The 72089-nt window shown below is 42.8% G+C and overlaps 2 long non-coding RNA genes across 3 annotated transcripts; both read right to left on the reverse strand.

The window, feature by feature from the left end:
* Window positions 1–27975: 27975 nt before the first annotated feature.
* 4930545H06Rik (RIKEN cDNA 4930545H06 gene) lies at window positions 27976–30053 on the reverse strand. Its single transcript, NR_045357.1, has 3 exons — window positions 29969–30053; window positions 29108–29612; window positions 27976–28154 (listed from the first exon to the last, which is right to left on the reverse strand). It is a non-coding gene; the product is annotated as an RIKEN cDNA 4930545H06 gene (long non-coding RNA).
* A 4251-nt stretch (window positions 30054–34304) lies between these two features.
* On the reverse strand, window positions 34305–49145 carry Gm32748. Of its 2 annotated transcripts, none has more exons than XR_380535.3 (3): window positions 49078–49145; window positions 48118–48252; window positions 34305–34630 (listed from the first exon to the last, which is right to left on the reverse strand). It is a non-coding gene; the product is annotated as a predicted gene, 32748 (long non-coding RNA). The 2 variants fall into 2 exon arrangements; XR_380534.3 differs by lacking the exon at window positions 34305–34630 and adding an exon at window positions 38118–38142.
* Window positions 49146–72089: the final 22944 nt, after the last annotated feature.

The following is a 72089-nucleotide window of genomic DNA, read 5'->3' on the forward strand; positions in this document are numbered from 1 at the left end:
TCTGCACCAACTCTGTGAACGTGGTGCTCTTGTTTTCAATATTTTTTTGGGGAAGAGACTGAGGTATCTTCACAGTTTAATAGGTAGCAAGTGGCAGAGTCGGATGGGTCCTAGCACCATGCTGAGAAAGAGGGAGAGGCCAAAGCAAGAAGCAGAGTCTCTACCTTTAAGACATCTATCACCTAGCTTGGGAGACAAGACACAGAGCACAAATAAAAGGTACATAAAATATAGAAGCCGGTGCATAGACGGCTGTAATTAAAGCAATGCCTACTTTGCAGAAAGAGCTACTGCCCTGATGAGATATTTAGGATCAAGTTTTTGAAGCATCTATGTCTTTCACCTGACCCTTGATTGAGATTGCATGTCAGATAAATATATATTTATTTATAAGTTAACATTTGCTATTGTACTACATCATAGGTTTTTGGCTGTTATACATGTCACATACATTAATATGTTCAAAGCTATTAATCACAAATTTATAAGACTGAGGCACTTATATGTGAACATCTGATTTATTTCAGAATGATGATTAATTACACACCCTGCTTTGGAAACAGTTCATCTAGACTTCTATAGCTTAACGTAGGCTACAAATGTTTGTCTGGGATCCCCTCTCAGAGTGTCACCCATCAATAGTCAAGTCACTAAAGACTGGGTTCCATGTAGAGATGGGTGGAGTGAAGTCAGAGAAGACAAGGTTGAAATCCGTCATGATATCTTAAAATTGAAATGCCAAAAAGTTATGTTTTGTAAAGTAGGGAATCATCTTTTTACATCTGATGTACCTGTCAGTGCCTATACTTTACCTAATAGTGCTTGCATTTGCTTTTTTGAAGCAGTCTCCATTTTGGGTGTGCCTGGCCTATCAAAGTCTGGGAATGAAATGTCTTGAGTTGTATGTTGCAGGATATTGGATCGAATTCAACCCCGAGATTTTTTTTTTCTTTTCTGGAAATCTCTGCTTCAAGTTGTGGTGTGGCTCAGCCTTAGCACACATATAAAACCTGGAAGGCAGACATGGCCTTAGCACACACCTTTAATCCCAAACAATGAAGGTAAAGTTAGTTTGGGGAAGGAAGTATCCATGTTTGAAAGTGATGTCCATTTGAGTGACAGACAAAGTGACGAATCAGAGAAAGATTTGACAGAACAGGGTCTGCCTAGGTCTCATGAGAAGAGAGAGAAGCCACTTGAGAGGCAGTGCAGAGAGAGAGAGAGAGAGAGAGAGAGAGAGAGAGAGAGAGAGAGAGAGAGAGGACATAGCTTTACCAGGAGAGTTTTAGAGAGACAGATTGAAGAGAGATGCCGGTTAAGTCAGAACGAGCCAGAGAGTGCAGCTGGAAGATTAGATCAGACTGCCAAAGATAGATATGAGACCAAGCAGACCAACTCAGCCAGAAGCAGAGAGAAGTCAGATTGAATCAGTCAGCTTGGAGAGGACTTTCAGCCAGGATAGCTGTGTTTATCCAGTGAACCAAAGCTCAGAAAGAACTTTCTAGAAGTCTCAAAGGCTGCAAACATTCTAGGCCTAGATTAGCTTGTGTAGAGGCCAGAAGCTTTCAGGACTAGACCTAGGATTACATACTGAGGTAGTAAGCGTCAGAGACGACAATTACTTCAGGTGAATAAAAGCTACTTTTACAGTTGTATCTTGTCCCCCCCCCCCCTTCTCTCCTCATGAGTGTGTGTGTGTTCAGGTGTACATGCATGTGTGTATGTATATGTAGAGATCAGAGGACAGTTTCCTATGTCATCTATATATTTTTGTTTGTTTTTGGGGAGAAACAACCCCTTTTATTGGCCTGAAATTTGCAAAATAAGCTAGGCTGGCTAGGGTCCACCCGTCTTTGCCTCCTCAGCACTTGGAATACAAGCATGCACTATAACTTACTTTTTTTTTTCTTTTAGGGGTTCTGGGGATTGAACCAAAGCGCTCATGCTTGCAAGATATGCACTTTACCAACTGAGCTGCCTCCTCAGTCCTGACTAAGAACCTTTGCTGGGACTGTGAGCTCACTTCAATCACAGAGATTATGAAGGTGGTGATCTTCTGAGGTCCTGTCTTGTTGCAGGAAATAGTAAAAGAACGAACTGCTCATTCCTGCGCTTGTACCTCTGTTCCAGTAGCCTGACCTGCCATGCACTGTTGAGCAATGGCCGACCTGTTTTTATCTCATGGAGACTCTGACTTAGAACTCCACACTCTCTCCACCCAGCTCTCTATCCCCTACCGCCTTTGAGGTGCACATCTGGCAAACCCATGCTTAGCTGCTGTACCTTTCTCTCTTAGACACAGATCAGCTGCCAAGTGAAGGAAAACGCAACACAAACTCAGTTCAGAAACAATGGTAACTCAGTCTCTAGGTGCAAACACTAAAGCTTAATCTTGTAAGCCTTGTTAAAATCTGATTCCTCCCGTGGCGAAGCCTTGTGGATCCGCCATGATACCAGGAAACTCTAGCAGCTACATCTTACCACTCTGGTGTCCCCGTTCCAAAAAAAGGACCTAACTCTCTCCTGCTTCCTTTCTTCCTCCATCCAACCCGGAAGTCCCGCCTACTCACCAAGTGATTGGTTTCTTTATTCATTAGGTGATTGGTTCACAAGAGCAGTACCAGGCCCATCCACAACACTGTCTCAATGATCTTTGGTCAGTATTTAAGCATATGTATGTGAGTGTGGAGTTTATTCCAGAAGGCTTTTGTAACAGCAACTTTCATCCTGCATAAGAGGATGCTAAAATGGGGATGCTAAGTGAAGATACAGGAGTTAGGTCAGGGGAAGCACTGAGAAGAACGTTTTGGAATTGGCTGGGGGAGTAAGAAGGTGCTGATTTCATTGGATTCACATCTATGCTATGGGATTCCTCCTTTCCAGCCATTCTTGACAGTGTGTATGCTCGAACAGAATAGGGTAGAGTAGTCACAGCTTCTCCATCATTAGCTGACACCTTCAATCCAGGGATTCACTTTGAATGTTCCTAATTAGAAGGGATAGGTCTCCACACCCTGAAGTTAGCAAGCTCCTCGAATTTATCATGGGATAAAGGATCCAGAGCCTCTGTGAAGCGGGGGATTGAGCTATATGCTCTGATGTCCCCTTTAAGCACCTGTGGATGGGTAATGGGTGTATTCTAGACCAGCAGTTCTCAACCTGTGGTTCGTGATCCCCAGAGGGGTGGCATATCCTGCCTATCTGACCTTTACATTATGATTCATAACAGCAGAAAAATTTCAGTTATGAACTATCAGTGAAATAATTTTATGGTTGGGGCTTACCACAATGTGAGGGACTGTATTAAAGGGTCAGAGCATTAAAGGTTAAGAACCATTGGTCTAATTGGTCTAGATAGAGTCATTCAAATTAAAGTCAGCAGGAGAGCATAGGTTTGGGTTTCACAATCTCCTCTGTGCTGCAGAGTGAAGGAGCAGCTGAGGACCCAGAAGCTTAAGCCTACGGAATTTCGGGGGGCAAATGGAGTCACCCTTTAACATGCCTATATGTTCAATGTATATTGCTAGGTGGAACAAGCTATGGGACACCGTCATGGAAGACAGAAAATGTGTCATGGTTTCTCCGTATAGCCCTGGCTGTCCTGGAACTCACTCTGTAGACCAGACTGGCCTCGAACTCAGAAATCTGCCTGCCTCTGCCTCCCAAGTGCTGGGATTAAAGGCGTGTGCCACAACTGCCCAGCCATTTTTTTTTCCAAATCAAGTCCAGAACAGTGTACGAACCATGTCATTCTTTAAGATTTATTTATTTTATGTATATGAGTACACTGTAGCTGTCTTCAGACACAGCAGAAGAGGGCATCATGTCCCACTACAGATGGTTGTGAGCCACCATGTGGGTGCTAGGAAATGAACTCTGGACCTCTGGAAGAGCAGTCAGTGCTCTTCACTGCTGAGCCATCTCTCCAGCCTGAACCATGCCATTCTTAAGTCTACAAAGCACAGAAAGGCATTGAGAAGGCTCAAATGTCAGAGCTGTCACGGTACCTCCCAGCTCTTCCTGCTTCGTGCATGCTGCTCCTTCTGGATGGTCTTCACTTTAGACTCCATAGCATGTCCAGCTGAAAAAGCCCAGCATAGCCAGGAACGCACAGACAAACAAGAACAGTGATTTATCTTCCCCAAGGCTCTCATGCACCTCTCCATGAAGAAAACACTGGTCCTGGCCCCACTGCAATGGCTCAGTGTAGACTGAGGTTGGGTGGTCAGTCTTGAGTTTATGTTATTTGTGTGTATGAGTGTGTGTGTGTGTGTGTGTGTGTGTGTGTGTGTGTGTGCAGATGCCAAAGAAGCTCATCGGATATCCTGTTTTATTTCTTTGAGGCAGGGTCTCTCGCTGAACCTGGAGCTATGCTGGTGGCCAGAAAAATCCCAGCCATATTTCTCTCCCTGGCCCCACAGCATCACTTTTTACTTGGTGCTGGGATTAGAGTTTAGGTTCTCATGCTTAAGGATGAAGTGGTCTTCCCTACTGAGCCCTGTGCTCTTAACAAGACCCTTTATCATCTCTTTGGTGACAATGTCCTGGATGTTACCAAAGAAAAAAAGAAGCTCAAGCACTTGATGAATGGATGTATTAAAATTTTCCATCCCTCCATCTGATAAAAAATTTAAATTAAAATGTGAAATTACATTAATAACCTATCAACTTGGCAAAGATTTTCAATAGTAGTCAGAGTTGGGGTGGAAGTGAGGAAATGGAATTCATTCAGCTGGCAGGACTGGTGGGACTTCCAATTCACACAGTGCCCTGCAACCCAACTTGGCTACACAGACTTACAAGAGGTCTCTTGGATACAGCAGACCATCAGAGTCAAAATTTCATTGCTATGAAGTTCTCCATTTGTATTAAAAAAAAAGATGTGCAAAATTTACAGAACACTTTAAAATGGAAGAAAAGAACATCGGAAAGAAACATGAATACTTAACGCAAATGAATAATTAATATGAATAATTAACAACGGACTAAATAGTTCATGGTATCTCTCCAAGAAGGAAATGCTCACAGAGAGTAAGGATGTTATAGAAACACACTTATTGACCTGGACAGATGTTTAACATAATGTTAAATTTAAAAGAGAATTATTTTTTAAAAAAATTAAAATATAAATTTTGACAATATAAGCAAGGTGATTACAAATCTTTATTTTTTTTAAGCAGCCCTCCATTTCCCAGCTTAAAATGTAAATTTTGACAATATAAGCGAGGTGAGTACAAATCTCTATTTTTTTTTTTTTTTTGGTAGCCCTCCCCTCCTCCACCCCCTCCTCCAATGCAATGCTGATGGTACGTACAAAGAAGGTAGACAATGCTTGGCCTCCGTGCCTCAGTCATTACAAAAGTTTTCTCCATGTATGCAATAAGTCTAGACAGAGTATGTTTGAAGCCAAATTAATAGCTAACATTTGCAGAGCGCTCATCGTGGCCAAGGAGAACTGCTAAATGCTTTGCGTTACCTCTTTTCATCCTTGCAACCTTTTGGATATGAGCCTCCCTCCGTCATGCTTTTATCCTCCAAGAAGCCGAAGCACAAAGAGACTGAATAACTTGCCCAGGTTCGCTGAGGAGGCAGCTTCTAAGTGGCTGTGAATAATTTGTAGGATTTAGAGATAAAGGAATGGAGTTGACCCTGGGGTATTAAGCCACTGTTTCCTGAGGGAAAGATCATTTGCTGGTTACCCCAACACAGAGGATCAATTTATCTGACTAAAAAAATAAAACCATCCCTTGTATAGATGGAAGACCCCAGGAGACCAAGATAGGTAAATAATAACTGTCATGTCTGCCAGGCATTTCTCTGCCAGAGAGAAGTGCTTTACTGTTTTGATTGATCAATTTTTTTATTATTATTATTATTATTATTATTATTATTAATTGGGTATAATACAAGGGGCATTTTATCAGAGAAAGTGCCTCAACATAGTCAATTCAGTTCAATTTTGGTGATTTGGGAATTTTGCTCGGATTGCCCCTCCCCTATCCCTTTCTTGTCTTTTTCTTTATACTCATTGATCTCCATGATCTTGGGGTTTTCCAGCTTTGGCACTTGGCTTTTCTCTGTCCCTTACAATTGGAGACACATAGTCACAAAAGTCCCAAGTGCCGAGAGAATGCTAGAGGTTTTAAGAGCCAGGTCTTCCACCTTGGAGAGCTAGTGCAATTGGTGGGAAGGCTGTGGTAGCCTTGTATTTGCAAAGTACTTAGCATAAAAATGACATTTATTGTGTTAAATGAAAAGAATGGGTCAGTGGATAAGCGACCTAGCCCTTAGGACAAGTAGGGGGCCAGCAAGCAGTCTATAGAAACCCAGTGCAGCACCCTCTTAGGTCTCTGTTGCGCCAAAGGCCGTTTCAGAGCATGTTCCCTTCTTTGCGCATGCTTCCTGTTATGCGCATGCTCCCTCCAGTGCTGGACACCAGTGTTTTGGAAGGACGGGAAAACCTAAGTGATTGTCATCTCACTGTTTGTTAATATTTCGATTTCTCTAAATGCCTCTGCTTCCCCTCCTCTTTGTTCAAGGAACCAACTCCTAGTCCTCCTCACCTTTTGTATTCTCTGTTGCTACCAGCCAACAAGGCTCTCTGTCTACCAACAACTCCACAGGAAGCTTGCTTTCTTTTCCTTGGCTGGGGCTTTACAATGGTTTGCTGCTAGACCTACTTAAGGAACCACAGTGATAGGTCAGCAATGACCACCGGAAGAGTTTGGACTGATTTATTCCAATAGAATGAAGCGCAGTCACTTAGAGGTACCTTCATTCCACCAGGTTTTCTGTGGATCGAAAAATTCACACCAAGAAGCCAAAGTGGGAGGCGTGGCTAGAGTCTCTGCTACTTCAGAAGCAAGCAGCATTCTCCGCTGCTTCTAAGAGCTTCAGTTTTCCTCCTAGGTGGATGGAACAGAAGACACATGTCGGGAAACATTGTGGGAAGGTGTGCCAAGCAGCAGACACAGAACTACTCACTCTTATTGGAAATACTTGGAGAGCAAATTCCTTTTATAGGTGTCAACAGATCTATAATGATTTAAGGTGCTGGCAAAACTACGGCATCATTCGGTATTGTTGAAAACCAACAACAAAACTGTTCAGTGCAACTCCTGTGGGCAGAGCAGAAGGCAACGGACACTGGTACCCAGCACCCTAGAAACCCTTGGAGATGGTGGGCTTTCATGTGATGGGCAGGAGGTAGCCCTTCCTAGGGTCTTGGTTGTGATCTATCAGAGTGCCTCTCCCTGTTGTTGGAATTTCCAACCCTAGTAAATCCATATAAAAAAACACACATCCAGTTATTATAATTATAAGCTCTATGCCTAGGTTGGGCAGATCTAACACTCTACTAACTTGTTCCCCAGCTATAAGACCCCTTGCTACTTGTAGTTTCTCTCAGCCACACAGTTCTGTTCCCTCATGGCTTCTCCTCCTCTGCTTCCATCCTCTCTCTCCCTCTGCCGTTCTCCTCTCTACCTGCTCTTACTCTAGTACCTCCAGTCCCACCTTCCCTCTCCACTGCCCAATTACAGGCTCTAGCCTTTTATTGGCCAAAATGGAAAGAAGGTTCACATGACATCACAAACCATCCTGGGGAAGCAGTATTAACATCAGAATGCAAACAACTCCAGGCCAACCTACTACATCTCTCTGGAGATGCCATCCAGTTTGGAGAAAGCCCAAGTGGATGACACAGTTATAGGACAAAGAGGACAGCTCATGATCAGTCTAGGGAGGGGTTTAATGCTGTTGAAGGAGGAGACATGGGGAGTCCGTGCTGTGACTCAGACGGTAAAACCCTTGCCACTGAAGCCCTGGGGTCTGAAGTCTGTGGAATGAGATCCATCAGTGGACCCCACAGGAAAGGTAGAGGGAAGAACCAACCCCACAAATTTGCCCTTTGACCTCTGGACATGCCACTCCTCCTCATACGCCACACGTACACACAACTATAACAAGTCATAAATAGATTTTTTTTTTTTAAAAAAAGTAAATGTATCTGTTTTTGTTTCTCAAGCACTCTCTGAAATCTTTTCTGTAGTTCAGGTTCCTTAGGAAGAAGAATGGGTCAAGTAAATCTGAGTTGAAGAGAACGTGGATGCTCACTCGGCCTTTAGAATGTGAACAGAATACTTCAGAAGGCCCTTCTTAAGGGCAGTGGCCTTGAGTGAAAACTTGAAAGAAGACAGTCTCTGTTCATGATGTGCCTGGGCATTCTGAATTGAGAAGCAGAATGGAAATCTTGAACGACATCATCTCTTACCTTAAAAGTTAAGGGCACTGGGGAGGTGGCTCTGCAGTTAAGGGCACTGGCTGCTCTTGTAGACCTGGGTTCAGTTCCCAACACCCACTTTGTAGCTCACAACCATCTGTAACTCCAGTTCTGGGGATTTGACTCATTTTCCAACTCTGTGTGTGTGTATGTATTCAACTATATATATATATATATAAACACACACATATGTACACACATATATGTGCATATATACACATATATGTATATATGTAAATTCATATTTATACCAATCTCCTTGATGGTATATATATTCATACATATACATCATATACATAAACATACAAATATACATATACAATTAAGGATACCAGTTCCCTCAGCCATGGTCATCTTGGGCTTGAAATAGGATGGAGGGGTTTCCAGGGCATGCACAGGGCTGACTGAAATCTTTCTCCAGATTACTTGGGTCTCAAGTCTATCAACTGCTGCTCTTTGTATCACCTCTTCAGCTTCTAGGCTCAGTGATGAGAGCCTTCTAAATGATATCAGAGCAGCACCTAAGGAAAAAAAAAATGACTATGAATTGATATTGTGACAGCAGTGTTCATTTTTATTAATTATTAGTTGTACAATGACAACAGATTCATATAACATTTGAGATGGAAGAAATGCAGAATTGTAGGTAGGTATTTCTTTTCCTCTTGTCTCCATCTCACTCACTGAGACACGATACAATGCACTTAATTCAAAACGCAAACCGCTAGAATCCAAGTCATAATAGTCACAGCTATTTAAACAACTCTCTATGGCTTGGGATTTCGAGAGTGTCAATTTTTCCATCATTACAATAGGTTTTACAATGAACTCGGGCATTTATTTTTATGCAAACATCATCTGTGAGATAGATCCACAGAAGTGGAATTTCCATGACAACGTGTAAGTAAATTTACAATGTGGCTGTACTGTCAAATTACCCCCACCCCCGAAAGGTGGCATCAGTTTACATCTCTGCCAGGAGTGTGTATCTGTAAGGAGCCTGGGTCATGAGATTCACGCATTGGATAAGTTGCCTGGGACAGATTAAGTCTGCCCTTATGACAGAGCTGGTGCTTTCTTCTGTAGTCTTAGGTTTTTTGATTACAAGAGAGCTTTCTTATGCAGGGTCTAGGCGTCAGATCACTCTAAACAACATTGATGTCACGGACCTTTGTAGCTAGAGAGTCATACTATAGCTCTAGAAATTTGTGATATTGCTCATGGGTTCCCTAATCAACAGGCACAGGGAATGGGATTTAGAGACTTCAAAATATCTTCCTCCTTCTCTGGCCCCAAATCTGAAAGCTGAGTAGCCAAGAGAAGACACTGCATTTGCTATAGTTACAATGTTGATCTGTTTGCAACATAAATAGACCTTCTTATTCTTTTTTTTTTTTTTTCCCCAGAGCTGGGAACCGAATCCAGGGCCTTGTGCTTGCTAGGCAAGCGCTCTACCACTGAGCTAAATTCCCAACCCGGACCACCTTATTCTTAATACTGCCAATCTGAGATCCTCACTGAGACTTCAGTGAGCTCCATACTGTTGCTCTCCCTAAAGGTCAGGGAGAAAATTCCCTGAAAAACCTAGAGGCATTGGATCAACTAGAAGTGTATGCTCTATCTATAAACTAGTGTGCCTTTTCCCAGAAGGAAGATGTTAGCGACTCATGGACAGTCTTCCTTTCAAAGTTTATCAATAAGATTAGGTCTCTTTCGTCCATCAGGGGGACAAATAAGGACATGTTAGGAGAGACTGATGAAACTTCCTCTTACGAGAATGAAAGCATCAGTGTCTGTTAAGGATGTTTAAGTACGACCGAGTTCCTTGATTGATTAGTCATGTCTGCTTCAGGGAGTGAGTGGGTGGGGGAACTTGTGGCACATTTATATTCCATTTTGTAATAATTATGAAATGAGTGATATTTGGATAGTATAAGAGTTAACCACGCATATATCTTCTGAATTCTAAAGGGTTTAGAACAGACCAACCATCCTCCTAGACTTTCAGTCTCTATTTGCTGAACATTGGACGTGTCTGTCATAACAGGGTGGAAAGCTCATCTGTTCCTAAATAGCTCACAACAGCTCATGTTTTTTCTTCTTCTTTTTTTTTGGGGGGGGGGACTGGGGAGGGAAGGCTATTCCCATTACAGGGTTGTCATTTTTATTGTAGTAGTTCATAATTAAATACTACTCTATCCAAATTTCCAGTTGTACACTGGGGTAGGAGAGGCAGAAAAGTAGAAGAAGAAAGCCAATGTTTGCCAAGTAGTCAAGAAAAGACTTAACAGTGGAAAATAAAAATAGATGTCAAGCTATTAAGAATTTATTGCTAACCCTGAAGCATTTAAATCCACTGAAGCTGTATATGTCATTTCACACAATTGAGTTTGCTACTCTGTGCTCTTCATGGTTTTCCTTACGGAGAACTTGGCTTATTCATCTTGCTTACTGACAAGTTGGTATTATTATTATTATTATTTGATGGGGTGACTTCGGCATTAAAGAGAGTGGCTAGATGTGTGAGTGACTAATTAGGCTTAATGTGATGATCACGAGCTTTTTATACCAGAGAAGTGGGGGTTCAGATGGGATGGATTCAAGGCCACAGGAGTGGGATGGCGGTATATTGAGGAGAAAGCATGGAGAAGGTGTAAGAAGATCTTGTCTGTGTGACTGATATGTTTCCTTGTTTCTGATCACTTTCCATGTTTAGAGTCCCTCCCCACCACCCCCCAGTGGCTCTGCCTGGGATGGGACTTAATATAGAGATGAAGGAAGTCCCTGAGGAGCATTCTGACCGTCCTTACTCGGGTTGGTGTTCCTGGAACTTTAGATGCTGGCATGTCTTCTTGCTGACTTTTGCCTTGTTCACAGGGGCTGGAGAGATGGCTCATCTGGTAGAGTGGGTCTTTCCCAAGCACAAGGACCCAGGTTTGGACCAGGTTTGGATGGGCAGCACAATGAGAAAAGCCGGGCACATTCTCACACTCCTGGAACCCCAGTGCTGGGAAAATGGAGAACAAGAGGGTCCATGGGGCTTGCTGTCCATCTACTCTAACAAAATTGGTGAGCTCCAGGCCTCAAAAGCTAAGGTGGGGAGAAATTGAGGAAGACAGTGATATTGACTACTGGCCTATACATGGACACACAAAGACACACACACACTCACACACACACAATTTCTGAATGAGTCTGAATGAGGGAAAAAAAACCAATATTAATGTGCAATAGAAGAATTGTAATCATGAAAGTAAATACAATGAAAACAAAGTATTATTTAGAAGTTTGTTTTTAAAAATTGTCACTGTTAATTGTTTGTAGCCAAGATTTGCCTCACATCCATGACAGTCCTCTTCCCAAGGCACACACTTACTTTAAATCATCAACAACTTCCTCTTCCTCCTCCCCCTTCTCCCCCCTCTTTCCCCTTCTCTTCACCCTTCTTTTCCTTCTCCTTCCTCCTCTTCCTCTTCCTTTTCCTCCTCCTCGTCAAGTAAAATTCAACAATGGAAGCATTTAAAGGGCTGGGATGTAGCTTAGCTGGTATAGTGACTGCTTGCCTGTTATACACAAAACCCTGGGTTCTGTCTCCAGCACTCAATAAACCAGGAATACCTATAGTCTCAGTAGCTCTAGGGTGGAGTCAGGAGAACTGAGAGTTCAGACTCATTTTTGGCTATGGGCTTAGTTCTGTGCCTTCAAGTCTACCTGGAGTACGTAAGATCTTAAACAAACAAACAAACAAACAACCCCCCCAAAACAAAAAAACCCCAACCCCCCAAAACAAATAGTCTCTAAAGATAAACAGGAGAAATGAACTCATATTTATTTATGAAACAAGTCCCCCCCAAGAATAGCCCTTTTGATTCACAGACAGTAATAGAGAGATATTTAACATACTGACGGCTCCCAACCACAGTGTCAGAGTTTGAGAAACTGACTTTCCAAGGAGGCAGTGATGCCTAGTAGGAAGTGCCTGGCATTTGACTCAGACCAAACTGATCTTGGTTTTCTGTTCCTGTTGTTACAAGCTTTAGGGTCACACTGTCCACTTCATAGAGCTGCCACGAGGCCACAGTTTAATTGTATTAGAGAGCATTTAAGGCACATGCAGACAATTTACATTTTATTCTTATCTCCCATGTGCTATTTTTAGGATACCTTTGCTTTAGCAGTATTTTTGTTCTGGGTGGAGAGAGACACACAAAACACAGATTCACAGAATCTAAGAAATAGCAAGTAGTGCTCAGAAAAGAGAAACAACATTTTCGGGGTATTTTTATTTTCCATTGAAAATAATAAAAATAGCTTTATTGAATCTCCTGGAAAAAAACCACAAACGTACCATCTTACAACTTACATTACCACTCCATTGACTAGAAGAACAGCATGGATGAATTACCAGTTTATAGTCACCCGACGCTGAGATCTAGGCGCCTCTGAGAAGCAACAGCTTGGGTAACATTCAAGACCCTCCACCCCCCCAGTTCAAAGCCAGGTCAGCTGGCAACCCACAACCCACCTTTATCATTCCCTCACGGATTGTCAAGGAAACCAAGGCCCAGAGCACTAATGTCTCCATGATATTAGAACGTAAGCTCCAGAGTCACCACTCAGTCAGACCAAGCGCTCACCTTCACTAAATGCCTTTAGTGACTTAACCAGTTGTCAACAGTGCCTGCAACTTCAGAGGAAGGTTTGGAAGGTAATTGAACACCATTGATTTCCCAGGCTAGGTAGCCGATATTAAGGAAGTATACGGGTCTGAAGGGTCTGGACCTAAAGCAATGATGACAGCTGGAGAGAGGGCAGCCTTAACTCTTCCTGGAGAAACATTTGACTCTCACATACCAGATCCAGCTGTGGACATTTGAATTTACCTGGTGGTGTAGTTTGAACATAAAATGTTCCCCACAGGCCCATGTGTTGGTCCCCAGCTAGTGACAATGTTTGGGAAGGCCATAGACTCATGGGAAGGTAGCACCTTCTTAGAGGGTGTACGTCACCTGGGGCAGACTTTGGGTTTGCACTTGGCCTCGCTTTCTGTTCATAATCTGCTTATTTGGTGCCACTGTGATGTGTCAGGCCCAATGTCATGGTCCTATCTCAATGCCTTTCCACAGCGATGGGCTGAATCTTCTCTAGAACAGCGAGCCAAAATAAATTGTCTTTCATTTTATCACAGCATCAGAAAGTCAACGAAGACACTGGGGTTTGGATGTGGTAAGACCCCTCAAGGTTCATAAGCTGTCTGCAGATACTATATAATTGAGATGAGGTGGGGCCTTTAAGAAATGGGAGGTCCTGGGCTGGTGAAATGGCTCATCAGTTAAGAGCACTGACTGCTCTTCAGGAGGTCATGAGTTCCAATCCCAACAACCATATGGTGGTTCACAACCATCTGTAATGAGAAACAAATAAAAATCCTATGGGTCCAGAGGGAGGAGGGCAGGAGTCGGGGGTGGGGGGTGGAGTGAGCAGGGCTGGAGCAAGAGGGAGAAGGGAAGGGGTGGGGGAGAAATGGGAGGTCCTTAAGTTACTAGGAACCAATTTATTTTCCCTCCCTGTTTGTTGTTGTGGTTATATTCCCACGTGTTACACAGTCAAGAGGGTCCCTGATCTGAGCCTGTACATGCTTTTTAGTCTTTCCAGCCTCCAAATTATGAGCTAAATAAACTTGTTTTCTTTATAATATTTAAGCCTATCTCAGGAATTTTCCTATAACCATTCTACAAAATATCCTGAACAAAAGCAACATTGGCAAGGAAAGGGTTATCTGGTTTATAATTTCAAATCATAGTTTGTCATTTCAGAGAAGTCAAGGCAGAGAGAGACTCAACAGTAAGTCAGAGCACATCCATAATAAAGTGTGCCAGCTTGATTTATGTCACCTTGACACAAACTGTAGTCATCTGAGAGGAGGAAACTTCGACTGAGGAAATGCTTCAATAACATTGGGCTGTGGGCCAGCCATAGAACATCTTCTTAAATTAGTGATTGATGGGTACGGGTTGGCTGGTATGTGTATGTGTGTGTGTGTGTGTGTGTGTGTGTGTGTGTGTGTGTGTGTGTGCAGCCCATTGTGGGTGGTGCTATCCCTGGGTTGGTGGTCCTGGGATTTATTTATTTATTTATTTATTTATTTATTTATTTAATTTATTTATTTAGAGACAGGGTTTCTCTGTGTAGCCCTGGCTGTCCTGGAACTCATGCTGTAGACCAGGCTGGCCTCGAACTCAGAAATCTGCCTGCCTCTGCCTCCCAAGTGCTGGGATTAAAGGCGTGCACCACCACTGCCTGGTGGTCCTGGATTTTATAAGCAAGCAGAATGAGCAAGTTATGGGGAGCAAGCCAGTAAGCAGCATCCCTCTATGGCCTCTGCATCAGCGGCTGTGTCCAGTTTCCTGTCGTATTTGAGTTCCAGTCCTGACTTCCTTCAGTGATGAACTACAATGTAAAAGTAGAAGCCAAATAAACCATTTCCTCCCCAACTTGCTTTTTTTGGTCATGGTGTTTTATCACAGGGATAGAAACCCAATTAAGACAAGGAACAAAGAGAGAATAAATACATTCTTGTTTGTTCATAACTGGCTTTCTCTTCTCTTACACAGATCAGGATTCCCTTCTTAGGGAATAGTGCTACCCATGGTGGGCTGGATCTTATATAAATTACCAATCAAGACAGACCTCCACAGATATCCCTGTAGCCCAACCTCATGTAGTTAATTCCTCATTAAAACTGCCCCCCAGGTTATTCTTGGTTGTTTCAAATTAATAATTAAACTAACCAGTGGAGTGTGTGTGAGAGTGTGTGTGTTGATTCCTTTAAATATCAACAACAAGTCATCACCTTGTCCCTTTTCCCTCATATATCCTATGATCAATACCCACAGAGAAACACAAAAATCCCGTGTATATCAAATAAGATACATCAACAATCTTCATATTTGTGCCTCTGACCTAGCATGACTCTGTACTATCTTGCTGTGAAACAGAAGCTCAGAAAGAAGAAAGGGTTTAATAAATCTCATATCAGAAAGTATTCTTCTAAACGAGCACTACCAAAATGTTGGTGAGGGAGGGGTTGAAATTGCATTGAAATGTTTCCTGATAAACATTAACCCAGAAGTGAATTCCCAGCCCATGACTCTGAACCAGCACTTAATGTATGGAGGTAGTGAGTTACCCAAAGCCCAGAGCTGAAGTTGGATGAGACAATAAATATTATTTGTAATTCCATGGAAGAAAGGTCCATTCATATTGGCGGCCATCACTGAGGATGCATGGTGGACAGAGAGGTGCTTATTTGTTTATTAACATCACAAGTTCTGACTAGCCTCTTGCTAGAGTGTAGTAGACATGGTTCAAGCATTGGGGAATTGAGTGTGAACGACGAAAAAGAATACTGTATCAAACTTGTACTATAATGAGTTGATCTGAGCTGTTGAAGCTGTCTGCACCCAGCTAAATAGCTCTTCCACCTCTTTCTGTCACACTGGGAAGAAACAGAAAATTTAGGGTTGAGTCTGGATCAGAATGTCAGCTGTCCTGCTCCTAGGACAATAATTGCTTGCATCTGAGCTACCTAGCCAGGGAAGAAGACTCATATCAATTCTCTGATTTTTCTGCTTCTACTTTGATTAAAAACAAAACAAAACAAAACAAAACAAAACAAAACAAAACAAAACCAACCCTGAAAGCAAAACAGAATAGGGCTGTAGTGGTTTGAACATGCTTGGGCAAAGGAGTGGCATTATTTGGAGGTGTGGCCTTGTTAGAGTGGGTGAGGCCATGTTAGAGTAGGTGTGGCCTTGTTGGAGTAGGTGTGGCCTTGTTTTTTTTTTTTGGTTTTTGTTTATTTATTTATTTATTTTTATTACATATTTTCCTCAATTACATTTCCAATGCTATCCCAAAAGTCCCCCATACCCTCCCCGCCACTTCCCTACCCTCTCATTCCCATTTTTTTGGCCCTGACGTTCCCCTGTACTGGGGCATATACAGTTTGCGTGTCCAATGGGCCTCTCTTTCCAATGATGGCCGACTAGGCCATCTTTTGATACATATGCAGCTAGAGTCAAGAGCTCTGGGGTACTGGTTAGTTCATAATGTTGTTCCACCTATAGGGTTGCAGATCCCTTTAGCTCCTTGGGTACTTTCTCTAGCTCCTCCATTGGGAGCCCTGTGATCCATCCATTAGCTGACTGTGAGCATCCACTTCTGTGTTTGCTAGGCCCCGGCATAGTCTCACAAGAGACAGGTACATCTGGGTCCTTTTGTTTTTCGTTTTTTTGAGACAGGGTTTCTCTGTATAGCCCTGGCTGTCCTGGAACTCACTTTGAAGACCAGGCTGGCCTCGAACTCAGAAATCCGCCTGCCTCTGCCTCCCAAGTGCTGGGATTAAAGGTTTGTGCCACCACTGCCCGGCAGCTGTGGCCTTGTTGGACTAGGTGTGCCACTGTGGGCTTGGGCTTTAGACCCTCATCCTCTCTGCCTGGAAGTTAGTCTTCTAGCTTCTTTCAGATGAAGATGTAGAACTCTCAGCTCCTCCCTGCATGCCTGGCTGGATCTTGCCATGCTCATGCCTTGATGATACTGGACTGAACCTATGAACCTGTAAACCAGCTACAATTAAATGCTGTCCTTATAAGAGTTGCCTTGGGGGGCTGGGGAGATGGCTCAGTGGTTAAGAGCATTGACTGTTCTTCCAAAGGTCCTGAGTTCAATTCCCAGCAACCACATGGTGGCTCACAACCATCTGTAAATAGATCCGATGCACTCTTCTGATGTGTCTGAAGACAGCTACAGTGTACTCATGTAAATAAAATAAATCTTAAAAAAAGAAAAAAAAAAGAGTTGCCTTGGTAATGGTGTCTGTTCACAGCAGTAAAACCCTAAGACAAAGGCATACACCTTGTTGTGGATGGACACATTTCTGCGAGCGATTATCTTCCAACCTGTTGGTGCTGGCAATGTTATGGGCTCTTAGGCTTTTACATACAAATTATTCTGAACAATATCTTTATTACTTAGACATTGCCCTCTCTTTCCAATCCCCATCGGAGGTGCCCTTCTGTCATCTTCAAGCCCAGATATTATTTTTCTTTAATAACCAAATAATTGTCGAAATTGTACAAAAAATCCAGTTCCCTGGGGGAAGTTTACATTCCACAGCGATTCTCTTTGGGGAGAAAATTGGCTGAGGATTGGGCTGTGAATTCCTGAAGTTGGGGTTGGTTCCCTCTCGAGCTGGCATGATCAGGACACAACAACACTGCCCTATCTGGCTGCTTCTGTTTTGTTTCTAGGATGGACAAAGGGAGACTTACTTACTCGGGCTCCTTATCCCTTATCCTCCCCCCAGCAGCAGCTGCTGCTGGGAGCAAGATCAGTAGAGAGCAAAAGGTATGGGGGCAGATGGGTTAATCTTCCCAGACCTGTCACCCATCGACTAGATGATTTTGTGACTGTACACAGGTCGTTTATTGAACTTAATCAACTACCTGACAACGGGAGACTTGGAAGTCATCATGGGTCAGAGTTTGTGACACCTGCTGATGATGTGACACTGCACCCGTCTATGCAGAATGAACTTACGATAAAGTATTTGTCAAGGGTGGCTACTACCCTTAGGAGGTGTCAGCTGAGAGCAGATGTGGACTTCTTTTAACTTGCTTCATTGCAGAAAAGTCCCTCCTGAATTGCGGTAATTTGAGATTGGGAGTTGGAGCACTGAACTTTGCCCAGGGATGGAGAACGAGCCCCTCCCACTAGTAGAACTGCCTTAGTGAGTGAAATTCCAAAATGGACGGTGGTTGGGTATGGCACTGCAGCCCGAAGCTCTGCATCTTGCCAGTCATTGTTGCAAATTCAATCCTTGCCTACCATATGTAACAAATGTGTGACAGATTCTATAAAAGAGGCAGAGGGTTGGGTTGGGAAGATGGTTCGGCAGGTAAAATGCTTGCTGCTATGAATTCCTGACTGGGGTCCTCAGCACCTATTTGAAAGCCTGGTGTTACTAAGGGTAAGTGTAACAAAATAATAAGGTGAAGGGTGATAGAGGAAGACATTGTGATATCAACTTCAGTAGCATCTTACCCCCACCGTGTATATTATATACACACATGCATAACAATAAAAATAAAAATAAATAGATATAGAGACCCAGTGTTGGTGACATTGTACTCATGAAAGAGAAGAGAATAAAAGTTGGCAATTGTTGGGGCTGGTGAGATGGCTCAGTGGGTAAGAGCACCTGACTGTTCTTCCGAAGGTCCAGAGTTCAAATCCCAGCAACCACATGGTGGCTCACAACCATCCGTAACAAGATCTGACTCCCTCTTCTGGTGTGTCTGAAGACAGCTACTGTGTATTTACATATAATAAATAAATAAATCTTTAAAAAAAAAAAAAGTTGGCAATTGTTAACTTGAAGAAATGATAAACGAGGCATATAGATCAGGTGTTCAACTTTATAAAGCACATTTTCAGTGCTGCAGAGATTGCTCAGTGGTTACAAGCTCTTGTTGCTCTTGCAGAGGATCTATGCTCAGTTCCCAGTATCCATATGCTGCTTACATCTGCCTCTAGCTCCAGCTCCTCTGGCCTACGTGGGCATCTGCACTCACATGAACAGTGCATGATCCCCAGCCCTGCTACCATGCACACACAATCACAATGATATGAATAAATTTTTATTAACATCTATTTTATTTTTAGTACTCTCCAAGTTAAAATGATATCTTAATTGGCAACGTGGTTAGGAGAAAGGGCTTGAAATCAGGTGATGTTTAATGTTTCTGATTCATCATCTTATAGCTTGTGGTGGTTGAAATGAGAATGTCCCCCACCGGTTCCTGCACTTGGACACTTGGTCCCCAGTAGGTGGCGCTCTTTGGGAAGGCTATGGAACCTTTCGAAGTTGGAGTTTTGGGGAGGAATTCTATCACTGGAGGGTGGGCCTGGATCCACTTCCTGTTCTAGTTCTCTGCTTCCCATGTGCAGCTGAAATGATGATCTAGTTTCCTCCTGCCCCCATGTGCTTGCTGACTGTTGCCACCATGCCTTCCTCATGAGAAGAACTACATTCCTTCAGGAGCTGTAAGCGAAAACAACCCTTTCTCCTCCTGCTTTCCTTCTGTTGGTGCATTGTATCACCATGAAACTGGTAAAAGGCAAATAGCCCAGGTGTTCAATTGTATCAAACCCTTCTGCATGGTCTCCAAGTTAAAATACCTTAATTGAGAGACACGTTAACAATCTGGTTCATAGAAAGGGTATAGAATCAACTGGTCCTACATTAATATTTCTGTGCTATCATCTTATTGTTTTAGGACACCAAAGGAGTTTCTAAAACTCTTGTAGGTTGGCTGACCTGGGAGTGGAGGAAAATAATTGTCCATATAATGTATAAGAGATTGTACCTGAGATAAAGCAGATGATGTGTGTGAATATGTTGAAAACAGTGCCCTGACATCTGTGAGCTCTCAATGAAAGGTAATTCTTATTCACTGTATAAAGTGAAATTATAGAGTATTTTAAGCAAACGCATTTTTAATTAAGAAAACTCAGTTAACAAAATCTTCATGAAGGGCCCTTATGGGACTTGAATAACAAAGAGATAAGAATAATTTAGAATCGCTTTATTACCACTTATTTACAGGAAGAAGGTGCTTTGGAAATGAAAAGAAATTATTATGCTTATTTATGTGGCGTGTGTGGAGACAAGTGTGTGTTATTGTGTGTGGGAGTGTGTGTGTATGTGTGAATATGTGTGTGAGTGGGTATGTGAGAACATATTACCTACCATGTGTGTGTCTCTGGGGGAGTATGTGTGTGTGTGTATGAGTGAGTGTATGTATTATTGTGTATGTTACTCTGTGTGGTACCATGTGAGTACCTGTGTGGGTGAGTGTATATGTCAGTGATGTGTGAGTGTGTGTGTGTGTGTGTGTGTGTGTGTGTGAGAGAGAGAGAGAGAGAGAGAGAGAGAGAGAGAGAGAGAGAGAGAGAGAGAGAGAGAGAGAAGACAGCTTGTGGGAGCTATGGTTTTCTATTCACCATGTACATTCCAGAGATCAAACATAGATTGTCAGCAAAATACCCCTACCCTACAAACCATCTCTTTGACCATGAAACGAAAAGCATATTTGAAGACTTACTCAAGAGAAGGGTCCACATTCCCCATGAAATCTTATTGATAAGGAGCCTGTAGTCCATAATTAACACAAGGTACATTTTAACTTTGTGTCCTCTTTTAAGAGATCAGTTTTGAATTGCCATGCCTGGATTTATTTTTTGAGGCTTTAATTTAAAGTCATCTGTACTACTTTCAACCTGAAATCATGTACTTGTAACATCCAGGATGGCTGACTAAGAATTTGTCCTATCACTGAGGTGAGTTTGAGGTACAGGTCTCGGTGCTGCTTTTTAGCAGTCGAATTAATCATAAAGATAATGGTGTTGAGACTACCTCAGGCATCTCTCCACACTGAAATGGATTTCACCAGTGCATCACTGTAATTCCCAGTGGGCCAAGGGTCCACATACTGTTTTAAACATTTTACAGTGGAGAAAATTAAGATTTGTCACTTTTTCCTTGGAACTTGTTATAGAGGTACACATGCCACCAAGTAGCGATTTGGTTGTTGATACCTTTCACAGGTTAAAATAGCTGTGGGAAGAGAGGGAAAAAGGAAGCAGGCAATATGCTAGGACACTTTCTTGTCTCCATATAGTCTGGTTCCAAGTCTAGGATAGGCTAACACAGCTGTCTTCTTTGACAGTAGCCATGGTTGCATGACAGGTGGTTCTTACACAGCAAAAGAGCCAAGCTTTCTCTAGCTTCAGGTTTTTCAGGTGGCCTCCGAAGCTAGAGAGAATTGGAGAGTTGAGATTTGCCTACTGATGAAGAGACAAAGTGTATCTGCCTACTCATGAAGCTGATTTCTTGAGTGAAGTACAGACTTCAAATGTGATCAGGGACTACACTACACACTAAAGATACAGTTCCCTGCCCAGCATTGTTACAAATCCAAATTCTTGCCTATTTAATGCAAATGGGGATACGACAGTCTATAAAAGTTTCCCAGTGTTCCTGATGCTAGTGCCAATGGAGGGGAGAAGGAAGGAGGTAGACCTGGCATTGCTAAGTTGAGGAGATAGCAGTGACAAACGGGTCAGGAACTCAATATTTTAAACCCTTTTTGTTTTTTTGTTTTTGAACTTTCCAAGATAGAAGATAATTGTTGGAATAAAATGATATTAAGCAACTTGGTCCTCTCTTCTTGGTTCCGAGCATGGATACACATTAGCAGGAGTCCAGCCAGCTGGAAAGATACATAAACATTCCAGTCAGCTCTTGTTAGCGTGTGCATTTGTTACTTTTCTGTGGCCCTGAAGAAAAAGGCAAGTGAGGGAGGAAAGGGTTTAATTCAGATTACAATTCTAGAGGGATACAGTGCATCGTGGCAGGCAAGCAAAACAACAGTGAGAAACAATAGGAACCAGAAACGGTGGGAGCTGGCAGCAGACCGGTCACATTTCATCCCCACACAGGAAATAGACGGCAAGAACAGGAAGTTGGGTAAAGCTCGAAACCCTCAATGCCCACACCCAGCGAGCCAGAGCCATTTCCTTCAGCAGTTACAGTTCCTAAAGGTTCCATAACCTTCCCAAAGAGTAGCACCAGGCTGGGGACCAAGTGTCCCAACAGAGGAACTTATGGGGGCAACCTCTCATTCAAATTACCCGACTTTACTGAGTCCTTCAAGACATACCTTCTGTTTCCACTCTGGCTCTGCAATCTCCTCGGTGCCTTCTTACTGACAGTCGAGTAAGTAAAGACGCAAGTCCTGAGCAGTAGGTTCGGTAAGCAGTATTCTTGCTTTATAAATGAGGAGAACATCGTCTGAAGAACAGACGATGCATCTGATGGTAGGCCGCTGGGATAAGTTCACCTGACCCTGAAGATGGCAATCTTTCTGTTTCAATGCCAGTTTTCACGGACAACCTGGTTCCCACATCACAGTAGCAGATGCTTCATGCTACACAGGGGGTTAACCAGAGTCTAGCCCATGTTTTCAATCTGTTAAGAAAATAGGGCCCCGGGGACTTGCAGAGACGTCTACTTGGAAACCTGATCTCTTCCTCCGAAGACACTTGGGTTGAAGCTCATTAGTGGGTACTCTTTAGAGATTATTCCGTTTCCAATGTGTAAAACCTTACAGTTGGGCAAAAAGTGCCAGCAAAAATACACAAGTATTTAAGAGAGGCAAGGGCAGTCAGGTGGTGGTAGCGCATGCCTTTAATCTCAGCACGGAGGAGGCAGAGGCAGGTGGATCTCTGTGTCTTTGAGGCCAGACTCAAAAACTAAGTCTATAGAGTGAGTTCCAGGACAGCCAGGGCTGTTACTGTTACATAGGGAAACTATGTCTTGATAAGCCAAATATATATGTCTGGCTATCTATCTATCTATCTATCTATCTATCTATCTATCTATCTATCTATCTGTCTATCCACACATGCATGCGGGTACCCTCAGAGGTTAGAAGAGGGCATCGAATTCCCTGAAGCTGGAGTTATTAGCAGCTGTGAGCCAACAGATTTGGATGCTAGGAATATATATGTATGCATATATATGAATGAGGCAAAGTTTTAATGGCTCTGATGACATGAATTCTGTATTAAACAATGTTGTGGGTCTGGGGGTTATGCTCACTGGTCAAGAGCACTTGCTTCTCTTCAAGAGGGCCTGAGTTTAGTACTTAGCACCCAACTGATCATGGCAAATAGAAACTCTGTCATATTATCTTCTGCTTGTTGCTTCTCAGGCCAAGTCATGCTAATGTCAGTGTTTAGTAGGCAAAATGGCCAGGGTTGGGGAGGTGGGGTAGGGGGTGGGGTGGGTGGGCTGAGGGATTAGAAGTCAATTGGCTTCCTGGGACACCACTTCTTACCTTTGTTAAAATTTGGTCACATGGCTGCCTCTATTGCAAAAGAGGCTGGGAAATGTAGTCCATTCAAAGGAGGAGCCGTTGGGTAAAGGAAGAAAGGATGAACTCTAAGGTTTAGTGGTCACATACTTGGGAAAGGTCAATTCCCTTCTACATACTCTTTAGAACAGTGGTTCTCAACCTTCCCAGTGCTGCGACCCTTTAATATAGTTCCTCATGTTGTGGTGACCCACAGTCATAAAATTATCTCATTGCCACTTCATAACTGTAACTTTGCTACTGTAGTGAGTTGTCATGTAGATATCTGTGTCTACCGAGGGTCTTATGTGACCTCTGTGAAAGGGTTGCTCAATTATCTCCAAAGGGTCGAGACCCACAGGTTGAGAAACTCTGCTTTAGTTGGCCTGGCTAAGCACAGTTTTTACTAGGATTTAAGCAAGGAAGAGGGAAGGTGCAGAGGAAAGAACATTTAAACTATCTTGACATCAGGGTCACAAAGATTTCCCACACTGGCTCAGCTCAAAGTCATGTGCCCTTGTCTTCATCCCCAGCGTGGCTTCCAGTTCCACCTTCCGTGCATGCTGGTTTTTACAATTCTCAATTGTTTTCCTTCGTTCTATTATCTTGGACCAGTGGCTACTACTAGTAAAACATTATCCAACCCTAAATCACATCTTGGAGCTCAGCACATGAGCTCACTAACAAAATAGTTGATGTTTGAAACCTGGGGGAACGTACTAATCTTTAAAACTCCTCTAAGCTCCGTCAAATCCACTATTACGTCATCCTAACATGACCTGGATTCACAGGGCTATTGTCAAATTATCACTTGGACCACTTTATTCTTGGACCGAGGTTTTGAGCCAGAAGTTGGAAACAAAAACACAAAACAAATGAAAGATTAAAAAAAAAATAAATAAAAATAAATGACTGAGTATGGAGGAGGGAAAAATTCAACTGAATTTATTGAAATTGACCCGATTCTTCCAGAAATAACTCAGGCACCAAGAGCCAGCTTTAAATCACCGTTTCTCATAGTAAACGAGGAAATGGATCCCCTTAGTGGGCTGTATCTGTCTCTTGTAAAATGATGCTAATTCACTCTGTCACGTGGGTTTAAAACGGCATCCACGGAGTGTTTTGAACCACATCAAACTGAATTCTACTGCTATCTAACCAACCCCTAATTTTCAGTCTATCGGTGTGTAAGTATATGCTTTTTGCTATCTCTGAATTTGCATAAACTCTAGCAATCTTTTTCCCTTTCTCCTTTGCTTTTTGCTGATAATGGAGTTTGTGCTGAAATCACACCTTTTTTATTTTATTTATTTTATTTCTTTTTTTTTATTTTTGACATGCGTATAGACTTTTTTTGTTTGAGGGCCTAAGTGCCTTTATCCTGCTCTTCAATCAAGCCACAACTCGGCGTGGAGGCAGGGACTATCTGGCACGATATTTTCTACGTAAACAATTTCAATGTACGGGGAACAATATGGCTCTAATTTTGATGTATGATCAATTTAGAAATATGCAAACATGTTTGAATATACATCCTGTACATGACAACAGTCATGTGAAACTGGATACACAAAAGAGGTTTTTTTTTCTCTCCCTCTAGTGATTTCCCCAGCTCCCCTCCAACCAGATGATATCAGCCTTATTTCCAAGCTTTTAAGTGAAAATGCCTGCTTTGATTGCCTTTCCAAATTGATAAAAATATATGTAGTCAAATAGAATTTCTTTTAATGGTCAAGTTGTCCCCTGGCACACGATTTATCTTAGCCTGAATACAAATAAAAGCAAACTAAATTGAAGAGGGTTAACATTTTTCCGACGTAGCTGTGAGGGAAAATTGGAAGTGGCAGTTCTAGATACATGGCCCAGGGATATTTAAGGCATATTTGTTCTGTGTAAGAAAAACACAAAACCAAAAAACTGCTTGGACCATTAGCTTCTCCTTAGAAATGCCAGGTTGCAGGCAAACCTTTGTCTTTCATTTAGTCTGTCTTGTCTTCATTACAAGCTGCCAGGAGTGGGTTAGGCATTGATGGGGCAGCCTAGTAGTGAGGGTTTCTCAACCTTTCCATGGTCTGACTTTGGAGCTGAGCCACAGTCATGCATCGAATGTTACCATGAAATGGCTACTTTTGTCTGCCAGGTGAACACAGAGAGGTTCATTCCTGAAAGGTGAGCATATTACCCATCTCCCCCTGACTATCCTGAAGTCCCGTGTTGCATAGTTGCTGAACTAGGGAAACCAAGCCAACCTATGAGATCCATAGCCATGATAAACTCTCATTAACCCTCCATCGTTCTGGAAAGGAAAAAGAGGCTTAGTGAGGGAATCTAAGTTGGCTAAACTAGCCAGCGAGGAAGTGATCCTGCTAGGATTAAAAGCTGTGTTCGGTACTTTCAAAATGATGATGTTCTTGAGCCAGGGAAATGGCTTGGGGGCTACGAGGGGTTCGTTGCTCTTTCAGAGGACCAGTGGTCAGTTCCCAGCGTCCACATTGGGTGGATTCCAATTGCCTGTAACTCTAACCCTATGGACTATAACTCTTCTTTCTGGCCTCCAAGGGCACTGACACACATGTGACATGCACACACACACACACACACACACACACACACACAAATAATAAATACATAGATAGATAAATAAATAATTTAATAAATATTCCTTACCCAGACTTGAGACAGCTCCAGAACTAACGCACACAAAGTTCTTATAGTTTCATGTTTTCTAAAACTTCTGCCCATAAGCATACTTCCTTGTCTGAATAAGTACACAACAGTACATGCACACGCAAGGGTGTATTGAAATACTAGAATTACAAACTGCCGCATGGATCTTCTGATGCTGACTGTATAGTCTTCATCCCTTTAATTTTGTCGTTTCTAACCGATGCATGGTTCCTATGAGATGTATGCTTACCTAGTTCAAATCATGCCGTAGATATCATGCTTTTGTATACACCAGACAGCTTGCCATCCTGCCCCTCTCCCGACGGAAGAAAAATTTTAAGATGTGTCATCCCACTTTCTCTTCATTCATCAACATGAATCTCGAGTCATGAGACTTAGGGTAACTCACCTCAAGTCTGACTTCTCCTCAGAGCTTGGGCAGGTCAGGCAGTTCCGTGGTGCATTCTGGATTTTTCCTGGTATCCTTTATCTGTTTCTGTTCTCTCGTGGGTACTTTATGTTTCCTCGGGACTCGTCTAAGCCCTAAGGTGGTGGTGTCTGGAAACGGGGTCCTATGGAGGAGATCAGGTGGGCTAATCTCTCTCTGTGGCTCTTGCTGGTGGACTCTGGGAATCACACATACCTTTGTCTACCAGATGAGGATGTGGTGAGAAGGTGACATCTTATACCAGACAGAGTGCCTTTCTGGAAGGTCTACTGGCATCTTGTCTTTGGGTTGCAAAGCCACAAGAACTGCATAGGACAGATTCCTGTTGTTTTCTAAGTTGCTCAGGCTTCCGCGTTTTTTGCTAGTGCCTCCTGACCGGAGTAAGGGAGGCAGCAAGGCATTTATCATGTAGATGGTAGTCGAAGGAAAAGGGGAGCAGAGCTTTCTTCCCAGTCACAGCTCAGATGGACAGTGTTGGCAGAGCGTATGTTTGGATGGCCATTCCAATGACTGTAGTGATTTTGGACTGATCTAGTAAGACCTAGCAACCTGAGGCAGGGGAAGTTTAGTTCAGTAGAGGACACTTGCCTAGCATATACAGTGTCCAGGGTTGGACTCCTAATACAACATAAGCAAATGAAGAAATACCCAATCTAATCTAATACAGACCCAGCGATGTGTTAACCAAAAGCATTCCTGTGAGATCTTCCTTGGCACACAAAAGTACTAGGTGGTGCTTCCCCCAATAATAAATACTGAGCTTCATAAACCCCCCACTTTCAATGGTCACCTCTTACCTCTCCCCTTCCCCTTTTAGTTTCTTCTGTTTTTAAGCCAGTGGTTTCCTAAGAGTGTGGTAGGACTGCCTAGTGGAATAGCTGAATTAATTTTAGGACTCTCTAGATGAACATTTTTCTATGTTACTAGCTATATGCTTCCTTGAGTGACTCTTGGAGCAGAACACAGCTCGAACATCCATCATTGATGTAAAGTTTTTAAAAGCCACATTATTGTTTAGACTGAGACTAAATTAGAGCAAAATTAAATTATTATCAAATGGAAAGTATTAAATAAATAATACCATAGCGGGGGTATTAGGTCATTCAAACATCTTAAAGGGGTTTGTGCATGGGGTTGGAGAACACTCCTTCAAGAGTCTTTCTTTCTTTTCTTACTCTCTCCATGTCTGGCTCTGACATACGACTTCCTGGTATGTGTGGCTGGAATTCTGCTCTGCTTGCTGTGGGAACCCACTCTTTCCTTACCGCAGCACTGACATAGTGCCCAGCACATAGTAGGAATCGAGGCTTGCCCCTCAGCTTCTCTGCTTGTATAATGCCTGGGGCCAACCGTCCTCCTGCCTCTGGGCCCTGCCCCTTAGCAACAAGCTTGGCGCTCCAAAGTCTGATCCTCCAGCTAAGAGGAGGAGACAGGGGACAGAAATAGAACAAGAAATCTTGAACATAGATAAAAGGCTTTTTGATATTTGCATGAAATATGCTACTTTAAAAGGAACTATTTTTATAGTATTATCTATAAGAGATTATAGGCAGAAATTAATTTTCTAAGTCTTTCTAGTTAAAACAGTCTGTGCACAGGAGGCATTTAAATTCCTCTTTTAATAAAAACCCATGTATTGTCCTGCAGGCAAAGGGCTTGGTTTCTTTGTATGATTATTTTGCTGTCTCGGAGGCCAAGAGAAATTTGTGAAACGCCATAAAATCTTCTCTGCTTACTTCACCGCATTCCAGACTTGGTCTCTCTTCCTCATGAAGGATTACTGGGGGTGGGGGGGTAGGAGAAGGGCAGAAATATCATAATATAGCAACCCAATAAAGTATTGTCAAGCCATGAAACACAGCAGCGGTAGAAAATAATGCTCATTGAATGAAGAGAGGTTAGGCAGGACTTCCTGCCAGAACTCAGTGAACAGGGGGCTGGCTAGTAACAGGATACAAACTGACTGGGGGACCCCTAAGCAGCTGAAGTGTTAATTTATTAAATATCCCTTGATTTTCAGGGCTTACAATAAAAAGTATTTGTGGTCGGGAGAGTGAGAAAACAGGAAACACAAGTCTTCTAAGCCCGTTTTTATGCTTGGAACAAAACCACCCCTTTATCCAGGCCTGAACCTTGTGTGTTTATCTGAAAGTGCACAGGGAGCAAGCGGCTGCTTCATTTCTATTTAAAGTGCCTCTCTCTTCCACATGGGTTTTGGTGCCAACAGGGAGCCTTCCTGTGGTGCCCGGGGACCCTGCTGTCCTCCTTGTCTGTCTTCTGCCTTGATCTGCAGCGTCCTCCCTGGCTTGATGAGTGTGCCCTGGCTCAGTTTCCCCGCTTTGGTCCAAATTCACAGGGAAGTGGGAAATGGTTTCCTGATCAAAGCTGAACTTGATCTCTATCAAAGAAGCTTTACCAGCCTGGAAATCTGAGCCACTTGAAAATGTAGTTTAGATCCAAGAGGGAAACTACTCAACTGTCCCTGCAGGGCCAGGTTGAAAGAAGAAAGGGGCAGGTCCCCAAATAGGAACTGCCTTTAATGTGATTTCCCCAGAACAGTGTGTTTGACCCGAGCCTCTGTCTTTGTGCTTCATTTCCATTGGCTGTGGCCCGTCTTGTTACAGTAAAGGTTAGGGTGGGAGAGGCCAGAAAGAGAACCCGTTCTCTTCCTCATACTCACAGGGCCGAACATTTCAAATGAAGAAACCATGGGAATGGCTTATAATGGCTTACCTTGTACAGAAGTAAGAAGCCTGATCCCAGGTTGGTAGTCACTCAGGAGCTGGAGACGTGGCTCAGAGGTTGAGAGCACTGCCTGCTCCTCCCCAGGATCCAGGTTCAGTTCCTAGCACCCACATGGCGGGTCACAGTCTTCTATAATGCCAGGGGATCCGACACCCCTCTTCTGGCCTCTGCAGGCACTGCATGCATGTGGCACATGAACACACACGCAGGGGAAACATTCATACACATAAAATAAAGTTTAAAAAAGAAAACAACTTGGGCAAGAGATTTATATCTTTAAACCTCAGTTTCCCCAGACTTTCTATAGGATTAAGGGCAGTTGGTGGTCCTTGTTGATTCACAAATGTCTGTTCTTGACTCCATCCACCGGGTACCTTCTTTACAAAGTACCATTTCTTCCCGAAAAGTCTGGAGCAGGGATGGTTGTAGATTTAACACTGTCCACTTATTTACTTTTCACCGAAGTAGAAGGCTGGCCAGAAGGACTTTAGACCTACAAGTCAGATTTTTGAGCTAAGTCAGTTGGTAGACTGGTTGTCCAGCATGTAAAAAGCCTTAGATTTGATCCATTATCAGATAAACTGGGTGTGCTGGTACATGTCTATAATCCTGCATTCTGGAGGTGGAGGCCATTTTGGGCTTCATAACATGTTTGAGGGCATCCCGGACGACATAACTCCCATGAAACAACAAACCCAAGGACAGCTTAAGGAGTTGAAATGTACAAGTACCTGCTATACGGGAGACAGTTACTCCATCTCATATACTATAGTTCTTGAAGAGGACGAAAGAAAATGTAGGTAGGTGATGTAGACTACTATTCTTATTCTTAGATGGGGGACATCATACCTTCTCTGGCTTAACTGATAAACTGGGGTGACCCAGGCAGAGACACTCAGCTCCACAAATTCAAGTCTTCTCCTCTGTCACAGGTGACCTGTGTGGCAGATTGTGATGCGGGGAGGTGTTGGAGGGGTGGGGGAGGGGACAGCATCAAGACATCTGGTGCTGGTGAATGCCTCGAGATTCCCTCTGTGTTAGTCACGTTGGTTAATTTACACATTGCTGGGGTAAAACAGCTGACAAGCACAACTGAAGAAAAGAAGGATTTATGTCATCACAGTTTGAGGTTACAGTGCAGTTTGGGGATGGGGTGGGGGTGGGGTGTGACCTTGAGGTGGGTACCCATGAGTTTTGCTATCAGGAAGCTAAGGGAGATGAACTCTGGTGTGGAGCCTTTTCATTCAGTTCAGGGCCCCAGCCTGTAGAATGCTCCCATCCATATTTAAGGAGGGTCTTCCCATCCCAGTGAACCCAACTTAGACATTCTGCCACAGACACACCCAGAGACCTATCTCCTAAGTGGTTATAGATCCTGTCAAGTTGACAGTGTTAACTATCATGGTACACCGTGAGTCTGATCCCCTCAGCTGTGTGGAACCAAGGCTGGATTCAAACTGGCCTGGCTTGAGCCCATAGCAAGAGATTTCAGCTTCTTCATGGCATCCCATGGAAGCTATGTTAAGAATAATGCCCAGGTCCCATGAGGCCTAGGGTACAAATCTGGTGAATTCTTTTCCATTGTTTTCTCCATCTTGCTACAATGTAGATGGTAACCACAGGGCCACTAGAGACCTGTGGGATTGGGAGGGACTTTGTGACCATAACTGCTCTGTTGATTAGGCATCAGAAATTTGTTATTCCTGGTTATGCTAGCTTTCTTTGCTCAAGCATGGGAGTGGTTTGTTAAATGGTCCGAAGCCTGTTCCTTTTATGGTACAAACATAATCAAGGTAACAATTACAGTCCATGGCAAGACTCGGTGAGAACATGGTGGTAAAAGAGCAGGCTTGAGGGATGTTAGCTCTCAGGAAGCCTAGGCAGTGTTGCAGTGTTGCAGTGTTTTAAAATCTTTCAAGCATTTCCAACTTTAATGAATGAGAAGGTATTGCCAAGGCTATCTATCTATCTATCTATCTATCTATCTATCTATCTATCTATCTATCTATCATATGTAGATCTTCTATTATTACCTATCCATCTCTCTATCAATCTATCAATCATCTATCTATCATCTATCATATGTAGATCTTCTATTATTACCTATCCATCTCATCTATCTATCAATCTATCAATCTATCAGTCTATCTATCAATCATCTATCTATCTACCTATCTGCTATCTATCATCTGTAGATCTTCTAATTTGCCCATCTATCTCTTGTATGTATGTATGTATGTATGTATGTATGTATCTATCTATCTATCTATCTATCTATCTATCTATCTATCTATCTATCTATCTGTAGATCTTCTATTCTTACCCATCAATTTCTCAACTATATCCACTTATCATTTCTCTATCTTACATGTACCAATCATCTATTCATTCACCAGCCATTGATCCATTCATCCGTCTACTTATCTATTTCCTACCTCAACATTAAAATCTAACATGTGAAGATTTTCTTTTAACTATTCAGAGATTCTGGCAGGACAGTGATGGCTTTTTGTTCCCATAAAGTAGCAATGAAATCAACACAGAGAGGAGCCACTACTATAGATCAGGCATGTGTGCCATGTGTGCTCCTGTTGGTCCTCTCCCTTCACTCTTTGCCCTCTTCACCCATGGATGCTAGTGCTAGGCTTGGCCCAGACTCACAGGAGTGTCTGAACTTTTGACATTAACATTGTAACACAACATGGCTAGCTACGGAGGAGTTGGTCTGTGTACCCAGTTCTCCCAGGATGCATACTACCCACAGGCCACAAGGTAGACTTGCTTGGTAGACTAAGATGGAATCCTGTCAGGCTGACTTGGATCCAGCAGGATACATCACTCTTCTCTCCGGTCTCTCTATCCAGAGGATGAGACCCAACCCCACCTTGCCGCTGTTCCACACCAGAGTCTCTGATCTCCCTTTAAGATTCCTGCACACACAATTTATGGTATATTGCTTTATAGCTCTTGTTACTAATGGACTGTGTAGAGCTCAGCTTTACAGTTAAGGCCAGAGCAGGAAAACCTGTGAGTGGAGGAGAGGCGAATTTAAGTATATTTGCTTTGTGACTTAAGTTGGGTCTCTGGACCTCACCATCTTTCTCTGTAATATGAGAGAACCAGGTGCTATTTATACTCTGCATTCCACAAGAAAACCCTCCACAGTGCTGTGATGTCTGGGTAGGAATTCTTCTCTTTACTTTGTGACCAGGCTGCAGAGTCTGAGCAGAGGTGGCCCACACCTGCCCCCTGGGGCCTTTCTTTGACACACGAGAAGGACCGACAAATTAACAATTACAGAACTTAGTGCCTATACCACACTGGACACTAACACTCTCATATCCTAAAACAGTGTCTAATACACACTAAGTAGTCCCCTGTGTCCTGACCCAGGTCAAGGTGACACTGATGGTGTCTGATCAGTTTTCTCATGCTAAACCTGGGTTCCATGAAGAAATGGATGCACCTTATTTACAGCCTGGCATCAAGGTGCAGTCCCAGGAAAATAGCTGTGTTCGGCTGACCCAATGTCTAGAATGTAGATCTGGGACCTTTATTTATTAACATGTACCCTAGGGGAAACTGCTTTTTTTATTTCTTTCTTAAAAAAAAAAAATAAGGCGATGCCTCTAAGCTAGAACTGAATTATAGATAGTGCTAATTTGGTTCAATTATTTTGCTCATTACAGGCAGAAACACAAGTGACATTACAGACCCGAGACTGAGAAATCCAGTCCTGGCTTACTCGTGTGCAAGTACAAGTGGGGGATTCGGAATGTATCAAATAACTAGCTGTCATACCTGATTAATACTACCCGATCCAGGGGAAGCAGCCACTCTGTCTTCCAAAATGTCATTAAAATATCAAAAAAGGAAGAAAAAAAAAGAGAGAAAGAGAGAGAGCTCCCGTAATTAAAGAAACATTATTTTGTTCACACAGCCTGGAAAAAAAATGTGATTGAGGTAGCAATTTTGAGAAGCTGATATTCAATCAGGCAGGCGCTTGTGTATGTACCGGCTTAGAACGGATGCTGCGGGTTATGTAAAATGCTGTTGTGTCACGTGATGTGTTAGTACGGAAGCCAAGAAAGACAGCAACGGAGGTGAAGACATGTGGTTAATTCGCTAAGAAGTCACGGGAGTGAAGATTTGCTCTCTCTCTCCAAAATAGCTTACCAACTAAGCTACCTGGGTTACACTTTCTGTGAGCCATGGTGACACAGGGTTCACACTGATACTTGGTTTCCGAATAAGCCTGATATAGTTATCCTATCACCAAACACAAGCTGAATTTCCATTCAACAAAAACAAGGATAATTGGTTTAGTTTTGGAAAGACACGCCATCACTTTTCATTAGCAAAGCAGGGAATGAAGTGCGCGGTGGGTTGCTGATGTGTACTCAGAACCAAGCCAGGAGAGGGGTACACAAACTTTACTGAGTAATCATTGGCTGTAAAATAATTTACTTCCACTGAGGACTCTTTATATAGCTGGGTTTTGTACACACCCATACACACACACACACACACACACACACACTCACATGCCCACAGTCACGTGCACACACACACATACACACATGTGAGTTGACTCAGGCCATTTGACAAAAAAAAAAAAAAATCCCATTTAATGTATCGAGTTCACGGAAGACACTCAATAAATGTTGACTGAATGGATTTTGTAGAAATACAAGTAGAGATTGGTTTAGAGAAACATCCTTCTTTTTTTTTTTTTTTGGCAGTTTGTGAGCTGCGCACAATTTAGTCTTGAAGACAGCTGACAGGAATGCCGATGTTCCGTAATCAGAGGCCTGAGTGGAGTGTGCAGCCAGCCTCGTCCAGGTGCCTCGCCTCTGGAGAAACTGCGTTGGGTGACTCTGTCTCTCTGTATCTTCCCGCACCGGTCAATGAACTCCTTAATTTTTTTTTAGTGTGTAAGATACTTTGTGAGGAGTACTCACCCAAGCTGTGTGCCTAGTCAGCACCAAAGCATGTGGCGGAGCAGTAAAACCTCGATCGTTCAACAGTTGTTGGCATGACAGTGGTTAACCTTGTGTTCAAGTGACTTTAAGAGTCCACAAATTTATATTGAAAACAGGGACAGTGATTATAGGCAGACACTGATGATAACACCAACTTTATCCTTGTCTCAGAGTGGATGTTCACTTTTTTTTTTGAAGCTGTAATTTTATTTTATTTTCTTCATTGTCCTATCTTATGCTATGAATACTTTGCCTGCATGTATGAATGTGCACCACCCGGATGCCTGGTACCCACTGATGTCACAAGGGGCTCTCAGATCTCCTGGAACTGGAGTTACTGATGCTTGTGAGCTGCCATGACTCGTGGATGCTGGGAATTGAGTCTGGGTCCTTTGAAAGTACAGGTCCCTGCCCTCAACTGCTGAGTCATCTCTTCTGCGCCCAGCAGTCTGTTTTTGAAGGCGTCTGATGTGGCTACCGGAAGCTCCTGCTTGTTCACTCGAAGTCCAGCCCTGGTCTTTAAAAGTGGCTGTGAGAAAAATATTGAGTTTTAATATTAGACATAGCCTTCTGGATTGTTGCATAGTGTATGGTCCTGACATCGGATCCGCTGCATCAACTATGGTGTAGGGGTAAGGACTGTATAGACAGGTGGATGCCCAGAACTCTCTGGCCTGTCAGTGAGCCAGGTTCAGTGAGAGACTCTGTCTTGAAAATTAAGGTGTAGAGCAAACACGTGTGCTCACAAAGGCTTTTAAAATTTTTGCCCCCCCTTTTTTCTTTACAGTATGTATGAATGTGCTTTGTGTTCTACATCCTTGGAAAGTAGTGGCATTATAAACCAAAATTCCACGTCTACTAGGGACGAGTACTCATTTATTTTTCTTCTAGTAACAGAACGTGGCAGTCGAAAAAAGCCTAGCCACACTGTCTTTGACCCGGCTCTGGGAGGGCCACATTGACAGTTTTATTTACTTCTGTGTACCCAATTGCTAGCACAGCATGAAGAAAGCCAAACTCCAAGAGGTCACACTATTGAGAGACCAGGCTACTTTGTCTAAGCTTCATGTCATATTCCAAGGAGTAAGAACATTTCCAGAAGTTTTCTAAATAAATTTGTTTAGACATAAGGAGTCTAAACAAATAGTTGGTAGATAAATTAATTGTTCTGGTAGGAGTTTTTCTTTTGTTTTTTGTTTTTTTTTCCCAAACTTTTTCTACACAGCTGGGGAGTTCTACCCGACATCTCTCTCTTTCAGATTTTTTTCCCCCAGATTTTTAAGCAACCCTGACTGATGAGTATCCTCCTTATAGTTAGGGCACTAACTTGCCTTTCAAAATAAAGAGGCTTGAGCGAACGCTCAGTGGTCAAGAACACTTACTGATCTTTGCCCATGCTGGGAAGCTAGCACCTAAAGCTTACCCACCTGTAGTTCCAGCTCCAGAGGATCTGATACCCTCTTTTGACCCTTGAAGACACCTGCACACAACCCTACCAGATATGCACACACGTTCACATAAGTGCAAATCAATGACATTTTAAATGTTAAGGCTATTTACTTTGTAGAAGGTCCACAGTAGCATCTCTTCTTAGGCAGGATATTCCCACTCTATAAAACACGATGAATACAAAGTATTTTTCACTGTCCTTGTATTTGGAGAATGCAATAAAATAGTCCACTGTCATCTGTGCTTCCATTTTCTATGGTTTCAGCTACAGCACAGCCAACAGTGAGCTAAAATAGGCAATGGAAAATTCCAGAAATAAATAATTCATATTTATTATAGTATATTGTTGTGTGTTCTGTTTCTGTTAGTCTCTTGCTGTTTTTGATTTGTAAATTCATCCTCACCATAGGGCGTCAATGTGCATCTATAAGTCAGTGTCCTGAGATGTACAGTGTTCATTGCAGCCCTTGGTTTCAGCCATCCATAAGCTGGACTCCACAGACCACATACAAGATTTGTATACCTCTTCCCTATGTGAGGAAGACTCATTTAAAACCCTATATTGAACTATAGAAATTGTATCTGTATGCAGGCACATAAATGTGTATAAACATACGTGTGGATGCATGTATGCACATGTGTGTGTTTGCACAAGTGTATATATGGATTTTCCTTTCTTTTCACTGGGCTAGGTCTTAAAAATTTGTGACCAAAACAGAACACTTAGAAAAATTGCAAATTCAAAACATAGTCAGTATTTTTTATTAGCTATAATTTGTTTAAAGTGGTGCTTTCGAGTTTCAGTTTATAATAATTATTTCCAGTTGCATTTTCTTTATAGGCATTCGGAGGAGGACTCTTGGTTTGCAAACTATAGGAACCCTGATCTCAGCTCACAGACTACAGCTCACGAAAAAAAGTGTGTTGATTTACTCATGTAAAGTCAAGTCTAGATTGCAGGCGTGCCTTTCTACAGCTGCCTCTCCCTCCCTCACTAAGCTCTTCCACAGTTGCACTGGGCTTGATGACCAGGTGGGACAAGATGGCTACCTTCATTGCTTAGCATATTTTCTGCTTTTGTGGCCAGGCCGTGAGTCATTTGTAATCTCTTATTGGCTTTCGTTCCAATCCCTGAAGCTGTGATTGTGGCTTAGGGGTTCAGTAAGTTATCTGGCTTTAGGTTTTGTCCTGTGCCAACCCCACTTTTGGGCATGTCTATAGCCCACTCCACTCCTACACTGCTCAGTGTTAGCATGGGGGTGGGGGGTGGCGGTAGATGGTTCTGTGGTGAGAAATTTTATCAAGCTCAGGTAATGGAAGAAGGCTATAGGCTGGAGGAGAGCAGCATGCATAATGCCTTCTACATTCAGGCACTGGGTAGAGAGGGAGCCGAGACCGCTCACTTCAAGTCCCCAGCTTGTGTGCTCAGTCAATGATTGTAATCTGGCAATTAGCTACCTCAATCTCAAATGAAACCAAGAGTCAAATTAGAATGAGTTCTGAGAATGAGGGCACAAAGAACCTGGCTGGCTTGGGGTAGATTAGTTGAGTCCACTGACTTGTTTCTTCACTACCCATGAAATGCCAAATGGGTAAAGGGCGAGTGATCCTGAGATTCAAATCACCCAGCGCTGTGTCGGGCTTTCTCACTGTTACGGAGGGGCGGTGGTATATGGCAGTTCAACAGATCAGAAGGGTTTGGTGACATGCTCAGAGGCCAGTGAGGGCAGGGAGGGAGTGGGGAGACATTGCTGGTGTCTGGTAGGAGTTTTTGAATAATGAACAAGAGATTGTTGAAGTGATCGGATGGCTAGAGAAAGGGCTTCTGTGGAGGAGCAGAGCAGGGTGGCTGGTGAGGGCAGGGCCAGTGCTAGGGACTGAGTGCATGAGGCAGAGACGTTTCCTTCCAGCCTTTACCACATATGCTAGCAAGGGGCCATTCAAGGGCCCTTTGTTTCAACTGGAGTCTGGGTGTCACTAGAAGCCACTAGTTGTGGAAAGGCAGGGATGAGGGGTGTCACAGTTGAAGTTTTTGCAAGATTACTCTGGCCAGGGTTGGTGAATGGACAGGATAGGTTCAATTTACTGGCAAGAACCTAGGAAAACTGTTGCTCTCCTTGGAGAGAGAGCTGGGGAGAGCCTGGATCGTGGCACTAGTGTAGGCACAGGAAGAGACAGGTAGCAGAAAGCAGGGTATTGTGACAGCAAGTCTCACGATTGATCAGATGAACAGGGCTAGGGAGAGAGCAGAATCAAGTGGACCTTTGATGTACTGGGCATAAGAACACATTCTTTTCATACAAAGGGTACAAAGCAATATGAAACAGACAGTAAAATTTAAGCAAGCTAACCAGTAAGGGGACAGCAGAGTTTGCATTCATATAGCTGGCAAACCTTGCTCTGTGGAAGCAAGCAAACCTTGCTCTGTGGAAGCAAAGCAAAATATTCTTTAAAAGATTTATTATTATTATTATTATTATTATCTACCTTGAAGCTGGTGTTTCACGTTGCTGTGGGTCACCTGTCCTGGGTGTTGGGAACTGAACTCAAGTCATATATTTTTTCTTCTTCACTGAACCATCTGTCTGGACCCTAAAAATAATATTTTAATCAAATGTTTAATAGCATTCAGTGTGATATATAACGTTGCAAAGTGAGGCTACAGAGCTGAGCAGTAGCGTGACCCAAGTCAACTCTAGGGACGGTTGGTCTCATAGCACTCCAGGTGACTCAGATCACACCCGGAGTGTCCACCGCTAAGACATCTAAATCGAGGGAGCATACTTTTGCATCCACTTTTAAAAATGAGTGTTTGCACATGTGTGAAAAGCGTGTGCACATGTGTGCAAGAGTGTGTGGGAGCCCGAGTTTGAGGTCAGGCATTACTCCACTCACTGAAGTAGAGCCTCTCAGTCAAACCTGGAGCTCACCATTTATAGGAGTAGTCTTCTACCTATAACTTGCTCTGGGGATCTCTGGACTCTGCCTTCCAAGGTTAGAATGACAGGCTAGCCATCACATCCACCCAGCACATTAATTGTTGAGTCATCCCCCATTGGTTGCCACATTAAAAAGACAATGAACTTATAATTATTTCTATAGCTTAGAAGAAAATGAACGCTACATTATAAAATAAAACTCAGTTGACCAATTTTATTTTTAAATGGGGCAGGTGGAGTACTTGGAACCCAGCATCCTAAGTACTTTATGTGCTCTGCCACCGCATTCCATGTCCGGCCTTTTTTTAATTTTTTATAACTTTTGATTTTAAGACTGAGTCTCATTGCATTCCAGGGGCTGACCTTGAACTAGCAATTCTCCCACTATAGCCTCTAAGTAGCTGAGATTATACATCTGTACCACCACCTCTATGTGGACATTGCTCTTCTGTTCTTCAGCCACAAAAAGAATTAACCCTCATCCCACTTGGCCCTTCAGCCATGTCACATGCAACATGAATACCTTCACCAGATGCAAAAATCTTAGTCTCAAACTTTCTATAACATCTACAATCATGAGGACTAAATTTATCTCTCTTATTTATAAATTATGCAACTCATGTATTTTGTGGTAGGAACAGCCACATGTGGAGTTCATTATTCACCACTTGTTATAAGTAAGAGATTCCCTCAAATACAAAGGCCCTGGCATCAGAAGCCACAATTTTTCATTTCTAAAATAAGGCTTACTATTCCTTGTCCTGCTCAAGTTCTGAGATTACTGTAGGAGTTTGGTTGTTGTGTGTTTCTTTTTGTTTTCCAAGACAGGGTTTCTCTGTGTAACACCCCTGATTGTCCTGGAACTCTTTTTGTAGACGAGGCTAGCCTTGAACTCATAGAGATTTTCCATGTCTCTGCCTCTGCCTCTGCAGTGCTAGGAATGGAAGCATCACAACAACTACCTGCCTGGCTGCTGTAGCATTAAGAAGGGATGAGATAGGGCCACCTTGTATGCCAAGTATCACCTGCCTCTTGGCTTCACTACCTTTGTCTTGTGGCCTTTCTCTTGTGACCTCTTGTCTTCCTGCAAGCAAGAAGGCCACCCTTGGTCACCGCATCTCCTCACACTCACATAGATGAATAAACAGCACGTGTGTTTTCTGGTAACTTGCCTTTAATCTTCCCTGTCATGATGTCCCTGAGGGATTGAGATTCTTAGAGAAGGAGACACACAGATGGCAGGGGCAGCATTGTCCAGCTTCCCAGTGGACCTATAAAAGTCAGTCACACCAACAGGAAGAACAGGTGGCTGCTTTAGGCTTTGATCGATGTCCGATTTAAACAAACAAACAAAGATTAATATTCTCCCTAGCCTAGTTGAAAATACAGGCAGACAGCACTCCATGACTGCCTAGAACACACCCACAGCAATGCAATGTGACATAACATATGGATGTACATATTTCCATCCACAAAGGGAGATTTTTTCCCTCTTTGCCAAGATATTAATCCTGGATGTGATCTAGATTTTGGACCTAATTTTCAATTTGTAAAGAAGAAGAAGCACGAGGGTCAGAGATACACAACAAACTGCACAGACAGAAGCTGTCACCCAGCCCAACTGTGGTATCAATATGGTACAACTAACCAGAACCCTTCAACAGATAAACAGCAAGAGGCTAGAGGCCAGCAGAGTCTACTTCTTGCTGCATTTCTAGAACTTTCTGGTGTTAGCATCACATCTTGAAGACACATTCAGCCCATGCTAGACCAGGACTGTTATTACATCACTCCTGGGATAGTCACAAAGAAGGTCTCATGGTTCAAAGGAGACTTAAGAGACCCGTGGACTTTATTTGGGAGTTATGTTAGTCTCTCCCCTCCCTTCCCAAGCCCTCCCCTCCCTTCAGTTTTCAAGTTTATCCCCTTTTATAGCCAAGGATGCTGGGCTCCCTATTATGGATATGTCATACACATGAGAAAAGATGGGTCATTTGCATATAAAATGACTGGTATTCATTAAAAGTAGCCCCGAGTTGGTCTGGAGACTTGGGTTTAGGTGACATTAGGTCATCAGAGTTGACAGTTATCCCATTTGGCTGATAGAAGGATGAGGGTTTTTTTGTTTGTTTGTTTGTTTGTTTGTTTTTAACAATGTCTCTACTTATAGATGCTTGGCATTTTTGATACTAAGTAAACACACAAACACAGCCATCAGGTAGCTACTACTCTCTCCAGTGGGACATTTAACGTTATTTAGACCTTGGGGATGAATAAGAATGTAAGGGTTGAGGGTTACTCGTGATGTGTTTGTGTGTCAAGTTGACAAGGGGTCAATTGTACTGGCTAGTTTTGTGTCAACTTGACACAGCTGGAGTTATCACAGAGAAAGGAGCTTCAGTTGAGGAAATGCCTCCATGAGATTCAACTGTAAGGCATTTTCTCAATTAGTGATCAAGGGGGAAAGGCCCCTTGTGGGTGGGACCATCTCTGGGCTGGTAGTCTTGGGTTCTATAAGAGAGCAGGCTGAGCAAGCCAGGGGAAGCAAGCCAGTAAAGAACATCCCTCCATGGCCTCTGCATCAGCTCCTGCTTCCTGACCTGCTTGAGTTCCAGTCCTGACTTCCTTGGTGATGAACAGCAGTATGGAAGTGTAAGCCGAATAAACCCTTTTCTCCCCAACTTGCTTCTTGGTCATGATATTTGTGCAGGAATAGAAACCCTGACTAAGACATTCCAGTTCTCCCCATTTGCCCAGATAAGAACCATGACAAAGGCTTTGTCCCCACCGTCTGGATCCCAGATCAAAGGTGCTTGCCCTCTCCCACCACATGGCCCTTCATAGTGCCTGTGCTTTCCATCCTGGGCACAGGGAGCCTTAAACACGTTTGTGACTATTGTCCACCTGATGATTTGAAGTTTATACCATCCACAAATGAACACACTCTCCATCCTTATCCGTTTTGTTGTTGTTGTTTTGGTTTTTTTTTTTTTTTATATTTGACTTTTTCATAGAGCATTTTCCCACTTCTTAAATATTTGTTTTCTTGTTATAGTCTTTCTTCTGTAGGGCTGACGAGCCGAGTTCTCATCTGCCCTCCCAATGCTCCTCTTCCAGAATGATGCCTGCTATTTACTATTCGCTTGGTAAATATTTGTAACTCAGACAGGAGGGAAAGTGAGTGCACCTGCTGTCTGGGAAATGGAGGATCTGAGGTGCTCCACCGGTTAATGGTGACTGTGGGGATTCTGGTACTGGATGTCAGGGCTGAGAAGGCATGCTCTCTGATTGGTCCTGTGTACACCAATACACAGATAAAAACCGTGGCCTTCGGAGATGGTAAACTTGGGCTCAATGTTTTGAATCTCGGTTACAATGTGTGTTAGAAATGTAACTTTTACCAAGTCATAGACCACTGCTCAGGACTTCAGAATCTTTGTATTTAAAAGAAAAAGCAATTGAAAATGATGTCAGGCTATTTATATGTGAATGGGAAAAGAGAATGAATGAATGAATGAATGAATGAATGAGTGAGTGAATGAATTGTTCTTTTTTTTATAGACAGATTTTTCTGTGTAGCCCTGACTCTTCTGGGACTTGCTATATAGACCAGGGTGGCCTTGAACACAGAGATCCGCCTGCCTCTGCTTCCTGAGTGCTGGAACCACCATCATGTGGTGAGCCACCACTCTTGGCAAAATCAAATGTTCTTAAACCAGTGCCTGCTCCATTGTAGTTCGGTAACAAATAAGATTGTAAGTCGGCAATAGATAAGAGCTATTATTTCTCCTAGTGACTATTGTTCTTGTCTGCTCTTTCTTGGGTCAGTAGAAAACAGAAAAACTAACAAAGAAGTAGAGGCAACCTAGAGTGCTCTTTGATATTTGAAATACAAGATGGATATGGTGGATGGAGATGAATTCACACGTTTTCCTGGAACATGAAGTATGGCGTGCAAGGCTTCCTGAAAGCCCACAGCTCAATCCATGGTCATGTGAGATAAGGTCTATACTGAACAGCTGAGACCTGCAGGAGATGACCTTGAATACAGTGCATGATGGAAAGAGATTGTGAGTACAGTAGATAGTGAGAAACATGAATGAATCCATGAATACAGTGGATGATGGGGAAAGACCATGTGGATGAGGTGACAGATGTATTCTGGGGCTCTTCAAAGGCTCAGAAATCATTTGAGGGTGACTTTCTTCCCCTTTGGAGCTATCTTGATGCAAACTGGTCTATCTTGAGCAAGATGGGGCTCTTCTGGGTTTTGGTCAGGTATGCTTGCACCACCTCTCCACCCCCAAAGCCAAACATGAGCCATGTGGCAACAGACACTGTCCACCATGTCCTGCCAGCTCTAGAGCCTGCTTAGTTCCCTAGCTTCCAGCTAATTACCTCTTTAAACTCATCACATTTCTCTGGTAAACAAATTCAATAAAATGGTTCCTCTCAGGCAAACATCATTGATAATACCCTCGTGTATGTTATCCTAAAACTACAAACACACAGAAACCTCCAAATTTGTCTACTGACATTTGAGAGTCATGAGATTCGCTTCATCTATGCAAGTCTATTTTCAAAGAACACATGGAAATACAAGGCTGTCAGAATTGCCAGGGATTTAAATGGTCTTTTGGTTTAGCGCCATCTGATACTTCAATCCTTTCTATAATATCTCTGCCAAGTGGGTGTTCAATCTGTGTTAGAGTATATTCAGTGCTAGCAAGCACCCCCCCCCCCCAGCCCAGAGAAGGATAGTTCAGCATTGAGTCTATGGAGTACGGGACGGGCAGGCTCTAAGATTTACTGCCAATGCTACTAATTACTAGCTCTGTGTTGTTTGGAAATAATAAAAAAGCCTCTAGATGTTGCTTCCCCCCTTGCTCTTCAAAGTAGAGGGAATAATGTTCCTTGTGTCATTGGGTGGTAGCCAATCTTGGTTGTCAACCTGGCATACCTGGAAAGAGGAGCCCTCACCTGAAGAATTGCCTCCAAAGGGTTGGCCTCTGTACATATCTGTGAGATTTTTGTTTGTTAATTGATACAGAAGGGTTCAGTCCACTGTGGGTGGTGCCATCCTAAGAAAGTGGGCCAAGGCTATGTAAGAGAGGTATCTAAATATGAGCTAGGGAGCAAGCCAGTAAGCAGTGTTCTTCCACAGTCTGTGTGAGTGTCTGACCTGATATCTCTGCATGATGAACTGTAATCAGTAAGCCAAATAGACCCTTCCATTTCTAAGCTTCTTTTGGGTATGGTGTTTATCAAAGCAACAGAAAACATACTAATAGCTGGGCCCCCAGTGAGGTAAAAATAAAATACTTGGTCAATGCCTAGCAATCATCCAGTGAATATAAATGGTTCTGGCTTCCAGGTAGAACCTGGTAGACTGACCACTAGGTGACTACCCCGTGTATTGCTGAATACTGTCTCCCTAGAGTGAAGTCTGTGTCCTGGAAGATCGTATATTGTATTTGCTGGTGTCATTCTTCAGCGATCAACACTGGCTTTCTGACTGATGTCTGCAAGAATTGGGGGCCTTTTCTGGAGGGGATGAGATCCTGGTGACTTAGTGATGTCTGATGTCTGCCACCATATGAAGCTCATGGGTATCGAGGAGGTAGGATTGAAAAGAACTCATCGAAAAATGAGTTCGAGTTTACTGTCCAGTCCTGCCTGGCTTGCCTCTTGGCATGCTACAAGAAGCACATGTATTTTCATGGCATCTCACAAGCCTGGCTACCAAAAACTCCTCCAATATTTCTTTTGTTCTGTGGCTGGCTGCTCTGAAGTGCACTCGCTGTTCTCATGTTGATAATACCCCTTTTTACTTGGAGAGTAGCAACTGAGTAACTGTCACAAAGTTCTGCTTTTTAATGGATTCATCAAATCCAACAGTGATCTATTGAAAGCCTAACATGAACAAGGAGAGCCAGGTCTTACTTTATGAAGCCAACAAGATGATAGTTAATGGTGGAATAGGGAAGCACAGAGCTCTAACCCAAGAATCAAATACTGAGAAACAAACTTTAGGAGTCTCAGTGTTGGGGCCGACAATTCTTGTCTTGCTGGCTCCCTAGGGGCTTCATTATATGATATTAGAACACAGTAATTGGTGCACACAGAATTGCCTAACTCATCAGGAAAACAGTACATTATAACCCTTTCTACTCTGTTCAAGAAAATAGGGATGTCTATGGTGCTCTTTGAAAAGGTCGTCAACAATTAATTAAAATTAAGTAATACTGCTGAAACATTTGAACATTTCATCACGAATGACATCTCACTCTGATGGTATCTGGTAATTACAAAAGCTTTTAATCCCAACATGTTCAGGCTGTGTGTGCACTTTGAAAGCAGAAACTACAGAAAAATTGTAAATAAGATCAACAGGAAAAGAAAATATGAAGGAAAATAGAGAATTCTTTCAGGCATGTAGATATCTACTTCTTTGGCACACATTTTCTTTCCCTCCCTTTCTCCCTCCCTCCTTCCCTCCCTCCCTTCCTTCATCTTCCCTTCCTCCTTTTCTCTCTCTTGCCTCCTTGACTCCTCCTTCCTTTTCTTACTTTATTCTTTGCTTGCTTGCTTGCTTGCTTGCTTGCTTGCTTGCTTGCTTGCTTGCTTCCTTCCTTCCTTCCTTCCTTCCTTCCTTCCTTCCTTCCTTCCTCTTTCTTAGACAAGTCTTAAACTTGCTGTGTAGTTGAGAATAACCTTGACCTCCTGAGTCTTCTGACTCTAATTTTTAAGTTTTGGGATTACAGGCACACATTACTATGCTTGGTTTGTGGGGTGCTCAGTATTGAACCAAAGACTTTGTACATGATAAGTGATTACTCTACCAACTAGCCACACCACCAGACTAATTGTCTTTTAGTATCTGTAAGTATCTATTGGATCATTATCATAGGACAGTCATTATACCTTGAGTGTAAAGAAAAAATTAGAGGTTGAAGTTTTGTATAAAGAGTTTGAAGTGTAGCAGAAAGAGGCCATAATGTAAAACAAACAAGCACAAACAAACCAAAACCCCAAACAAAACAACCCTCCCCCAAACCCCCAAGCCATCAATCAATAAAGGAAAATTACACTAGACAAAGCATAAAGATGCTACAGGGAAAACTACAGGGTGTGATATTTGGAAAGGGTATAATACTAGCTACATCTACAGGGTGTGATATTTGGAAAGGGTATAATACCAGCTACATTTCCTGTTGCTATGACAAAATACCTGACAAAAAAGCAACTTGTGTAGGAAGATTTTGTTTTGTTTTACTGTTTGAGAGTACAATCCATCGTTGTAGAAGGAACACGAGGCAACTGCTCACATTACATCTATAATCAGCAAATGGAGGTGATTGCTAGTGCTCGCTCATTTTTTTTTATTCAGTCTGGTACCCTGACCTATAGAATGATAGCATCTGCATTCAAGGTAATTCTTCCCACCCAAATTAAATACTCTGGAAATGAACTCAAAGTCATCTCTGAGATGCATTTTATAGGTGACTCTAAATCCAGTCCAATTGACAGTTGTGATTAAACAGGGTGGGTTACTTAGGAGTTCACTGTTTTCAGATTGATAATAAAAAGGTCATTTCAAGAACTTGTAAGGTTTTTCTATTCTTTACACCTTATCCAAAGTCATATCATTGTGCAGGAACAAGGAGCCCCTGAAATGCTTGTAGATGGGAAGGCAGTATTAGCCAATCCAGATTCCTTTGTTTCAAGAAACAAATTAGAGGTGTTCTAGAGCTTTATGGAATAGGCAACATCAGCTATCACAACCCCCTCCACTTTATCACTGAAAATCTGATTAGAGACAGAGCTGAATTAACATGACAGAGTAAAACACATGCCTAGACCATATCTCTGTATTTGTTCCTTACTGCTTGTATCAGGCTGGGTTCTGTAGAGAAACCAAATAGAAAGAAATAATATGTATTCAAGGGAGATTTATTATTAGTCTTGTTTATTTGATATACACTGGGTAGTTCAACAACAGTTATTTATGGTGGAGAGGCTGGGAACTGCTTAGCCTACGGGGCTAGATGCTTTTAGCAGATCCTGCTGATGAAGTCCTTGTCTTTTAGTATCTGTAAGTATCTATTGGATCATTATCATAGGACAGTCATTATACCTTGAGTGTAAAGAAAAAATTAGAGGTTGAAGTTTTGTATAAAGAGTTTGAAGTGTAGCAGAAAGAGGCCATAATGTAAAACAAACAAGCACAAACAAACTAGATGCTTTTAGCAGATCCTGCTGATGAAGTCCTTGAGGATTCCTGGACAGGCACTGTGGTCCATCCATGTAGAAATGCCCAGAAACACACTCTTTGAAGATGTCTCTGTTGTTAGGAAAATCTGTTTTGTTGGGAGAAAGGTTCTGGAGACCCAAGGAGAAGCAGGCAATGGTACAGAAAGGTACCTCCGTAGAAAGGGAGAGGGATACCTGAGGGATGCTGATTGTTCCCAGAGGCTTAGAGGGTGTGAAAGCTAGTACCATTGCATGGATGAGGTCAGCCAATCACACCCAAGCCTTTGTGCTCTCCTGTCAGGCTTGTGATGGGTTTAGGAAGAAGGACTTCCATTGATCCATGCCAGATTCTTTGGTAAACAATATTGTCTCAACCTGTGTTAACATGGAGGCTTTTTTCCCTTTTTTTTCCCCTCCAGAGAAAGGGAGTTAAAATATTCATATAGTCACCAGTTATTATTGATAATTATAAAATAATAATAATTGAAGTAGAAAAGGTGATGTTTCTATCCCATCTATGAAAGATAACTACCTGAAGTTTCTGCTGTGCTTCTTTTCCAAGTTATTTAAAGTCAGTCTATCTATCTATCTATCTATCTATCTATCTATCTATCTATCTATCTATCTATCTTTCTTTCTATCTATCTATCATCTCTCTATCATCGATAATGTATTAATCATCAATCTAACTTCTAAAATCTATCTAAATATCATCTTCATTTCATCATTATTGCCATCTACCTATTTATGTATCTATTTGTGTATCTATCACAAATATGGAAAAATATGAGAACTTGAGAACTTCATAATTATTTAAGTCTATCTGAAAAGCAGATATGAAAAATGTATTTTTATGTATAAGGGCAATATTGACAATGCTAAAAACTCTGCATAATGTTCCATAGAGTGGGACATAAATCATGATTTATTTAGCCAGCTTTCTACCAGTGGACATATAAATTATTACTTGTCTCTAGTTTGGTTGAAAACAATATGCAACAAAATGTAGTGTGTGTGTGTGTGTGTGTGTGTGTGTGTGTGTGTGTGTGTGTGCGTGTAATTTTCTTTTATTTCTGAGTGCTGGATTTCTAAAAGAAATGGGATGGCAAAGTCAGGGGTCAACACATTAGAAATCCACATTAGAAATCTTTAGAGTTGGGACAATTAACATCCCTGACACCAGGCTGTGAGAGTTCCTGATTTCTGTTACCTCTGGCACCATCTGGAGTCTAGTTCTAAATTTAAAAAATGTTGCCACATTGAAGGCTGAAAACTAGTATTTCATCAGTGCTCAAATTTGTGATTTCTTAATGGATACGAGGTTTTGTATTTTTACATATTCACCACACATTGGTATTTTCTTTCTCTCACTCACCTATTAAGACAGTTCCTTGTTGAAGGAAGTAGGTCACCAGGGAAACGCCTTGGTAATGCATACCTCGCTCCCATCATCTGCAGCCTGGCTCCGCCCTGCCATGCCTTCTGCCATGATGCTCTTCTATACCCCAGGCTGAGAAACAATGACATTGGTCAGTCATGACACATAACCCCCAAAACCAAAGCCCAAGCAATCATCTTTACTTACAGTTCTTCTTCTCAGGTATCTGTCAGCAAACCAAAATATGTGACTTTCAAGGGGATATTTTAGAACCCCAAACCTTTTATTCAGTGTGACTCTTATGCCAGAGCTTGACAAATGCCGTAGATAAAATTGGAGCTGCAGAATGTGATCCTTAAATACAATTGCTCACAAAAATAAGCCAGGACTCTTTAGAAATGATGTAGTTACATCAGATTTGGGGTAGTAAATGACCAAGGCACCGAGAACAGTTTCATATCCTGGTAAAAGTTACCAAGAATCGCAAGTTCCATGTATCAAGGACCAGGTACCACTAGACACAGATGTTGTCTCCATATCTACATAGACATATCTGTCATCTATGACCATCTATCTTTCTGTCTATCTTTCATCATTATCTATTTCTCTATTATCTATCATCTGTCTGCCCATCCACCCACCCACCCATCCCTATCTATCTATCTATCTATCTATCTATCTATCTATCTATCTATCTTCACCATTATCATCATTATTTATCTCTATATCATCTATATCACCTGTCTATCTCTATGATCTATGATTTGTCCCTCCCTCCCTCCCTCCCTCCCTCCCTCCCTCTCTCCCTCCCTCCCTCCCTCCCTATCTTTCTATCTACCTTCATTTCTATCATCTAGCAATCTCACTCTGAGAGAATTAAGAACATAAACTCTAACATTAGAATGCTTTGAGTTGGATAAATTCATAGGTTCACAACAATGTTGAAAAAATTCTTACCATGATGCTATGGAACTGTGCTGGTATGGTGGTTTGAGTATGTATGGTCCCCCATAGACTCATGTGTTTAAATGCTTGGCCTATAGAGAGTGGCACTATTATGAGGTATGTCCTTGTTAGAGTAGATATGGCATTGTTGGAAGAAGTGTGTCACTGTGGGGGCTGGTTTTGAGGTCTCCTATGCTCAAGCTAAGCCCAGGGTGGCACACAGTCTCCTGCTGCCCATGGATCAAGCTGTATATCTCTCAGCTCCTCCAGCACCATGTCTGCCTGTGCCCTACCATGCTTCCTGCAATCATGATAATGAATTAAACTTCTAAAACTGTAAGCCAACCCAAATTAAATGTTTCTTCTTTATAAGAGTTGCTGTGGTTGTATCTTCACAGTGATAAAACCCTAAGACAGCTGGTTAGTTTTATGTCAACTCAACACAAGCTGGGTCATTTGGGAAGAGCCTCAACTAAGAAGGTGCTTCTAAGTCCATGATGCATTTTCTTGGTTGCAGATTGATGTGGGTGGGCCTAGCTCACTGTGGATGCTACTACCTCTGGACTGGTATATTGGGTTGTATAAGTAGACAGACTAGGCAAGCCATGATAGACCAGCTACTGAGCAGCGTTCCTCTATGGCCTTCCTTTTTACCTCCGTGCTTTGAATTCTTGCCATGACTTCCCTTGGTGTCAGACTACCATTATGAACTAGAATAACCCACTTTCCTCCCCAAGTTGCTTTCAGTCATACTGTTTTTCACAGCCATAGAAACTTTAAATAAGACAGACATCAACTCATCTTGAAAAGTGACAAAGAGGTAAGTAATTTATCTTGCTTTTCTTTAACCTTAGGGTAATCAGGGCATGGATGATGAATTTTCATCATATATGTTTTCCAGATGACAAAGTTATTAGAATTAGAATATCGCCAACTGAAATGAGATTTCATGCAACAGTCCCAGCCAGGGTCCTCCTAATGGCTTACAAACCATTTAGGAACAAAAACAAACAAACAAAGACAAAACAAAAACAAAGCAAAAAAAACCATGCATGATTCAGATAAAGACCACACAGAGTAGAGATCACAAAAAGATCAGCATCCAATAACCTTAGAAATTTTTTTTATCAGCCTTTAAAATGCTGTTGCCAAGTGATCAAAATAAATAATAAAGCCATCATTGAGCAAGACTCTGGCTCTACAGACCTTGTATATAGGAAACATATGGGTCAAAGAGAGGCATAATCAGCGAATCACAGGAGTATGAGCAAAATGCAGAATCTATACGATAGCAGGCAGATTTAAAGGGGATGGAGGATAGAGTGTCCAGGGAGAAGTAGAGAAAGGGAACATTTAGATTTAAGGAGATTTAACAGACATGAAATCCACGTATGGATCTTATTCTGGTCCTGATTTGAACCTGTGCAGTTAAAAACCACAAGATGCCTAGGAAAATGTTATTGCTGTAATTAATGCTATTACACAGTTAATGTTAACATTTTAACTAAGTTAATAGAGATGTACCTTCTTATGACTCAACCTTCTTATGCTGTGACCCTTTAATGCCGTTCCTCATGTTGTGCTGACCCCCAATAAAATTATTTTCACTGCTACAGTCTAAGTGTTATTTGCTACTGTTATGAATTGCAATGCAAATATCTAATATGCAGGATATTTGCATATTAGGAGTCACAACCCACAGGTAAAAAACTGCTGTTTAGAGATCCCTGCAGACAGTATTCACAGATAAGATACCATGATGTCTGGGATTTGCTATAAATAATCTAGATGGGGAGGGTGAATACAGATACATAAGAAGATGACTATAGCAGAGGCAGGTGAATTTTTGAGTTCGAGGCTAGCCTGGTCTACAGCGTGAGTTCCAGGACAGCCAGTGCTACACAGAGAATTCCTATCTTGAAAAAAAAAAAAGATTACAATAAGTTGACCACTGTGGAAACCAGTGGAGAGGTAGCTTGGGTATGATCTATCCCTCCCTTCTTCCCTCCATCCCTCTCTCTTTATCTCTCTCTCTCTTCCTTCCTTCCTTTCTTTTTTTAAGGTTATTTAAATTTTATTGTATATGTATGCTTTGCTCCAATATATGTATTAGAACTATATACATGCCTGTTGCCTGAAGAGTTTAGAACAAGGCCCTGGATTCCCTGAACCTGGGTTTATTGATGGTTGTGAGCCACCCTATAAGTGCCAGGAAATGAACCCAAGTTCTCTACGTGAGTAGCCAGTGTTCTTAACTTCTGAGCCATCTCTCCAACTCCCTTTCTCTTTTTAAAAAAAGCAATTATTTTAAATGATCTGCATGCATATGGATATGTACATAAGCACAAGTAATCAAGGAGGTCAGAGGAACGACATCCCCTGGATTTGGAGTTATTGGTAGTTATGAACTTCCTGTAGGGGAGTGTCTAGATTCCTCGTGTTTTGCAGAGTGAATGGTGCATCTCAACAAGGGAAAGATTAGGCTTGTTTCATTGGACTAGCTCAGGAAATGCTAGGGTGTTGAGTTGAGTGAGAATGGTTGCCATAGGTGCATATATTTGAGTTCTCAGTTGATGGAACTCTTTGAGAAGGATTAGGAGGTGTGGTCTTGTTGGAGGTGTCTCCCTAGGGAGTGCTTTGAGATTTCAAAAGTCCCTGTCATTTCCAGGTAGCTCTATCTCTCAGCTTCACAGTTATCTTGACATGTAAGCTTGCCACGGAATGGACTCAGTCAGGTTCCTCAACTGCAGTGGAATCAGGGTTTCGGTACTCAGGTGGTCAAGGAGTTGTCGAAAAGTGACAAACAGACACTGACACAGAGAGAGTGCTTTATCTGAGTGTAATTTTTCAAAGTAGCATCAGACTTATAATACAGAAGAAAAACAAGGAAGCTAGGCTATACATCAGCCAAGGTACATTGAGGTGCATAATGGCTCTTTACACAAAATAGAGAAAATGCATACATAAAAGCTATCAGAAACCAGGCAGTGTTTACAACTGAGATAAGATCAGCTCTATCTAAAATCAGCTATTCACAGGAGCCAGGTGAAAGGGCTGATACCCCCAGGTATAATACTAGTCTATTGTTAAACCCACCACCAGGGGTCCCTTAGTAAATACCTAATTATGCTATTCCTCTGGGCCTAGTGAAAAACATGCACAGGGGAGTCCCGTTCTACTAAGCCTTTCACAAATAATACAATACTTTAGTTCCTCCTTAAACCGCAACCCACCTTCTTTCTACTATTTTGTAATGTAGGCTGCCATTCATGTCTGTAATGAGAATTCTAAGTTTACTATTATGAAGGAGCTCTGAGATTTATAGCTCCTATCCAGCAAATTGCATGATGCCTGATTACTAACTATCAACACTGGGGGCATTTCGTCTGAATGAGTAACATTCTTACAAAATTCCAAGCCCAGGGTCAGCACAAGGACTGCCTAGGACATTGGTGAAGGCCAGAGAATAAAGTTCAACCTAATTTAGGTATTTGACAAATCATTCCTTGGAGGCACCTATAATAAAACAATACTGAAAGAAAGCACACAGAACCATTCATCAACTATAGCAAGGCAAATCTGAAATATATCTGTTTATGGGGCACCAGAAACTTTCCAGGAGACAAGTTTCCAAGAAACTTTATGCCTCAGGACTTTGGATAAGCTTTTGGGCTTGCCACACAGGTTTCACTGGAGTGGGTGTGGCATAAGCTCTCTGAGACAGTCATGCTTTCTTGCCTGCTTCCACATGCCCCTCCATGATGGTCATGAACTCCCCCTCTTAAACTATAAGCCCACTAAACTTTTTCTTCTTTAAGATGCCTTGTTTAATGGGGTCTTAGCACAGCAATAGAAAAAAGTAACAGAGGCAGTTACTTGTAGAATTTAAACCCTGAGTTTAAATACACGAGGACCTCCCCTTATGGTTCTGACTACTGAACAAACAAACCCATGGCTTATTTTTAAAACTAGAAACCCTGAGATCTATTCTACACTGTAAGCTGCATGGGACCTTGAAAGCAGTGGCATGGTGATCCCATGTGGCAAAACTAGCCAGGCTCAACTGCACAGAGGCCCTGTGGACTCCAAAACACAAATTTGCATGAGCCACGAAGCAGAATCATCTAGGGGCATATTACAAAAGCAGGTTTCTGGGGTGGAGAGATGGCTCAGTTGGTAAAGTACCTGCCAAGTAAGTATGAACTCCTGAGTTTGGTCCCCAGCATCCTAGTGTTTGAAAACCACTGGGCATGGTGACCCCTGGGCATGGGTGGCCTCTGGGCATGGGGGCCAACACTTGTAATCCTAGCACTGGGCCAATGGATATAGGTGGATACCTGGCGCTTGCTGGCCAGCCACAGTAGCCTATTTGACCAGTGAGATAACAAAAAGTAGATTGTCTTCTGACCTCTATAGGTGTGCACACACATTTCAATGTGTGCATGCATACACACAGGAACATACACGCACATATATGGATACACACATATGTACAAATAAAATCCAGGTTCCCAGATTCTGATTCCAGAGCCTTAGATTTATGAGGTCCAGCTAAGCTATGAGAGAAAGAGAGAGGAGGGCTGGAGAGAAGATGGCTCAGTGCTTAAGAGCACTGACTGCTCTTCCAAAGGTTCAGAGTTCAATTCTGGGCAACCACTTGGTGGTTCACAGCCACCTGTAATGGGATCTGATGCTCTCTTTTGGTGTGTCGGTAGACAGCAACAGTCTACTCACAAACATAAGATAAATAAATAAATCTTTAAAAAAACCCAAAAAACAAAACAAAACAAAACAAAAAACCCTGCTATGGTTGACCTCTGGGCTAGCTCTCCTGCTGGTGTTCTCCTTGCAAGCCTCCTGGGAGCTAGCATCCATTCATAGCTTAGGAATCTGGAAGGTTTCTCTCCAGTCCTTGACAGGCTTTTGCTTTTCTATTATCTAAGCCCATTGATGAATCCAAACTATTGCTCACAGTTGCTGCTTAGGCCCCAGAGTCCGGCTCAGCACAATTATTTATTGCTTTATTGATGTGTGAGTTATTGCTCTGTTAAGTAGCGTAGGGTGTTTAATTGTGTGAAAGGGAAGTGCAAAAGCAGCCGTTGAAAGCCAGAGCACGAGAGTCTGGATACCTGATTTCTGACAATGTGTCACAAAACAGCTTGAAAACACATAGGCGCACAGAAGACGGACCTCGTTCCGAAGTTTAATGAGTTGCCGGCTCAGGCAACTGCCTCACCACTTTGTGGCCCAGGCACAAGCAATGACCTCCGTGTGTTTTCAAGGAAAGAGACGTTTCTTGGCGCTCACACATATTTTCTTTTCATCGCTAATGATGGAAATGGAGCCTGTGACAGAGACCAAAGCTAGAGGGAGGAAAAATGCCTCCCGTAGGAACAGGGGCACCTGGCATGACTTGGGCTGCTCTGTGGAATCTCCGCTCCTCCTGGTTGGCGTTCAACTTCTCCCACTCCAAAGGTCAGCCTTGTGACTCCAGTAGCTGCTTTCAAAGGCAGCGCCATCAGTGGATTGGTGGGATACCCGCTTCAGCTGTGTGTGTGTGTGTGTGTGTGTGTGTGTGTGTGTGTGTGTGTGTGTGTGCGCGCGCGCGCGCGCGCGCGCGCGCATAAATGCAGTGTCAGAGATCAAGCACCGGTGTATTGGTGTATTATTCTTCAGGAACCCCTACCCCCACATTTGTGAGATAATTCCCACTCCCCCCACCCCACTGGCCCGGAACTTGCCAAGTAGGCTAAGGTAGAAGCCACTCATCTCTGCTTCCTCAGTACTGAGAACACAAATGCCTGCAACCACATCTGCCATTTTTAATGGAGGTCTTGAAACTTGAACTCAGGTGGGTCTTCATGCTTACAAGGCTGACAATTAACCACCCCCCGCCCCCTGGGCCACGTTCCCGGTCCCTACGCATCCCTGCTTTGCAGTGCATCCCGTTCCTGCCGGAGTGCATGAATCCCCTAGTGTGTTACCAATGGGTTCAATGTGGCAGCGGCCACAGGGAAGCAGGAGCTGCGTTTGTGTTAGAGGAGCCTCTTTATTGCTGAATGCGAAGGCTGACCTGACGAGGCAAAACAAACTTCTGTGAGTTTGATTCTGCCTGCTGGAGATTTTCAATTTGTGCTCAGAGCAATCTAGGCACGCACACGCTAAAGATAAGCAACCATACCCCCGGTGAACTAAGTGGAAGCAGGCTTTAGTCAAAACACCTGGACTGAGGCCTTGTGGGAAACGTCTCCGGAGGGAGACCCAGTATCCCATCCGCCCAGTTTCCAGGGAGCTCAGCCCTTCTTCCTTTAGATAGAGCATCCCAGTACTCCCCTGACCCTTTACTCCTCTAACACAATCAGGCATCCCACTATAGATTTATTTAGGAAAGGGAAATGCTATTATTTTTCTAGTCCCCTACAAAATCGAGAACAAATGTTCTTATCACAGAGATATATATGTCTGGATGTCTACCTAAATAATTTGTATCATGGGTTTGGATATAGCACAAGACTCTCAACTTAGAGTGAGAAAAAGCTAAAATCCTGCTGTGGACATTCTTCAGTTCTATGACCCTGGAAGTGCCCCTTAATTTCTCCGGACCTAACTTCCTGATTTATAAATAGAACAGAATACTAGCCATAGCAACAGCTTGCTGTGGACTTCAGTGAGACAATGGCCAGAAAAAAAGAAAAACAAAAAACAAAAAAACAATGCAGCCCTATATCAAACCCATGATGAATGAAAAACCATCAATATTCATTTTTTCCCCCAGAAAATACATGCAACACTTCCTGCTTTTAGAGAATTAGAAAGGCAGAGATTACATTTGATATCTGGTCTACTCTTTTAACACTTACGAAGTAATGGATTTTTAAATAAAATATTTTGTTTACCAAGAATACAATTTTTACTAACATACACTTTCTAAGAAATTTTAAAAATCAAACTTGAGGAATTGAAATCATATGCCTTGTGCAATTATATATCCAACTTTAAGTCCTGTTCTATCACAACCAGGCTCGTTTTGGAGAGTTCCTCTTATTTTAAAATCTAAGTCTGTTCTCAAGCATTCCTAAGAAGTAAGTTTGCTAAAGTGCATCAAAACAAATGCAGCTTACAATACTGAAAAGAGTGTGTTTGGCCCATGTGGTAGGGGCTGTGTAAGGAGAAGTGAGTGGGGGTGGGGGTAGGGATACCAAGCTTTGAGGACATGGAAATTGGCACATCCTGGTGGGTGAGCATGGCCTAAAATCAAAACTATAGCCTTTGAAGGTCAGCTCCTCCACTTATCAGCTTAAACCTGACCTGCAGAGGGTTCTGCGATGCTTCTGAGCTCTGGCTTTGCTAAAGATTCTAAACTATCTGGGAGTGAATGTCATAGCTTAAGGGAGGCATTCAGCCACTCCGTGGGGGGAATAGCAAGTTTCCAATTATGATTTGATTCTTAGATCCCCTGACTTAAAACAAGCTCATTGAGATGTAACGAAGGGAAAACTCACACAGAGGGGGGAAAAATAGTTGCACTAATTACTTAAAGGTATTCGAGTTAACTTGGCTGCATTCCCCTGGAAAAGTAGAAATACCTTAGGATAAGAGACGTTGGAAAGTGAAGGACCGCGATTTTAGTCTTCTTTGGACACCACGATTTGATTTCAGTGGTGAATCCATGAACTGGTGATAATTAGTTGTAAAAGATTTTCCCCATAGATGCCTAAGGTTTAGAAATATATATTATACATTAGATTTTTACTTGTATCGTGTGTGGGGGTTTGTGCTTGAGACGGTGTCTCCTGAATTCCAGGCTGACCTTGAACTTGATGTGTAGCTGAGGATGACCCTGAACTTCTGACCTTCCTGCCTCCACCGCTTGAGTGCTAGGGTTAAAAGTGTGCACCTCCATGCCTTATTTATGCAGTGGGGAGGCTTGAACCCACGGCCTCATGCCGGGCAGGCAAGAACTCTGCTGACTGAGTTGCATCCCTAGTTCGTAGTATAGTCTGCATGGTATTAAGTGTTGCGGTATTGTAGAAAATGAGTATTGGGTGGGGATTTAAAATCCCGGCATCAGTCGAGCATGGGCTCCTGGGTTTTTTGCAGCAGACCTCAGTTTTCTCATCTGTGAAATAGACAGAGAAGAAGAACATGTATCTTTGTACCTTTGCCTGGCAGGTAGTTAGGGGTGAGACATTCCGATTATCAGGCACTCCAGCCCCCAGGGATAGGGCTTTTATTTCTCTGACTAGTGTCCAGAGGTCCTGCTTGCCCACCCACTCCAGCTACCTCCCATGCAGATGCCATTGGTCACGCAGTAGTTCCTTCTTTAAACTTTCCTCTGGATTAATTCATAATCTAGAGACGCTCCATCCTGAGTACAAGCCCACGGGACCGACGTGGGCATGCCCCTGATGATCAATGCCTCTCCTAGCCTAAATAACCATCATTGGCTTAAGCTAGTTTTCCTATGTATAGCTCATGTATTTATGGCACCCTATTCATGGCACCCACGTATAGCCTTTGTAGGTCTCCGGGTTATTTTATAGTGTATGAGCCTAACATAAAATAGACTTGCAGTTATGCGTGGAGCTGGAGAACATGTCTACACAAAAAATTTTAAGGTCAAAGTCTCTTTGCTTCTCAAAAAATAAGACAATGAACATGAGAAAAACTGTGTAAACTGTAAAATGTTTTCTTAATGTGACTTCTTATGGCATTTGCTTAGGGCTTTATATGTGTCTGTGTATGTGTGTGTATGTATGATGTGTGTATGTGTGTGTATGTATACATGTATATATGTGTATGTGTGTATATGTGTATGTGTGTGTATATATATGTATGTGCGTATGTATGTGTATATGTGTATATATATGTATGTATGTAACTGTATAGGTATATATGTGCATGTATATGTGTGTATGTATGCATGTGTCTGTATGTATGTGTGTATTTGTTTATGTATGTGTGTGCATGTGTGTGTATGTATATGTGGGTGCACACATGTGTGCATATGTGTGTGCAGGCATGCCAGCCGTCAGTGTCAGCTATTTTCTTCTGTTGCTCTCCACCTTATTTTCTGAGGCAGAAGCTCTCGCTGAACCCAGCTGGACTGATTCAGGTAGACTGCCTGGCCAGCAAACCGCAGGGATCCCCCTGTCTCTGCTTCTTCAGGGCTGGGATTACAGGCATGTGCTGCTGCACACAGCTCCTCCCCCTGTTTTCCCTGGGTAGACAGGGAATTGACTCAGGTCCTCACGCCTGAGTGGCCTGATGGAACCCTTTCCCTAGTCCCTTAACATCCAGATTCTAGAGAAAAAGCAGTCGACGGTATGGTACGGTCTGTATTACGGCCTCCTGTCAGAGAGGCTAAAAAGTTTGCTTAAAGATCTGTAAGTACTGGGGAAACTAAGTGGGATTGGTTTGAAGCACGGACTGTAGCTATTCCAGCAGCACTGATCGCTTACCATGGGTCAGTAACTGGCAAACCTAGTGGTGTCTATTTTTCCACCCTTATATTGTTAATATCATGAAATAAACTTTTCTTCTTCTTCTTCTTCTTCTTCTTCTTCTTCTTCTTCTTCTTCTTCTTCTTCTTCTTCTTCTTCTTCTTCTTCTTCTCCTTCTCCTTCTCCTTCTCCTTCTCCTTCTCCTTCTCCTTCTCCTTCTCCTTCTCCTTCTCCTTCTCCTTCTCCTTCTTCCTTCTCCTCTTTTTCCTCCTCCTCCTCTTCTTCCTCATCTTCTTCCTCCTCTCCTTCTTCTCATTCTTCTCCTTCTTCTTCATTAATTTATATTCCAAATGCTGCCCTCCTTCCTGGTGCCCCTCCATGAGTTCTTTACCTCACCTTTGCTTCTGAGAGGGTGCCCCCATCCACCCACCCACTCCCACCTCACCCTGCTAGTATTCCCCCTTTGCTGGGGCATCAAGCCTCCTCAGGACCAAGCGCCAGTCCTCGGGTGCATGTCTTTAATCCCAGCACTTGAGAGTCAGAGGCAGGTGGATTTCTGAGTTCAAAGCCAGCCTGAGTTCCAGGACAGCCAGGGCTATACAGAGAAACCCTGTCTTGAAAAACAAAAACAAAAAACAAAAAACAAACAAAAAAAAGCAGTCCTCTGATACATATGTAGTGGGGGCCACAGACCAGCCCATGTATGCTCTTTGGTTGGTGGTTTGGCCTCTGAGAGCTCTGAGGGGTCTGGGTTAGTTGTTTCTAAACAGGAAACATCTCAAAGATGACTTAACTCGTTCAACGTCCTGGACTCAAAGTTTGGTCTGTTCCATCCTAAGCCCGAGCTTATACCATGTAGCTTCTTGAAAAAAAAAATCAGAGAGATTTCCACATTAAACACAGAGCAGATCACATCAGCGGAGTTCTGATGAAGTTCCTATAATATATTATTAGCAGTCATCATGCCGGACACACACACAAAAGCACTGCATTCATGCTTCTCAGCCGATACCGGCTACATTAAGATGCTTTACCAAAGGGGCTCCTTGGGACAATCCCATCTCATAGCCCCTGACTCTGATGGCTCCAGCTTCCCTACTGTTTGTTCCCTTCTCCGTTGTCTCCTTAGCCGTGACCAAAAGCCGGCCTGCTTCGATGATCCTCACGGCCAGCTCGAGTGAAGGGAAATGACTGCTTTTAAAAAGAATAAATGTACCCAAAGACCAATGGCAGTCGATGTATCAATGCCCAGCACCTACTCTTGGGTGGGATAATTCTGGGGCGTATGTTCTGATTCCCCGAAGTCCTCCTTTGGTAAATATTATCCAGGTGCCTGCCGATTCGGTGGTAGCCGATTCGACAACACATCCGGTAGAGGGCGCTTCCTATGTCTCATCTCATTTTTTGACCCCACAACTAGAATTTTTCTGTGCCTCTCAAACTAACTGCTTGCCCTCAAGTGGCCTCGGGGTGTGCTTCTAGGAGAACCCAAAGTACATCAGAACCCTTAGGGGTTCTTCTGGATTTTATGTCATCATGAGCCATTTTGAACCCTAAGAAAATGAGTCGCTATACTTAATTTCTTCGGGATGAAAGCTTGGTCCAGTGATATTTTAACTCTTGCATCGTCGGGAGTTCTCTAAGGTTGTTAAGAGTTGTCAGCTGCTATATCCCAGGACCTTAGCAAAACATGGAGGAGAATATGTACCAAAGATTCTCCTGAGGAAAAACTGTTTTTACCCTGCAGGGTTTTACTTAGTGAGGCTCATTGGGCCGTGAACACTTGGGACATAATGACTGGAACATGATATTCTTTTCTTTTTCAGACTTAGGCATTTATTGCTCTCCTTGAGAAGACTGGCTTTCCTCAGGTAAAGAACACATGTGGATGGGCGAGCCTGAAAGCCATTTTTATCTCCTTGGAAGGCATTTTCATTCCGTCGTTCAACAAAGGTTTATTGAACTTTAACAGGGTTTGAGCTTTAGGCTAAGCCCTGTGAAGCACTCATAAACACAAAAAATGGGCAAAAGGCACAGTTCCATCCCAGGGTTCATAGATCTGGGAACAGCCATTGAAATACCCTTTTTCAGGGTTCATTTGGGTGGTAATACATTTCATCCCGGAGAACAATCAGAAAATCAAATTGACTTTGGTATGTTTGCTTGATTTTAAAAATATGATCCCAAGGGGAAAATAGCCCTGTCCACAGAGACGAATGATTACCAATCTCAAAATAGTTTGTACTGTATTTAAAAAAAAAAAAAAAAAACCCAGCCACAAACATTCCCTTTTGAATTCTTAACCTAATTTCCCAGAGCTGCTTAACCCATCTTCTTCTTCTCTAATTTCCATGCTCTGCCTAAGTCTTTAAGGTCTCCATTGGTTAATGTTTAATGCTCTCTACGGCCAGTGTTTGATGTTTACACTTTATTGGGTTAACCAAATTTGTAGAACAAATTAAATGTGTGCAGGTCTTTGGCAAGCCGCATTTAGATATGTGTTGCTCGGAAACCGCCTCATTGTTCGATACTGCATGCCCCAAATAGTTTCAATTAACTGTTTTTTTTTTTTTTTTTTTTTTTTCCTGGCAATATCTGCAGCTATCTGCATGGCTTTTGGGAAGTTATTACTTCGTAAATTTACAGATGTTACCGCCCCATTCTCCCCACCCTACCCCCGCCTCCAGAAAGCATGTCACAGCAGAAGAGAGCACATCTGTGTGACATGGAGTGTCAGCAACAGGTAACTTATTAAACCAGAGTGACCAAAGACCAGAAAAATATGTCAGGGGTAGAGCAGAGGAACAGGGATGGGGGTGGGGGGAATCTGTGGGAAGAGGGAGTGAGGCAGGAAAGCTGGTATTTGTGATACTACCAAGATACATACTAGGAAAAAAATACAGGGAGGGATAGCACAGTTTAGATAAAGAATATTAATATAATTATCTGAGAAACATATCAGTTTTCAATCTACTAGTTTAGTTTTGTTTTTTAAATAAAAAAGTTTTAAATTGTTTATCTGTGCATGCATGTGCATGAACACCCCCCCACACACATATATGCACATGCACACGCATGTGCGCGAGTGAGCACATGGACACACACACACAAAGTCAGGTACCCATAGGGGCCAGAGGTAGCAGGTCCGCCTGGAGCTGGAGTTACAGCTGATTGTAAGAGGCCTGATGTAAATGAACTGCAGTTCTTTTAACTTAATTGCTGAGCTGTCTCTCTGGAAGCCATTTTTTTTTTTTTTTCTTTTTGAATACATTCAAAGGGTCATGGGCTTCCACAACAATGGACAGACCGGGGAGGAAGGTAATTTGTACATTCTACATGTCCAGCAAGGTTGGGCCGGCCCATCATGAATCTGGCCAGACTCTCTTTCCAACTTCACAGAGCCCCATTGGCTAGACAAGTCAGCCATGATCTCCGGAGTGTCACACACTCCAAAATTCTGAGGACACATTTCAAAATCCTGCCCCATTAAATAGTTATTTTTATATATAAAAGAGATTTATTCAGCCGGGCGTGGTGGCGCACACCTTTAATCCCAGCACTCCGGAGGCAGAGGCAGGTGAATTTCTGACTTTGAGGCCAGCCTGGTTTACAGAGTGAGTTCCAGGACAGCCAGGGCTACACAGAGAAACCCTGTCTCGAAAAACCAAAAAAAAAAAAAAAAAAAAAGAGAGAGAGAGAGAGAGAGAGAGAGAGATTTCATTTTTAGTGCTGTGTGTGTGTAGCTGTGTGTGTGGAGGTGAGTGTGTGGAGGTGTGTGCATGTGTGAGGGCAGGTGCCTTTACATCCAGAAGAGGGCATCAGGTGTGCAGGAGCTGGAATTACACGCGGTTGTGAGCCTTCTGATGTAGGTGCTGAGAACCAAATTTGGATGCCTTGTAAGGAGGAGCACCCACTCTGAACTGTGGGTCTTTCCAGTCTCTTAAAATTCTTCGGGGTGGGGGTGGGAGGAGTGTGGGGGGTTGGCGTGAGGTCATGGCTTACAACTCTTTTTAAAAGATGTAAGTTTCACGACTCCCTGTACACCAAAGAACAACTTCATTTCATATTCCTTCTGGAGTGTCTTGACTGTAGCCATTAGCAATCCATCCTCCGTTTTCCTAGCCCGTATTTTCTTACAGCCTCGCCGAGAGACGCCGAGTTTTTGACCCAGTGTGAGAAAATATTAAGATGGTTCTGAGATTTCATCACCCGACGAAAATAAGGAATCCCCAAACTGCAGGGTCATGGATGGACTTTGGGGCTCGGGTTTCCAGAGGGGTCAGATTTCCCCTGGCTCCTCAAGTCTAGTGGAGAGAGGCTGGGTCTGAAGCAGTATCGGTTTTTCTGGCACCAGAACCACGGCTGAACACTAATGCGTTTAACAGTTGGACTTATTTTTAATCTACTGTATTAGGGAGCGCAAATTTAATCAAGAACAAAATGTTACCGACGGTGTTTTTGTTTCTGCGCATGCATACATTCCCAGTGCTGTCTCCGGTTCTCTTGAGCTACAAGCTCTCTGACTTATTTCATAACATTAGATTTTTTTTTTTTTAAGTGCCAATGTTTGTGGAGGGTGAAGAAGGAGAGAAATAAGGAGCTGGAGACGCCCCCCCCCCATCATTAAAGAAATAATTGCAGTACAGATTTTTTAACAATTGCTCTCCCTGCAGTGAATGTTGTTATGGACGGAGCTAATAAATGTCTTCAACCATTACTGCTGGGATACACTTTTGGCTTATTTTTCTGCCATTGGGAGGCATGGCTGGGTTGAGACATTCGGTTTTTTTTTTTTTAGCTCCCCCCCCCACCCCCCCCCCCCCCCCCGCCAACACCACCCCCCCTTAATCAAAGAAAGAGATCTTATCTCCCTAGCCAGCCTAGCTTACCCCCTCCCTCTGCCCTCCTCCCTGGATGCCTAGTTTACTGAAACCTGACTTGCAGGTCAGGGAACTGGTAACAGATTAATTTTACTCAAAGAGGAACACTAAGTATTTTGGCTGGGACACATGAGAATCCTGTTATAATATTACCATTTTCCCCTTTCTAAATTAAATATTAGGAAAAATTAAGCCAAGTAGTGGCCCACGCTACAGTGGAAAGTATTTCTCTCACAAACACGGGGAGATAAATGCTTGTGTGAGTGAAGGCACAATAAATACACATTATGTTAAAAAACCTAAGATTATGCAGGTTTTAGAGTTATAGCTAAAAGTGGTTTAGTGTTTCATGCCTAATAATAGATTACGCCTATCATATTTCCAACCTTCATTTCTCCTCCCTTTGAAGTCCAGCCATATAAAGGTTGTTTGTTGAACCACACTAAAGTTAAAGCAAACATTACTTAGGGTGATTCATACTGGCAAGAATTTGCAATGAAGGCAGTGGTGTGTGTGTGTGTGTGTGTGTGTGTGTGTGTGTGTGTGTGTGGTGTGCCTGAGTCAAAGGAAATGAAATGTTTGTAATATTTTTTTTCGGTTGATAAATTTATTAAAACATTCTAGAAGCTTCTAAGGGAAGCAGGGCTGACATACATAGACTCTCTGCAAACAGATTACACCCGGGGCCCCGTGGGGGAGGCAGACCTTAAAAGAGGGAAAAATTCTCTGGATTTCAGAAATTGCCACCAGGTCACAGCAATACTTAATTAACTGAATCCATTAACAGAAGGCTGTAACCTAGTTGTTAAGAAGAAGGAAAAAACAAAAGACAAAAAAAACCACACACACACACACACAAAAACAAAACAAAACAAAACAAAACAAAACAAAAAACCAAGAAAACAAAAAACAAAAAGAAAGAAAGAAAAGGAAGAGCAAAGTTAGGGAGTAGCTAGATTCATTTACTCCTCTGTTCTGTGCTTAGGATTAGCCTTTCAGAATGAGCAACCTGATTTTTTTTTTTTTAAAGGATCCATTTACCTTCCAGGCCTTTTCATAGCAAAACATTTTGTAGGGTTGCAAAAGAGATTAATTTGTTGCCAGTTGCTCCATACTGGCAGGGTTTCTGAATAAAGAATGTAAGCAATCTATCTTTGTTTGTAAGATATAATTAATCTGGCAGTTAAAATTCTTTGGAAACATTCTGATGACTTATGTGGAAAAGTGGAGCAAAGATTTCAAAGAAAAACTCAGAACTGTGTGCAGGGGAAGATAAAAGATATATGAAGTGTTTGTTCTAAGCGATACTATTCATTTACAGATCATAACGTAGCCCCACCCTGGCAATTATTCTGGAAAACAAGACAAATCTTTGTCTAGAGCCTTCTGACGGCGGTCTTGATTTGACAAACAAAATAAGCACATTACTGTTGTACTCTAATAGACTGCAAGCTGTTTTATTAGAGTCAGCTGAATCCTGTTTTGCATAAAAAAGAACACTGTTTGCTATGGAGAACACATTTATGTTAATAGGACTTTGACAAAGTAAAATAAAATCGCATTAAGATGCTGCAAAGAGATAAGACAATGAAATCTCCGGGAGAGAGAGAGAGTTTTGGCACACACTAATTACAGTCACGTCCCTGCAGGAAAAGAATATATTTTTACACCAACTATCCATGTGTTTGAAAATGCAGAGAGCTTAAAGCATAATTCCTGGTCTCGGCATTTCCTGGATGCGTCAGGCCCCGTGTGTCACTAAGGTGGTGACTGTTTTAAAGGAGTCTATCTGATAAATCCCACTTTCATTTTCAGCAGCAAAGGCAGGTTTCTTTCTGAATGTGAGCGAGCCTGCCATCATCCTGCTTAGTTTGAAGGGACTTTCCAATATAGGGCCGCTGAAAACAAGGTTTTAGATTACATGGTAATTTAGGAATGCATGAAAAGTGAAGCAGTTACCATAATAGGGTTCTGGGTAAACTTCATGGTTTTTAGAGCAAAACATAACAACATATGTTTTGTGATTTGTCTCAATGATTATATACATATATATATATATGTATATATATATATATATGTATATATATGCAATTTTGTTCGGGTACTATCAAAATATTTGGAGGCCTCATCTGTGCACAGCATTTTTATAACCTTATTTTGAAAACTGATGTCTCTTCTTTTAGTTCAGTCATTAAAAGGCAGGCGATGATGGACGCCTGAATGCCTTGGGTTTTATGACTAGTCAGTTCCTGGCAGCGGCCATATTTCTTCCCTAGTGAAACTTTAATATTCCTTTGGCCTTGTTTAGGCTAAAAAAAAATTTTTTTTTTTTTTTTCAGGATGTGTGTGTGGGGCAACTTTGCTACTCTGGCTGGCTACTTATAAATATCACCAACCAGATATCATACCAAGCAGATATCTGCCTCTCCCCCGCCCCCTGCTCCCCACCCCCCATGACTTAACACCCCACAAAATGAAGAGGCCAGAAAGGGAGACCTATTCTCCCTGGCTTCTAATAAATACTTCCTGCCCTGTGATTATGCTAGATTCTTTCCTGTTAAAAGAGGCAGGGTTATGGAGAAAACCTTGTCGGTGGACGGCGGCGCTATTGAAGGGAAGTGAGCCTCCTTGGAGTAGAACGGGACTGCTATTTGAATTGCTGCTTTGGAACTTGTCCTGAATGAGGCAGCTTTTATGAGAGGCCCGATTTTCAGCCCAGACTCTTTGATCTTCTTGAAGTTGCAACACCAGACACCAGGTGTCTCCACTTAGCTGAGCTGAAGGTCCTGGGAAAGAAGGTTGTGTCTCCAGAAAGGTTGACTGAAGCCTTGCCTTCCTTAGGGCTCCTTGCCTGGGGAAGTGTATAGGGGCTTGCTGGGACCAAAGAATACAGTCTTGGTGTTCTCACTGTTTTGGTAAGAGCTTGTGCCTCAACAGGGAAGGAACCTCAGTTCTGTATGGAATCCATGAATACTGGAGCCTCAGCAAACACTGAACTAGGCTTCCACATCGACCGTGAGTCGCCATCTTGGAAGGCGAGAAGCCATCACCCAGAGAATGGAAGCCTTTCATGTAGGTGAAGGCCAACTCTGTGGGAACCTTCTTCCTGGAACTCCTCAGCGAAGAGCTGGTTGATGCTCCAGTTTAATGTTCTGATCTCCACGAACACACATGGCTTTCTCCCATTGTTACTCATTTCCTCTCTGTGAGAGGGAAACAGAGAGAAACGACATCAGCCTGTTCCCTTGTGTACTTAAAGAGCTTAAGTTGAACTATGCTACCTCCATTTGATGTCAGGGGTAACAGCAGATGCCAGTGGGTCCCAAAACATGGCATTCCAAAGATGGGAATAAGTATTTTTTTTTAAAAGATCATTTTAAGGGGGACAAGCGAGCTAGCATCTGGAGTAGAGGAGCTTTGGCGAAGGTCCAGAGATGGGAACTGGAGCTTTGGATGCCACAAGAAGGTGGTAGAGAATGGACTACAGAGATTTATCAAGAGAAGGCTATAGTGCCCCCATCCCCATCCAATAAATAAATAAACATTTGAAACATTATTGCATCTCATTACCCTCCAGAATAACTGTGTTTAAAAAAAAATCCCCAAATGCTGAACTCATTTATGATCATCTTGTGCTACATTGTATTGTCTCTTCTCAGATGTACTTGACCAAAGAATCAAGAAAAATAAGCAAAATCCCTTGTAGCTATTTTATAACAGGCATCATCATTACACTATGGATTATTACAAAATTTTCACCCAGTTTGATCAACTTTGTATTTCACCTGTAGTGTCTTAGTCAGGGTTAGCATTGGTAGGATGGAGCACCATGTCCAAAGCAACTTGGGAGAAAAAGGGTTACCTTCCACATCACTGGTGGTCATCAAAGGAAGTCAGGACAGGAACTCAAACAAAGCAGGAACCCAGAAGCAGGAGCTGATGCAGAGGCCAAGGAGGGGTGCTGCTTAATGGCTTGCTCAGCCTGGTTTCTTATAGAACCCACAACCACTAGCCCAGAGGTAGCCCCGCCCACAATGACACAATGGCCTGGGCCCTCCCACATCTATCACTAATTTAAAAAAAAAAAAAAAGCCCTATGGGGCTTGCCTGCAGCCTGATCTTCCAAAGGCACTTTCTCAATTGAGATTCCTTCTTCCTCTTCCAACTCTAGTTTGTGCCAAGTTGATACAAAACTAGCCTGCATATGTCGGTTTGCCATACTTGCTTATTTATATATTTAATAAATCCATAAATTATCCTGGATGTGACTGAGTGTTTTGAAGAACATTCTTAAGAGAAAAATTCCTTGAGTCATAGAATTGTCTTTTTTTCTGGGATTTGGGCTTAGGGTTATGACTTGGAAGGCGAAAGAAGTCAGACAAGCCAGGTCTCAGAGGCCACATGCCAGAGGAAGGAGTTTTCTCTGGAGGACATGATTACAGGAGCCAACCTAGTCTCATTATCGAGGACAGCTCTGTTTCCATCAGACTCCCAGACCATCAAACCGCTAAGAGATAAGGGCTTTAGTGCCAGCCCCACCTCTAAGTATGTGGGAAAATGTTTGTTCCATTTTGGTGTTAGTTTCTTACTATTTAGTAATAAATGTTGAGTGTATATAATCTTGCTGAGTCACAAAATCAACTTTCTGAGTTCATGTTATTGTGCAGGTTTTGTGGACAAGGAAACTGAGTTGCACAGATGAAGCAACTCTCTGGAGGTCATCAAGCTGTAAGTGACACTCTCCAGGTGGCTCAGTGGGTAAGAGCACTTGCTGCTCTGGCAGAAGACCCAGGTTCAAATCCCAGCACCCACATGGGGATTTCACAACCACCTGTAATTCCAGTTCCAGGGAGGACAATGCCCCTTCTGGCTACTGTGGGTACTGCATGCACATGGTATGTTTAGACCCAGGCAGGCAAAGCATTTATATGCATAAACAGACACACACACACACACACACACACACACACACACACACACACACACACACACACAGACCTGACACAGTGATATAGCTAAGAGTAGCCGTACATCGAGTGATCCTTTAAAGATCCATCAGTCTTTTAATAACCTGTACTTGGATTGGATTTCTTCCTATGTATTATCACAGGTCAGAAAGTCTTCTGAGCAGAAGCCACCTAGGACTCTCCTGAATCATTTAGCTCTCTGTGCCTGTTACTACCTGCTGCATTAAAATGTCCAGGGAAGGCACTAATCAACATCTACTTACTCCAGATTGGGTCCCAGTGACGGACAATTCCACCAAAGACCAACTTGAGGACAAATGAGGTATTGGGCTTTTGTACCTAGTACGAATGAGGGGTAACAGGAACATGGGGACCTGCGAATACCTATGAAGTCTCACTTCATCATGGGACCCCCGGATACCTACCTATATGTTTGCAAAGTCTCACTTCATCATGGCTGCAGACCCTGTGGAAATGCATCATGGCATCCACGTTTGAGTTAATCTTTCATTTTGAGTTTATTGCCAGGTTTCACTTTGTGTTGTTCCTTGTCCTCATGATTTGTCACCAATCTGTCCATAGTATGCATGCCACCAACACAGACATACAAACAGACAACATAAAGTCAAAGACAAACACATGGACAACACATGAAAACATGCAATATGCACAAACATAAAAACACAAAGAAACAAACTCATATACATACTAACAAACATACATGTACACAAACACACAAACTCACAAACACACACAGATGTACACAATATACACACAAGTTCATAAACACACAAGCATACAAATGCATAAGCACATACATACAAACATACACATAAAATAGAAACACACACAGACCACACATACACAGACCCCCCCCCCCACACACACACACGAATGCAGAAACACACATATAAAAATACACATATACAAAAATACACATACACACAGACATACAAACATATATATGTATATACATATGTACACATGTATATATGTATATATGCACATATCTATGTGTATGTATGCACACACACAAAACCCAATCCAAATTCACACACACACACACACACTCACAGAGTGATGACCAGTAATTTGTCAACATGTCAGGATCTAGAATCACAATAGAAACAGACCTTTGGTAGTGGTTTTGAGAGTTTGGATGGAGCTAATGGAATCAGGAAGACCTACCCTAGATGTGGGAGGCACCATTCTGTGTTTCCAGGGCTGAAATAGAACTAGAGAGAGAATTGATTTATCAGTATCTATTTCTCTGCTTCCAGACTATGGTTGCAATGTGACCAGCTGCCGCATGCTCTGGCCGACTTGTCTTCCCCACCCTGACGAACCATGTCCTCAAAATACGAGCCCTTCCTTAAGTCACTTTTATCAGGAGCTTTGTCACAGTAGCAGGAAAACTTACAAATAATAGAGCATTTCCCCAGGTGAGGCTGCAGAGAAGTTAGTGTTTGCTGAATCAACATGCAAAGCCCTTGGTTGCTTGTTCTGAATGTTAAGATGGTGAGAGCTGAATCAACATATGTGTGGCCATGGGGTTAAACTCCCATGAAGCAGCCTGGTGGTTTTATCTACCTGGGTAGACCTCCCTCCCTCCCTCCCTCCTCTCCTCTTTCTCTCCCTCCCTTCTTCCCTCTTTCCCTCCCTTCCTTCTTCCCTCTCCCTCCCTTTCTCCTTCCTTCTTTCCTTCTTTCCTTTCATCTTTCATATCTTTCTTCCTTGTAAATAAAGTCATAATTGTTGACCTGAGATAAGAAGTTGCCAGAGCCAATCAGACTTGCCAACTGTCTGTGGGAAAGTGGGCAGTGAGCTCATACACACAGTAAGGGGCCTGTTAGCAGAAGTGCTGGCTCAGAGTTCAGTGACTGGACGGGTGTTTTATTTCCTCCCTGTTGATGGGCCAGAGTCATATGGATCTTGCGTGTCAGTGCAAACTGGAGTGGACTGCGCCTCAGCCTTGTCACATCCCCTGGGTCACATCTCCTGAGAGCAGAGTCCTTAATGACTGGATAGTTCTCAACGCAGCTTCTTGACATTCTTGGGCAGGATTCAGGTCCTGGCAGCTTCTTCTGGCAGTTGCAGTTCAAGTATTGTGGACAGGGATGGACAGTGAGATCTCCAGGACAGAAGCAGAGGAGGGTGTGGTTGTAATATGCTGAAAGGGATTTCCTTGGCTCTCAACTTGTGCTTTGCAAAAAGCTGTGGCTACACTTTTGTCCTGGCTGGTTTTGTGTCAACTTGACACAAGCAAGAGTCATCTGGAAGGAGGGAAACTCAGTTAAGGAAATGCTTCTGTGAGATCCAGCGGTAGGGCATTTTCTTAGTCTGTGATTGATGGGAGAGGGCCCAGCCCATTGTGAGAGGTGCCATCCCTGGGCTGGTGATCCTGGGTTCTATAAGAAAGCAGACTGAGCAAACCACGTGGAGCAATCCAGTAAGCAGCATCGCTCCATGGCCTCTGCATCAGCTCCTGCCTCCAGGTTCCTGCCCTTTTTGAGTTCCTGTCCTGACTTCCTTCAGCAATGAGCTACAATGTGGAAGTGTGAGCCAAATAACCAGTTCTTCCCAAATGTTGCTTTTGGTCATGGTGCTTCGCCACAGCTGTAGTAACCCTGACTAGGGCGAGTCTTCTGTCAGGCAGGGAAGGGAGAAGAACTGACATCCACACACCTCTCCTTAGAGCAGCCCCAGAACCCCATCCCTTTCTCTCTGCTTTCATTATCCTGTCCTCCTCTGGCCCTGTAAGAGTGCATTGAGGTCCAGGATTCCTTAAAAGCTTGTGAAGAATGGGGCTCTGCATCCTTTCAGAAGGGAGAGCCAAACCTGCTCTCTGCTTGGATCCCTGTTAGCTGCTGAATTCGTTTCTTCTTCCTCTGTGTGGACACAACTCTCTGGCCCTTAAGAGCACTGTCTCCCAGAAAACCTTCTGAGCCTTGAACATGTTGGAGACTGTGTTAACTTTTGAGGGCCGTGGCAGCAAGGTCATAGGAAACCATTCTAGTGGGAGATTTCAAGGGGTTAGACAGGTTGGTGCTTTTGAACAAGGAGAAAAAAAAATCTGGGGATTTGCTGGCCTCTGTTGGCTTGCAGCTGGGCAGCTTGATGAGTGTTAGCATTGATGATCATGCAGGACTTCTCCCTGTCTCTGATTCCAAATGCCCTGCTGGCTTCTTGCTTCTCTGGGGGAGTGTGTTTCTTTTCATCCCTCACAGAGAAGGCAACAGCAGACCAGAGGGACAGATCTATCCAAGTCCAGCTTGGTGAACCAGTGAGTTTTTTTTGGGTTGTCCATAGAACTTTAAGTAAGGTGGGCAGCCACATGACTAGAAAGCCCACCTCAGCATGTGTGAGGTCTTGGAGAAGATACAGGATCAGATCCTCTTGAGCAATTGCTAGGCAGCTCTACTGAAGAGTCACCAGCCACTGGTTCCTGGTTATAGGGCTAGGCAGAGGGCCTTCGTGGATTTTATAAGTTTCACAAGCCTCCCAGCTTCCTCTCGTAGGTCAATTATCTAATATGATCTCTTCACTAGAGCTGAAGAAAAGTGTAGCTCTTAACTCCCAGTTTATTGGGGGTTATTACTGAAATTATTGTATATTAAAGTCTCATGTATTATTCCTTGTGAAAAGCTTATCTTGGAAGATGATAAGAAATCTCACATCTTTCTGAGAAAATATGAGTCTGCTTTTGATCAGAGAGAACAGCAGAACCCCTTTTT

The sequence above is a fragment of the Mus musculus genome, chromosome 10 (assembly GCF_000001635.26).
Source record: "Mus musculus strain C57BL/6J chromosome 10, GRCm38.p6 C57BL/6J".
Taxonomy (NCBI): Eukaryota; Metazoa; Chordata; class Mammalia; order Rodentia; family Muridae; genus Mus; species Mus musculus.